Here is a 52,132-nt window from a genome sequence, read left to right as displayed (position 1 = left end):
AGTAACAGCAATCACAAACCCAGTGCCAGCCTTCTCGGCTGTCAGGCCCTTTCCCCTCGGGTGCAGTTCCGCTCGCAGCCGGCAGGGGCGCTGGCGGCTCCCGGTGAGCAGGGCAGGTGCGATGGTTCCCCCGCGGCTGCAGGGGGCGCTCCGGAGCGAGCTCGGGAAACACGCGGCACTGGTGCCCTGGGATCCCGGGAAGGGATGGAACAAAGGCTTCACAAACCCCTGGGCAGCTGATCCCGGACTCTCAGGAACAGCAGGCTGAAACGGCAGGGACGGACGCAAATCCCGGGTGGCAGACGAGATGTATCCAGATGGGAAAACCCCACGGAGGCCCAGGCAGGCAGGGCGAGCAGGGCTACAGCGTAGCGGAAGCTCAAAGCAGCAGCGGGGCAGGGCAGCCACAGCCCGGCCTCCAGCAGGGCAGGGAAAGCGGCTTTTGGGATCCCGGCGTTGTTTCCAGCAGGAAGAAAGAACGGCCAAAAAGAAAGAAGCAGCAGCTTCTTTCTCTGCAGCTTCTCTCTCCGGACGCTCAGAGCGAACTGACTCCACACCCAGGTGTAGACAAAGGAGTAGCCAGGCCCGCCCCACTCCCCTTTTTGTCTTTCTTAAGTACAGCTATTTGTCCCCTAGCAACATGCATATGGGAGAAAATTCCTTTAACAGGAAAAAAACTAAGACTAAACTAAAACCCCAACAGACTGGTAGCCCAGTTCAATCAGCCACAGGCAAACCATGCCTCGGGAAGCAAGCCATAGCAATGAACAGAAAACATCTTTAAGAGAAAACTAACTCAATTTAAAACTTATAATGGAGGGCTATGTATGTGTCAACCAGGCTCACTCAGCACAGGGAAGGCATAACAAATATCCCTAGCTGAGGTGCCATGAGATCTCCTGGAAGCCCAAAGCTCATTTCATTCCTTCCTCTGCGCGCAGCAGCAAAGCCATATGCCAAGTGCTAGCTGCAAATTGAAGCATCTAAGCTCCCTGCTGGGCAAGGGAAATGTCCTAGCTTTGAGAACAAAGGCATTGTTTAAGACTGGAAGCAGGGTGGAACATTTGAAATAAGGAACAACTCCAAAAATATGTCTTTTTCCTTCAAATTTTTTCTTTCCCCTCACAGTCAGTGCAGGCTGTTGAAACAAAAGAAGTTCTTCTGCCATACTGAGGAGCACCACTCTTCTGAGGGAGGTGAAGAGCTGCCCACGCAGAGCCATAGGAGAGGTGGACCTTTTGCAGACTCCTTCACCAACCTCTGCTGATTTCATCCCACAGCTCTGCTAAGCCCACTCCTCCAATACAGAGCCAGATGCAAGGTGGGAGCACACTGGTCTTGCTGAGACTCACACCAGTGAAGCAGTTACATCTTTTCTCTTTTCTCCAGCCAAGCAGTCTGGGAGATGGAGGCACTTCCAGGTGGGGCCCTCTAGGCACTGCACACCTCTCCTCACCATCCCAGGGTTACATTACAGAATAGAGTCCTTGAAGAAGAGCTACTTCACCCTAAGCATTACGGTATCATGGAATGTTTAAGGTTGGAAGGGACCTTAAAGACCATCCAATTCCAATCCCTCTGCTATGGGAGGGGCACTTTCCACTAGACCAGGGTTCCTAAATCCAACATGGCCTCGAACACTTCCAGGGATGGGGCATCCACAACTTCTCTGGGCAACCTGTTCCAGTGCCTCACCACCCTCATAGTAAAGAATTTCTTCCTAATATATAATGTAAACCTACCATCACTCAGTTTAAAGCCATTAGACACAAGTCTGCCTGCTTGCATGGACATGACAGTCAAGCCAAATGGCTGCCAGCTCCCCTGAAGCCCCTGTGCCAGAGCCAGCACAAGGAGGAGAAGGGAAATATTCCGGATGCAAGTGCCAGAGGAACCGAGACACTTCACCTCCCTGGTGTGCGTGCATGTAATAATAAACTCATGTTCAAGCCTGGTGGGGAATTTATTCTGCAAGACCCTTTGCAGAAGCCTGGGGGTATCCCCAGTGCAGCATGGGTTGCATTGAGAATCAACACCTGGGTGTGTAGGGTGGCCTGACTTTGCTTTTAAAAATAAACCTTCTTTAGCACGTTTCTTTTTTACCTTTGTCTCCTCTGACCTCCTTCAGTTGTTCCTCTTTTTAGCTTTTTGCTAAAAACCTACAGACCAAAGTAATTCCCCACCATAACCTCTCCCCTGTCCCATCCTGCTCTGCATGTACGAGGCAGCCAGAGCTTGTCCGGACCCTGGCTACATTGTCCCCCATCCAGGACATGATGTGCTTCAAGTGCAGCTGGCTGCAGTGCACACACACCTGCCAGGAAAGCGGAGTGAGATGAGGCCAGGGGAGATGTGAAAGTCTGCAGCAGAGGCTCTGCAGGGCTTTACAGACCACCAAGGACTGCTCTGGATGTCTAGCACTGTGCCCATGAAAATATGCACCCAAATTTCAGACCTCATTGCTATAATAAGTGAGCCACGTAGTTTTGCTCCCAACACACCAGGAGATTGGTTAGTAATGTGCTGTACTGCAGATCAGCAACCAGGTCACAGCAAGAGCAAACAATTTCCCAAGGACCATGAAGGGAATTTACAGCAGTGCAAAGGACTGAAGCTGATGTTTCCAGTGTAATCTTTGCCTTTTTGCAGCTAAAGCGGGTGAAAATGGCTAGACTGTTGTGTGAAGTTTCTTTCATAAGTTGAGGGTGTTTTTTGAGAATGAGAACATGACATAACATTGCAACATTCACTAAATAACATGGATTTAAAGCTGCTTGAGATGAGCAGTTTTGCATTTTGTTCTTGTCTAATGAGGACATAATATACTATAGGAGTTCATAGGACCCTGTGAGTCTATCAGACACTATAGGAAATAAAGGAATCGTTCCTGAAGTGTGGATATTGTTTACTAAGCCACTTCCGATATACAACAGACTGCCCATGAGTGACTAGTCTGGCACCGAAAGGGGAGTTTTAGTGTGGCTGAAGTGGATGCTACTGATGCCATGAAGATTTTTGCCTTTTCTTTTTTACCCCTGTTATACCCGTTATACCTTTTTACAACTTCTGTATTCCTAGTGCTTTTTGCCTACATTCTTGGACTTGTTTGTTAAGCTAAGAGACTAAACATTTTAGAAGCTTCGTAGCCAGGGATCAGTGTGCCCCAGACCCCAAGGTCCTCTCCAGAACACATTCTGTAAACTAAGATTGAGCCATCCAGGGGAAGGCCCCTTGGGGAGGGGGGCTCACTTGAACCTCTCATTGGGGAATCTTTGATAGATATGCTAATTAGTAAAGCCTATAATGTTATACCCAATGTTGGGGGGGACACACACGAGAAGAAAGACAGAGACACAGGGAAAGACTCGGTGGGGTACATCTTGACGCATATGACCTGGACGTGTACACCTAAGGATCCTTAAAAATAAATACCAAGGTAAAATCCCTTTTCCCCTTCTAACCGTGTATGCCTCTTGATTTTAAGACCAGGAAAAGGCATCACTACAAGGAAATGAATTATAAGATATTAAAATCCTCAGCCATGTCACCTCTCAGACAGAAAAACCTCCCAGCATCAGGCTGCTGCTTGTGGTCCTCCACTGCATAGAAAAGAAGCATCTTCTACAGTATCATGTTTGCCCATCAGCTCCAGGGAGACACAGACTTTCCGTATCTTTTGCTACTGCATTGTTGCTATGATCATACAGGGACCAATGAACTGAGACAGTATTTTAATATGTAGTTATAAAAAATCCCTTTGCAAGTTGAATTTGCATAGGCCAGATGTGTTTTTGGGTGGAAAAGGCTGGCTTTAAATATATTATGAAATAGATAAATAATTGAAGGGATTAACATATGGAGTGCATGTCACAAAAGTACAGTCTCCAAACAAGAAACATCTATGCAAAACTGAAGGATAGACTAGAAACTGAGAGTACTCTTTCCTAGTAATTCAGAAACCCCAAAAATTGCTTCCAAATGGCAGGAATATCTTTTGCTTCTTGTGCAAAAAGAAAAGCTGAAAGTACTCCTCCAAACAGCATTTTTTTGTCCTGCTAATGCTTACATGGTTCTGAATTTCCTAGTTTTTGATTTCTTGAAATTTCTGTGACCAACAGAAAAATTAGCAGTATTATCATAAAGGTAATATACCAGTGAGCACAAATTTCAATTGCAAAGTAATTTCTGTTGCTATCAATTTGTTTAAATTATTTTTGTTTATTTTCTGTTTAAAAAGTTCTGTTTAAATGGCAAACAAACAATTAGGAGAATATAAGTTTTCTAGTCTTTCAGTTTGGATCTGATGACATTCCCATTTCACTGCTGGAACTTGGGCAAATCCTTTACAAAGCTGATGAAACTTCAGGCTTTGCATTCCCACTTGAAAGAAAAAATAAAGCAGAAAGAACCCTATTAAGACAACAAGCCAACAGTTTGAGGCTCTTAACATATTTGTGAAGAAATAAAATGCCCATGATTGTGCACTCTGCTACTATTTCTGGCACACCTATAAAATAAATCTCAATCTATTCTTTTATCATTTGAAATCAATATTCCCAGGTCCACTGGGTTTAGTGAACTGAGCATCCTGCTCTGCACAGAGCTAAAGAAATTATTTCTTAGCCAACAGACTGTTGCACCAGCCTTCCCTGGTAATTCATTTTAGGTGTGACTAACCATAGCGTCTCCTCACACAAGATGTTTTAATTGTTTCAAAGATTGCTATACACATATCAAAGCTCTCCTGAGCTCTTCACAACACAAAATCCTAATTAGAACCTATATATAATATCTAAACACAGACAGGTCCATTTGGTGAGATACCTTTGCAACCACAGTCACATGAAAGCTTTTTCAGCTATCTATGGACATGTTCCATGTTCCTCCAGCATCAGTAACAAGAGTTATGCCAAGTATTGAGCTCTGGGCTTGCTTTGGTAGAAAATGGAAGCCAAGGCAGAGAGATTCCTTGTGATGAAAGCATTCTGGCTCTAATGCTCCATTCTGCTGAAAGGCTAAAGGTGAGGCAGAAAGGGGGAGACTGTGTGAAGTTTTTACTTGGAAAGTCCTTTTAAAGTTGGCAGGTCTAAGGTATTGAGCTACAGCTCATGGTAACTTGCCACTGTACTGATAAGGAAACAGGTCTGGGGACCTGATGCTCAGGAATGACTTTCCTCTCTCTATCTCTTCCTAACTCCACACACTGATTCCTGGCATGATCCTGTGTGGCCGGCACCCAACCGCGTGCACATAAAGATGGAGGGCAGAGTTCAGCAGCAGAGGTTTTGCATCAGAAAGAGTGTTGCTGACCTCCTCTAGTGGCAAAGTTCATTAGGAATGAGAAGTTAGCAGGATTTTTGTGGAGGCTGTGTGTGCCTAGGAGCAGCAACATAATTTTATTTGGGATTGAAGAAGTCTGCAAACTAAGGATCCCCTAACTTTGGTTGCAAGATCACTTCAGCGGGTGTGGATGCCCCTGGGCTGTGCTGCATCTGTAGCATGATGGAAAGGGATGGTCAGTTGCTCAAGCATTGTACAGGTGCTGTGCTGAGGTAGCTCATATAAAGTGCTTTTGCCACACTCCTCTAGGTTAAAAGCAACTGTAAGAAACTCATTCTTCAAGGACAAAAGCTTCACAGTTTGACAAACAGCCCACTCACGCTAATCACAGGTGTTTTTGCCAAAATGTATTTGGACTGTGCTCTCCCTGTAAGCAGGAAGACTCTTCTGCTTGCTTTTCTTCCACATTTGAATCTGAATCAACCTAATCTTTCATCATGAACTATTAGAAGGTTCCTAACTCTGCCATATGATAGACTCGTTATAAAGCTCTGAGAGACAGAGCGGGTATTGAAGCACTCAAGTACTGGCAGTCCTGGCTGCATAGTTGGAGCTGCAATAACTGTGCTGGGGAGGGAACATACTTGCATTGAGTAGCTGGAGGACTCCTCCAAAATCTGCCATCCCACCTGGACAATGGCATTCCCAGCGCAGGCGAGCCTCTGACTGCAGCATGGAAATCCTGACTGCAGCGAGGGACCCCACCTCAAACGGGAGCTGCTTGAACTTCAAGGGCAGTACAACCCTAATCAGAGGTCAAATATTTTGGCAGGAGTCAGAGTGCACAGACTCTGCTTCGGCGTCCTTCGACTGGATATTTGGAAAGGTTTTAAACTTCTTCCTCCCCTGTTCTGCCACCAGAGGGCACGGCTCCCCGCTCTGCCAGGAGACGCATCAGCCTGCAAGGACGAGGGGATTGCCTGCTGGAGAAGTTTGATGTTCTTTTTTCCCCACCTTCCCTATACCTGCATTTCAGACTCTTGGCTGGACCTCAAGCCCCGTCTAAGAAGAAAATACCCAGAGAACTTTAGCCGAGGCGCAAGGGAAGGCACCCGGCTGTCACTTTGCATGGCTTGAGTAAGCATCTGACATGTCTCGATCCTACGTTAAGCTCATTTAGAAGCAGCTCTGCCAACACGCCCTGTTTCCTATTTCAGCTCTGTCTCGTTTGCACTGTGCTACAGGTTTGTGCAGCAGCCACAGCCCGGCCCCAGAGCCGCTGAGGCATCAGGCAGAGCCTGAGCACAGGAGGGTGAGGCTTCCTGCAGCTCTTGACTTCTGGGAAGCAAGCTGGGTACCGAACCAGATGCTCACTCCTCCTTCACAGCCATTTCAGAACTACAAGATGCAGGGCAGAGAGTAATAGGACAGTGACCTTTTCTGCAATGACCATCCAGTAAACAGCACATTCTGTTTTATTTCTTCTGCAATAGTCACTGCCAGCACGGTGTGATAGCCAGCATATCCTCTCCTTTGATGTGACAATAGAAATCTAACCAGAGCAGGCACAGATCTGAACCCTTTTTGTCTTACTCATTTTTTTTACCATAAATAAAATATGGCTAAAATACAGAATGTTAGTAATGCCTTTGAGAAGTGAGACTAAGGCAAGTTCAGGAACACTGACAGTAAAAAAAAGAAGAAACAATGAATGCAAGGTAATATGCACTAGGCTGGGGTAAACTGAGTACTACTCAGTTCACAGTGAGGCTTTCCAACAGCCATTGGGAAGCAAAAAATGTTAGCTTGCAGCAAAGCTGTTAACCTTTTCTGTAAGAAAAGCACTTCCAAACCAGCACGGCCTTTTTGATGCCGTATGAGGACTCAGGACTAATTTCACAGAGGTATTTCTCACTGATGAGTGTTCATTCAGGAATTTATGCAAATGTATTTTAGGTTGTGAGGTGCTGGCAAATTGCTTGCGCTTCCTCATAAGACACATATGCCTGGTCTCCAACAGTGGTATCTTAAGTTTTCTGGCTTGGTGATTAGAAAAACCAAATTTTTGTTTTAGACATTAAAAGTCAGAAGAAACAAAAAATGAACCAGTGAAACTTTTTGGTTTAGTTTAATGAACTAAGATTTTATTTCTCCTCAGTTAATACTAGAACAAGATGCATACAGTTGTTCAGATGCAAATATGTACGGAGTTATAAATAACTGTAATTTTCCATCCATATGAACCAAAGCCCATGCAAAATAGGCAAACCTGCTTACCAAAGCAGCCACATATTATTAAGGAAGAAATGTAGTAAAGATTATTTTTATTTTTTGAAGATACAATGGATATGAATTGGAGCTTAGCAATTCAGTGGTAAAAGCAAAAACAAAAGGCAGCCTAAGATATTGCTGTGTCTAAATGTCAGGTATCAGAGCCTGTTGTGCTGGAAAAGGTTAGGAGTTTGAAAGCCGTGATATAGGACATACAATTTTCCCAAGCAACCAAGATTGTATTCTTATGCAAATGATTAGGCTACTAAAAATACCAGGCAACTGAAAGGACCAGCTTTATATAAGCAGAAATACATACAAATCAGCATTCCATCAGGCTCACCAGCAGGCACCAGCAGGTCTTTTATGGGTGTTTCAAACATCTGCTTTCACCCTCTCTCCCTGACAAGTTGTCTCTCTACATGCACCAGATGCCTCCAAGGCTGTGGAGCTGCCAGGGAGTCAGCCCAGGAGATTCAGAAAGGGAAAGTCAGTTATCATCAGTGAAGCAGAACACAATATGGATGAGGTGTGCCTTCCCAGGAGACTGGTGGAGTTCCTCCCAAAGGACACACAAAATTTGGGCACTAAAACTGTGGCCTGCAAAAGCCCAGTGCAAGGTCTCCAAGGAAATGGTGGGCAGCTGCCCATGGTGCAGTACAGCCACTACTCCTCCTCCCAGCTTGATCTCCAGCCAGGCAGCAGCAGTCCCACCACAAGAAGCAGGAGCAATGAGAACACATCATCATCGTGGTAAAACCCCTGTGATGTGATCTATGATTTCTTTTGATATCTCCTGCTCAGCATAAAGCAACTAAAAAAGTTTGCTCTGTCCCCTCTTAAACCTATGTCCTTCAGTTGTCAAATGGCTCTTAGTCTTCTCTGCCAGTGGCACAATATTGTGGTACTGAGGAACTCTGATCTGGCAGCACTGCGGCACCACTGCATTGATCTTGGGTGAAAATGTGCTATAAATAGTTCAATATGTATTTCCAAATAACAGGTAACGTGAGCAATCTGTAGCATCCCTAGGCAAAACTTCTGAATTAGGTACTCAGAAAAAGCTGGACTGACTCCTGGCCTTGTGCACTAAGGACCTAGATAAGTCAGATGTCAAATTATCTTTTTACCCACAATTTTAGCCTGTGAGAATCTACTCTAGCAGCCCTTTTGGAGTGACCAGAGGGGAAACTTAACTGAGCTTCCCATGATAAATTTTTGCTTCAGCCCAGAGCTCTTCCTCACCCTTTTGTAGCATGACATGTTGTGCATGAACTTCTTGAAGCAACCAAAAGAATGAGTTTTGATCCCGTCATCAGATGGCAAAGTGTTTTGACTTTTAATAATCCCCCAGGACTTGGGCCTGGCAGTGTATTTTCTTCTCTTTCCCTCCCACACATTGTATCTTTTTAACAGGTGTTGGCTACCAGACCAAGCAGGGGAAGATTGCTTTTGTCCTTCCTTTGTGCCTTTGTGCAGGGCCAACACACCAGCTTGTCCTTTCTGGGGAAGAGTCCTTCATTTCACTCCCAATGAGACATCTGACAGCCCTCTGACAGGGATCCCTCTGGACAGATCCTTGAAGCTCTCTCTCATCTGTGCTTGAGATCCTAGGTATTCAGTGTTGCTACACTGGGCTCCGTGTAAATAAGGCTCGTGTGTTTTCAGTTTCCCCCTATGTTGTTTTCTCTGCAAAAGTTCACAGCATCTGGAAGGGTTCTACTGCAACCCCAGTATTATTTTCTGAACCAAATTCTTATTTTAACACTGTACACAGAAACAATAGGAAGTTCCTCTAGAAGTAATGGCACTGCAGGTTCCTTAAAGTAATTAGTAATTTTTGGCAGCAGCTATTTTTACCCACAGAATGCAGCTCAGGGTTAAGAATGAAGGTGTAGAAGAAGCATTACTGATCACAGCTCCAGTTTGGTCAGTGTTTCTGTTCTTTCATAAACTTAATTTTTCCCTTTAGAAATTTTTCTTTGGGCTGAACCCCACATAATGGTCAGAACTACTTCTGATCCTTACTACTTTACTGCTGCAGCCAAGATATATCTTGAAAACATATATCAAGTTTTGCATTAGATTAGAGATCCTTTTCTTTTTGAACCCTTCATTATTTTACTAGTTTGGAAACTGCATTGCTCAAACCTCCTTCCCCATTCTGCTGTGCATAATTGTTGGCTACCTAGTAGAAAAATATTCTAGAACTCAATAAAGAGCATCAGTTTTGCCAAAATATGTTTGATACTGCCTAAAAGTGTACAGAGCTTGTTTTGACTCTTGGTCTCTGCAGAGCAGTGTGAGCCCTTGTAGAAAAGATTTTTTTAGGAAAAAAAAAACCAAACTAGGAAACAGTTTTGCTGCATCACTGCTATTCACCTCCTGCTTTCTGCAGAGCTTCACTGATTTCAGCTCAAGAACGGCAGCTGAAGTTTCTCATCAATAATAATAATAATAATAATAATAATAATTATAATCCTCTCTGAACAGGACTCCAGCACACCTGCAGCACACCTCCCATACCAGCATGTGCAGAGTCTCAGGAGGCTTTGATCACTGGTGCAGAAAGGAGCAACCTAAAGTTACTTTCTAAAGTGAAGCAGCAGATATAGATAATTATTAAGAAAACACGTCAGATTTGCTGTTTACCATTGCATTTCTGCAGTTCTAAAACCAAACCAGCCATGTTGTCAGGAGTAAACATTTTCTGGATACCTCATGCTAGCCTTTGCTACACTCAGGGGGACACAGTGCAGCAGGAATTCATTTGAGAAAGCACAGAGAACCGGCAGCTTTTGCTGAAAGGAGTTTTCTTGTATTTTTTCATGATGACATATCTGGGTTTGGTTGAAAAAATTTATTCAAAATACCAAAATCTGAATTGTTTTCTTTTCCTTTATCCCTCTCACTTTTCTCCTCTTGTTTACTCCTTTGTTTCTCTTAGCAACTGGTATAAAGGGAGAAAAGGAGGTGAAAAATAAACAAACAAAAATGGTTTTTTAATGGAAGGATGAGAAAATGCTTCTGCTTCTGTCAAAAAAACCCAAAATGTTGCATCAAAACAGAAAATATGTGAAAATGGTTGTTGAGGGAAATCTTGTCAGACTATTTTTACTGGTATTTTTATCACCATCATCATTAACCCACTATGCTTTCAGCACTACCTCTTACTGCTAGGAAAGACTGATGACTTCTCCAGAAATCCTGAGACAGGGTCAAGCCCAAAGAACAGGACGGTGCCAAGCAATGTCACAAATGCAGTTCCAGCTGTGGGGTTGTTGATTTACTTTGCTAAACTAAAGACCACCTTTTTCCTCATCACATACTGGCCTTTCACTGCCACAGAGCACAAACAACAAGCGACTCTTAAGCAAGAAAGTAATCCTTTACCAGAAGAAATCACCTCAAAATATCTATGCTCTGATCAACTAATGTTCTGTCCAAGGGACACCCAATCCTGACTTTTCCTTTCTTCCAAGAATAAGGTATTAGGCAAGGACAAGCCAATGCTAACATCATCACCAGCGCTAAACTGCTAGGGGCATCCCTCTGCATGCTGTGCTCCAAGGTCTCCCTAGGGCCATGAGCAGGGCAGTACACCCCATGTAGGAAACTGTTTAAACTCAGTCCTGATCAAACCTGTGACTGTCTAGACTCTGGCACCAAGAAATACTTTTTCACCTTTGCTTCTGAACAAGGTCCAGATAATGCAGTGAGTGTCAGCTTCTCCCTCCAAGATGTCCCAGGGAAGAGACCTCTCACCACGGTGTCACGTCTTGCGGTTGTGTTCCTGTGCACCATGCACAGCACATCTAAAAAGTCTGCATGAGCAGTATGCTACATGATAGGCAAGTCAGAAGAATTTGTCCCAAATAGAGTCAAAAATCAAGATAAATCTGGTGCCAGATGCAATATAGGTCCAGTCAGACAAGAAAGAGGTGCTGGTATTTGGGAGAGGTTGTGCTGCAGGAAAATAGAATAAAAGTCCATAAGCTGTCAACTGAAGTTGTCAACTGCCTGACAACTGTCAGAGGTGGGAGGGTACAGCTAGAGGTGACTCTGCTCTGAGATTGCTCTGCAGGTCAGAAGGACCTTTTCTATCACTGCCTGAAAAAAAGGCAGCATTGCTGTCAGGAGCAGATCTCTCCCCTGTGATCCCTCTGCAAAAACTATGTTAAGAACCAGGAAAACGAAGCTTCATAATTTCACCGATCTTAAAAAATATGCAGGAGATTTTTAAGATTAGGGGCTCAGTTTTCCTGCTTTGTTCAAACTCTTTCTACAGTGAAGTAAAACACGAAAGGGTCAAGGAAAAAAGGATCAAGGAAAGCCCCACAAGGCAAAGCAAAGGGATGGGAAATGGGGTCTTACTCTGTGCTAGGGGGAAATTATATAACTGTAAAGAAAAAGCACTTTAACATTGGTGACTGCTGTGCAGCGAGTGTTTTACCATATTTCAAATTTTCATTTGGATTTGAGTCAGATTTTAGCATATTAGCTTCTCCCATGAGTATATCCCAGACATTCTCAATTCTTCATGAGAAGGACTATCCTGGAAAGAATTAAACAGGTCAAGGGGTGGGTCACCACCCTTTTTCTTTCAGTTGATGAGATGTGTTCAGTCCTTGGGGAAATTATGGAGAAATGCAACCTCCCTATATTGGGTCCAGCAGAAGAGGCATCTCAGCCAGCTGCAAAAGACTGATACAGACATAACAGCACCAGGCTTTGCAGTTCTGCTTGGAGTCATTCCCTTTGTGACTGTGTGCTGTGGGCAGCTCTGGTCACTGCAGGGGCTGGTGGACTATGTCATGAACAACAGAGAGCTGCCTCCCTGGAGCTTGCAGCAAGACCAACACAGCAGCAGAAGGTGGGGATACCATGCCTGTGCCTGAGTCACGACAAACTCTCTCCTGACACTATGTTGCACACAAAGAAAGGAAGGATTCACCATGAAAAGCATTAGGACAGAGATGGATGGGCCCTTCTCCAAAGCCTTCACCATGACACTGGTCTGTAAAACTAAAAGGCTGGTTGTAGAAACTAAGTTTGATCAGCTCCCATGTGCCGAGGAGAATGGCAAGCAATATGATGGCTTTGCACTTCCCTTAGATTCAGGCCACAGGAAGATTCTGAAATAATTCAAAGAAAAGGAGGAAGAACTTTGAATGCTCCTGCTCCCAATGTTCTGTGTACACATTATTTGAATCAAAGAAGATAAGAAGAATCAGGGAGCAGAGTACCACAAAGTTGTCAGTTGCCATCTATTAAGCATTTTGCAAGTGGCTGCCACCACAACTGGATCTACTTTTAAAGATGTTTGGATGAAATTGAGTGAGATATATCCAATAGAGAGCAGGAAGAAGACTGAGCAGCAAGTGAAGGAGGCAGAGGAAGTTGAAGGAGGTTGAGGGAATAAAAAAACCCTCAGCAGGGCTGAGACTGTGGGAGAAGAGGATTGGGTTGGGTTAAAACACTTGTGTGTGAGTAGGAAGGAAGCAGATGCATGTAAGGGGATGGAGTGGGGGGCAGTAGGTGAGCAGGAAAAGCACTGTGTCTAAAGAGTCCTGCAAGGATCACACCACAGGTAGAAATCTTCCCTTTAAGGATTGAAATCACAATTACACCAGTTGAATTAGGGGGATATGGCACTGTAAATAGAAGTGGTTTACACAAGGAGCCAGCCCCTCTGATAAGAGGTTATCTAGAGAAGTATGGAAACATTAATTTAGGAGGCAATTTTTAACCTTGGCAGCTGCCTTACCCAGTCTCCCCAAAAAGGCAGATAAAACCTGATATATGCAGGGTTCTGCAATGCTAAGGTGTATTTCCTGTTTAGTGAATGTTCCTAATTTATACAATAACAAGAGTCCAGGGACACCACTGCTCTGCCTTTCTATCTCTATGGGTCAGAAGTTTAAAGTTTTAGTATTTAGTATTATATCCATAATTTTTTTTTAAACACTGAAATACCCAGTCTGGACATGGTGTATCTTTCCCACTAGCTGGCATTCTGCAGCAACAACCTCATTTGTATTCTGTCTTTCACTTGAGCAAAGAAAAAAAGCCACTCTGCATTGCCACAACTAAGTCCTTCCTCACTGCAATACAGAGATTGCCAAACAGTCACACTAAATTCAACATGCTCCTACTAACATATTTTATTCATACTGATGGTCTGCTTCACAGTGTGCTCCCAAAGACTTGATTTAAAATTTAAGCTCCAGACTTCTAACAAAATACATAAAGCAAAACAAAGTGAGTATCTTTTTCTATGTAGCAGTACAACAGAGCTGCTTCTCCTTCAAGGCTCATCTATCACAGATTTCAGGCTGAAAGGTTTTTTTCCCCATACAAAGTGGGAGAATCTTCCTGTACAAAGGAAAAATTTGTGACTTCTAAGAATCATTGTCTATAAAGTCCTACTTCTTTTTCAAGTTAAAAATTAATGTCAGGCTGTGGATGAGTTTTGGACTTGATGATCCCACTTCCTCCAAGTCCTTCTTAAGTGGACTCTACCTTGACAGGCAAAGTTCCTAACACCAAACCAACTGTTGGGGCACTGTATTTCTGTCTTGATAAGCAGGAGTGGCCATGTCTGTTGGGGATTAAAGTTTCCCTGGCCCCTCCTGGTTGGATCTTCACACAGCAGGCTTCCCCCCCATCCTCTGATTCTGTTTGTGAAAGAAAATCCACCTAAACCCATCAGGTAACTTCAAGTAAGACATTGCAGGGAAAGCTTTGTGGGCCAGAGCCATTTTTCATAGGGCTCTACTTTGCTGTCAGCAAGTCCAGCATTTCACCCATGGGTCTGGGAAGAACTTAGAAGAGCATCCTCCAGGGGCCATAAAGGCTGTGTAACATTTTGCTCCAAGCTGCACAAGCCATGGCACTCTGTCACACAGTGGATACTCAGGGAGCTAGAAAGTATCTGGGCTACACTAAACTCTTTCCACAACCCATGGAGAAAAAATGAATCTCCAAGATATGGTTCACAGTCTCTCAGACATGTTTTGGGATAGGAGGACTCACCATCTGAAACTCCCCCCATCATGTCAGAGAGAAGCAGGCAGAGTTCACAGCAGGCACTGCTACTTTTCTGATACCCAAACTGAATGAGGCAGACCTATTCCTTTCTTTTGTGGGCAGAGCAAAACACCTGCAGAGAAATGGGGAAAAAAGAAACATCTGCTGCTGGTTATGATCTGCGTCAGGAGCAGCAGGCCAGAAAAGATGCCTCCCCTTATGCTGTGTGAGCCATTTCCAGCAACACTTGAGTTTCTTCTCACTGACTCCTGTTAGCAACTGCTTTGAGAATTTTTACTGGCAGCAGTGTGAGTTCACCCTTGGCACCACATACAATCCCCACAGCCATGAGGTTGAGCACCTCCATGAGTGACAGTGCAGTCCAGGAACAGCAAGACTGGGCTGAGCTGGGAGCCAGACAAGGTGATGAGGGCAGGTCCAGTGGCAATAACCATAACCAGCTGCAGTCCAGTGTTGTCCAGGCAAGGCCAAAGTAATAAGGAAGGCCTGAGGTCAAGCTAGGAATTCGAGCCAAGCCTAAATACAACACACATTCCACACAGTTCAGGCCAGCTCTAAGGCAAGGATCTCAGCTTCAATGCTGCACCTGGGCCAGATGGAGGGTGGCTGGAGCAATGACAGCTTGCTGGAGCTACTCCAGCTCCTGACAGCCATTGTGAGGGAAAGTCTAGGAACAGTGTTAGCCCTTGACTGGCTGAGCACTTCTAACACTTAACAGGACTTACCCTCAGACATGCAGGGTATGTTTCAAATTCCCACCCTACTCTAAGACCTCTTTGTCTCCCACTCTTCCTTGTTATGTAACTATTAATAGTTTCCCCTCCGAGGAGTTGGAAGCAGAGGGAGAGCTAAGAATATAACACTACAAAATGCTACAATCGATGACCTGCAAAGGAGTGGAGGAGAGATGCTGGCTGCCAGCTTATCCTTCTCCCACCAGGGCAGCCAAGGCGGCACCAGCTCCCTGGCTGAGGCAGCTCAGCCACAACCATAATTCAGTGTGAGTCAAAAGTTTTATTTTGACAGGAAAAGCTGAAACAGCAGAGGGCTTCTTGCCATCATCTCTGGACAAGCCAAGGAGAGGCAGAAATGGTTTGTTTAATGCCATGTCTCATTATTCCTGGCTCTTCATGACTCATTAAGTGTCCTAGTTTTGTAACTAACTCCTGCTGAGCTCAACATTTGATACACATTTATGGGTGGCCTATTGGCTGTACTAACAATTCATAATCCCCTAACCATCTTAACTCCTTCCTTTGCATGCCAGACTTCCTTTAAACAACTATAAGATAAAGATACTGTGGACTTCAGGTCTTAACACAGAATGAATTACATGTATCTGTACAATTTATTAATATAGCTATATGCTGCAGTTAGATACACTCATTCTGAGCTCAAATAAACTATGCCAGATCCTACTGCTTCTTACACTGCTCCCTTCTGTATCCATTTGGCTTTTACCATGGATATATCCATGCAGATGGATGCTTGATATTGATGCCCCTTCAGAAGAAGGCCAGCAGCACACTCAGCAGTATTTATTCACTTGTATAGAATGGGAGCAGGAGCCTTCTTGGCCATTACATGTGGGAATTAAAAGTAAGAGGCCTCTGTTCAGGAACCTTCTTGTGATATGAGTGATTTTGTCAGCGTCCCCCCCTGTTTTCCAGCTTGCTTTCTTTGCAAAAGGTCAGTGAGAATTCACAACAGAGCCCAGCAATGTGTTGACCCAGCCTGACAACAACCCAGCCTGATTCAAACAGGGCAACTGCAAGCATTCAGCACAAGTTTGACAGGCACCAGTATTTTTCAAGTTGACAGCATATTTAACATGTCTCTTCTGAAAACATCAGGCATGGTCACCTTGGAGGTAGGTAGACAGGTCTGTGATTTAGGTTAATTTTTCTCTCATTCACTTGAAGCACAGAGTCACTCAGTCTGGTCACACTGAAAAGATGTGATTTTGTGTATACAGTCAAAAAAATCCAGTCTGTGTATTTCAGGGCATGACTGAAAAGCCATCAGCAAAATCACACAGTTCTAAACCGAACGTATCTTGGGTTACTTTAAACTCCAGGTGGAAGTTATTTGCAGCTTCAATCAAAGAGTTCATAGAAGTGTGTCTGATTTCAGGCTAACTTGTATGAGAATGTTCTCTGAAATTCAGTGGTTTGTCAGACAGCATTCAAACTGGCTTTGTACTGGGTTTGGTTGGGGTGGACTTAATTTCCTTCACAGCAACCTATAGGGTCTGTGCCTTTCATCTGTGGTTAAAATAGCACTGGTAGCACACGGGTTTGGGTACTGCTGAGCAGTGCTAGCACAGTGTCAGGGCTTTCTCTCCAACAACCCACCAACAACTTTGAAGGTCTGTAGGCTGGAGATGGGCAAGAGATTGAGAGGGAATAACTGGACCAGCTGACCCAAATAACCAAAGGGATAACCCATGCCATATGATGTCTGCCTTAGAAATAAAAGATGAAGGAAAGGAGGATGCAGGGAGAATATTTGTGGGGATGCCATCTGTCTTTCCAAGCAACTGCTGTGCCTATTCAGGCCTTGCTTCCCAAAAACTAGCTGGACATCTGCCTGCTGATGAGTTGTAGTGAATGAATTCCTCTTTTTACTTTGTTTCCATGTGCAGCTTTTGCTTTTCTTAACAACTGGACTTTTATCAAACCATGAGATTTTCTATGTCATTTTCTCCCCCAGCCCTTTCAAGGAGAGGAGTGAGAAAGCAGCTAGGTGGATGTCTGGTAGTCAGTCAAGGTCAACCCTCCACAGGGTTCTGGACAAAAATTAGTTTTCTTGACTGTCCTTCCCATTTTGGTTACTGCTGATGGCAAAGAAAACAGATGATGTAAACTTCAAAGGCATTTTCATAGGAGAATTGTCCATTTCATTTAATATTGCCAACCTTGAACATTCAATAAACATCAGTCCTGATTAAAAATAAGAAAAAACCACTTGGGGTCTTACCTGTTAAGCCTTGGTGGGTGAGCCCACATGGATGTGGTTTTATGGCCAGCATGTTCTAGTTCAAGCCTGTGCTGCCCTACTGAGACTGGCTCCACCTTCACTAGAGCCTGCTTTATATTCCTGCTGCTTGCCTTAGGTCAACACTAGCAGTCAGGAGGAGAGGCAAACGAGCTTCAAGATCTGGCTGACAAAAACAGGGGCAAGAAGGGTCTTGCTCATTCTTGCAAAATCTTCTGTTTCAAAGGTGGTTTGCGGTAGCAGCAAGACTGTTCGGTCTGCCATAGGATGGTCCAGGAGGAGCACAGGAGTACAGTTTGTCACCGCAGCATTTCTCACTGTGTGCAGCAGCTCCTGTCAGCAGGAGAAAAAACAACGACTGGTTTCAGTCAAGTGCTTTGACTGCAGCGTTTCTGTCTTTATCCTGCATTGCTTTATGCAAGGTTTAGACTCTTACTATTGGTCACCTGGGCTTTTGCTGAAGGATATGTTTTAAAGTTAGAGACATGGCTGTTACAAAACAAAGAAAGTGCACAATTTCACCCCTGGAGGAGTGAAAACAACAGGCTTCAGTGTCAGAGAGTATGTTTATCTGTAAGGGATTTAGTTATTTTCTTACCCCATGAAACAAGTGCCATCTCTTAGAAAAGACTCCCTGTGAGGATTTTGATCCTTTGGGAAGGAGGATGAGTTAGCAATTAGAGAGGGAATGCAAAGGTGTGCATAGCATAGCAGCTGGCTGCTCAGTTTTCTAATACAGTACATTACATTGTTAATGGAAATGTTACTTTGTACCTTCTGTTGTTCTCCCAGTAGAATTAATTTCAGCACTGTTTGCATGCCAAGCATGCACACTCACAGCTATGAGCTCTGGGGAGAGGGAGAAGGCACAGCTTGGACCTGCACTGATAAGATCACGAAGATTCTGCATCAGGGCTGGGAGCTGAACCTGCTGCCTTTGCCAAGCGACTTCACCACAAGACCATCTTTGCTCCTGCCCACAGGAACTGTCGCACAACACTACAGACAGACCTTGGGAGTCAGCAGATTGGGGGAAAGGCATCTGGCAGCTTTAAAGTCCTGTGGGAGGTCTGCAGGAACAGGAGTCTTCTGTTCCACTCTGTGATGCAGCAAAGAGGGAAAAAACCCCCACCATTTCCCACAGAGCAGCTAACCCTTCCCAGTTTGCTAATCCAATCTGCACTCCTGCTCCTGCCAGGAATCAATCTGTTTCAAGGCTGCACGTGTCATTTATTAAGAAATAAGAGAGAGCAGGGAGGAGCAGTTCTTAAGGCAGCAAGTCATGCAGGGGCTGGGAAACACAGGCTGCCAAGTCTTTGGGAATACTCAGAGATGAAAGTACCACAGGAGTGCCACATGGCTGGTGTAGGTACTGTGCTGCTAAAGTAGCTCTCTACATGGTGGTTATGAAGAGACACAGATTGTGGAGCTTGAGACACAGAGCTCACTAAATCCAATGGTCACAATATGGGACATAAAGGGAGTATATTTTTCCATGCAATGGGAGCCACTGACCCAAGCTAAAGGCCCTGGAAGAAAAAGCGACAGGGCATATAAGTACTTCTCTGGGAGCTGACTGTGAATGAAGCAGCTTGGTTTTCACTTGGATTTGCAGACACATGTTTGTGAAGAAAATGAGGGTGGAGAAGCTGGACAGATTTCTGAGAGGACTATAGGCTTATTAAGAGAGGGAAAAGTACCTAATGCTATGTGTTGTGGTGGGGCTGCTCAAGGTACACAAACTCAGATCCAACTTGTATTTCATCCTGCTGAAAGCAAGTCACAACTCCTAATTAGCTGTTCAGACTAAAAGGAGGTCATTTATTTTCCAAGTGCTTAGGGAAAAGAGTGAAATTGTAGGATGTAAGGAAGAGCTTTTGCTCTATTATTGCAGAGCCAAAGCACAGCATCTTAAATAAAGCCAGCAATATTATTTTGTGTATGCTTAGGAGGAAACTGTAATCCCTCATCCAACATTACCTGAGTCTGCAGTTACCACAGTGTAAATCAGTGTATATATGCACAGCCATTAACCTATCGGGTCCCAATCAGCATAACTACTATAACTGTTTTGTATATTGGAAGAAGAAAACACAACAGTAAACTTGTTTACTGGCTACTTTGTTTCCAGAAAGACAGCTTGCATATATTTCTTTACATCACTGGAGAACAAAGTTCTTAATACTGACAAGATAAAAACTTCCTAAAGCCAAAGTCTTAGAATCATTAAGGTTGCAAAATAACTCTAAGATCATCAGGTCCAATAATTAACCCAGCACTGCCAAGTCCATCACTAAAAAGTGTCCCTATATGCCATGTCTTTTGAGTATCTCCAGAGAAAGTGACTGCACCACTTCCTCAAGCAGCCTGTTCCAGTGCTGGACAATCCTTTCGGTGAAAAAAATGTTCTTAATACCTAATCTAAATGTCCCCTGGCACAACCTGAGGCCATTTTCTCTTGTCCAACCACTTGTTATACAGGAGCAGAGACCAACTCCACATCTTCACATAGCTGTTGAGAGCGATAAGGTCTGCCCTGAGTGTCCTTTTCTCCAGGCTAAACAATCCCAGCTGCTCCTCATAGGACCTGTGCTGCAGACCCTTCACCAGCCCCATTGCCCTTCTCTGGACTCACTTCAGCACCTCAGTGTCTTTGTTGTAGAGAGGGGTGCAGGACTGTTCACAGTTACCAAGGTGTGGCCTCACCAGTGCCGAGTACATGGGGGCAATCCCTGCCCTGGTCCTGCTGGCCACATTATTGCTGATCCAGGCCAGGATGCCATCGGCCTTCTTGGCCACCTGGGCACACGCTGGCCAAAAGCAGTGCAAGGTCAAACCCCTGCTTTTTCTGCCCAGTGTTCACCAAGCAGAGGGTGATTCCTGAACCTGTCAATAATGTCAGGGTGAGTCACCTCATGAGAATCCTGGAGGTTACCTGGCAGCTTGTGCAGTCAGCTCAGCCTTGGTTAAAGAATCAAATTTGAAGCTGAAAGTCAATAACTGTGGGATTTTGCAAATACCAGTCTGCCTGCAACATATCTCTTGTGTAACATGGAATACTGTACAGACTTAGGGATTTTTTATTCAGTTCAAAAAGGAATTAATGCTCAAGCATAGCTATAATAAAGCTCTCTGTAGCACTGACAGTGTAAATTAATTGCAGTCTAAAACTTCCTTGTGAGGGGACGTGGAGGGACAGGTACTTATCTCTTCTCTCTGGTGAACAGTGACAGGACCCGAGGGAATGGCCTAAAGTTGAGTCAGGGGAGGTTTAGGTTGGATGTTAGGAAAAGGTTCTTCATCCAGAGGGTGGTTGGGCACTGGAACAGGCTCCCCAGGGGAGTGGTCACAGCACCAAGCCTGACAGAGTTCAAAAAGCATTTGGACAATGCTCTCAGGCACAGGGTGTGACTCTTGGGGATGCTCCTGTGCACAGCTAAGTTGGACTTGATCCTTGTGGGTCACTTCCAACACAGAATATTCTGTGATTCCATGATCCTGTAATTGTAAGAGACTTTTATTTTCAGCAATTTGACATACATTTAGTACACTTTCTAAAACACAGAAATACTATTCAAAAGGCCAGTAAACACCCCCACAGCAATGGCACCCCCTTGTCCAGCAGACTCAAACAGGTCAATAGTCCTGACCTGTGGCTCATCCTGAAGGCCATTTTAATTGCAGGGGACAGGAAAAATTCACTGGCTGGGACTGTTGATATTGTGACACCAAAACCTTCCCCTGACATGCCCTGAGCCAGCCTAAGCCACAGCAGGTGAGGCCGGGCAAGGCCAAAACAGACTGGAAAAGTGGGCACATGGGAATCTCATGAGGTTTAACAAGACCAAGTGCAAGGTGCTGCACCTGGGTCGGGGCAGCTGTGGTGCCAACACAGACGGGGCATGAACAGGTCAAGAGCAGCTCTGATGAGAAGGACTTGGGGATGCTGGTGGCTGAGAGGCTGGACATGATGTGGCCACGTGCACTCACAGCCCAGAAAGTCAAAGGTGTCCTGAGCTGCATCCAAAGCAGGTCAAGGGAGGAGATTCTGTCCCTCTGCTCTGTGAGACCCCACGTGCGGTGCTGCCTCCAGCTCTGAGGTCTCCAGCACAGGAAGGACATCGATCTGTTGGAGCGAGTCCAGAGGAGGCCAACAACATGATCAGACGGATGGAGCACCTCTCCTACGAGGAAAGGCTGATTGTTCAGCCTGGGAAAGAGAAGGCTTTGAGGCAACTTTAATTGTGGTCTTCCAGTACCTGAAGGGAACTCACAGGAAAGATGGGGAAAAGTTATTTACAAGAGCATCTAGTGACAGGAGGAGGGGGAATGGGTTCAAATCGAACGAGTATCTTTAGGTTAGGTATTAGGAAAAAAATCCTTTACTCTAAGAATGGTGAGGCACCGGCACATGTTGCCCAGAGAAGTTGTGGATGCCCCATCCCTCGGAGATATTCAAGGCCAGGCTGGATGGGGCTCTAATAAACCTGGTCTAGTGGAAGGTGTCCCTGTCCCTGCCCCTGCCAGCGGGGTTGGAACAGGATGAACTTAAACACCCTCCAATATCCCTTCAGCCCAAACCACGCCGTGGCTCCGGCTCTGTGAGGGGAGGTCGCTGCTCCCGCAGAGGGCGCGGGGGGGGCGGGGCCGGCACCGCCTCCCGCCGGCGGCAGGGCCGGCTCTCCAAAATGGCGTCGGCGCCGCCTCCGTCGGCGGCCAAGCTGTACTCGGCGAACAGCTTCGTCTCGCTGCCCGCCGAGCTCAAGTCCGACACCTACGACACATCGCGGGAGAAGCGCCGCGCCGAGGCCGAGCGCCTGGCGATCCGCTGCCAGCTCAAGCGGCAGTACCAGCTGCAGCTTAACGACCCCAGCCCGCCCGCCATCATCGTGAGTGGGGAGGGAGGGGGCTGAGGGGGCGGCGGGGGAAGCGCGGGGCTTGCCCGCCTCACCCGGCGGCGTCCCGGAGCGGGGCCCGCGCCTGCGGCCGGGGCCGTGCTTGGGCCAGGGCCGTGCCGGCGGGACGCTGCCCGCCCTCCCCGTGACCTTGGTGCCCTTCCCGATGTGCCCCGGCCTCAGTCCCCGGGTGGAGGGGCCAGTGCAGAGCCCCGCGGGCCTCACCACCGTTCTCTTTGCACCCCAGGACAATCCCGCTTTGGTCCGCTGGGCCTATGCGAAGTCGCAGAACGTCTACCCTACTTTCCGCGCGACACCCAGGACGTCCTTTCTAGGAGCTGCTTATGGGTTAGGTCCCCTCCTCTTCTGGATTTTTGTCTTAAAAGCTGACAGGGTAAGTCGGCCGACAACGCTGAGCATCAGCGAACACCAAAAACATCAGCTTGTGAAATGTAGATCTGCTTGGAGTCTCAATTTGTGGGATCCTCATGCGCCCAAGAATGATTAATACCATTAAAGGAATGAGGGAAGGAAGGCTGATAGCGAGCCTGCTGTTTCAAAGCCTGTTCCTGGTTGCAGAGTCCTGTTTTCCTGAGAGCCCTTTATTGTACCCTTGGTATGGCCAGTCACAGTTTGCCTGATCAGGCTGGTTTGCAATCACGAAGCTCTTTATAGCACTGACAGTGAAAATTAATCATAAGTTACTCTTATTTTCAGCAATTGACATGCATTAACTATGCTTTTTGAACTTAAAATACACAGGAAGCTTATGGATGACAGACCTAGCAATGTTTCTGTGCAATTGCTTGACCATTTCTCTCATTTCGTGAAGCAGATGGGGAGGAGCAGTTATGCTAATTGCAGTGTCTGATCTCAGCTGGATGTTTTAATATTTTGGAAGGTTTCTCTTGTTTCTGTTCTAACTCCTAAACTATGAATCTGAGCAATGGTAGATCATTATGAAAAACTCAACTTTATACATAGATAAAAAATGCTAACAGGCAGACAGTGGCTGGTTTTAGTAGAGAATTTGTGGCTGTTGTAAAACACTTTTATTTCCCTCTTTTGCACAGAAGTAGCATTTTAGATCAAGTCGTAGACCACAAAGCACTAACATAAATTAATAGAATATCTGTAGGGAATGTTGTTTGCTAGGGTGAATCAAAAATTCAGGTTTTAGGAAACATGCTGAGCATGTTGATATAAATGCTCTTGAGACTTCAGTACCTCTGCAGTATTTTGTCATGCTGAAGTCTTTAATTAGTGTCCAGGGTAATTTGCTTTCCTTTATTCCAGTTCCTTTCGTGATGTTTGGGGATTTTTCTTGTTTTCCTGGTAGTACATAAAGCACAATAGTCATAGCCTTTTCTCTGAGGAGTGTTTGCTGTGTGTCTGGGAGAGCAAGAGATAAGTTGCCAGGTCTTAAGCAAATCTTCTGGTTTTATCCAGCAGAAGGAATCTGGGCATTATCCACAGTGCCTGTGTACTGTAATGGTACCTGTCAGAAAGGTACATGACTGCAGAGTGAGGTACAAGTGGGTAGAAAGTGAGCACAGGCACTTTTAGGCAAATTATTAAGAAGTTTCTCCATAATTAGATGTCTAAGCTGGATTATTCAGCCAGAAGGAGGTGGTAGAAACTAAGGTATAAATTATCTGAGACACAACTAGTTTGGTGAAAAATGCCTGACAGGAATTGGTCTCTGCTGGCCTGTGAGAGTACCTAGATGTGAGGTCAAACTGAGCAGGTTTTTAGAAGCTGAAGCTAAGTGCCTTGTTATCTTTTACTTTTAAACAGTCGGTGCTCATGGACTCATTTAGGGTGGAAAAGACCCTTAAAAGAAGCACCTATATGGTGCTATCTTCATGTAGTCCATGCTGAAATACTAGAAGTGCTGTTCTCTTACCCCAGGCTGATTGAAAGTCCTTCTCTAGTAGGATAATGATAAATGTTCTCTTTCTTCCACAGGATCGTAAAGAGAAGCATATCCAGGAAGGTAAATACAAGCGACCATTCAGTGTATTCTTCTAAGGTCCTGGAATTGCAGTGATGTTCATGGGATATAAATAAAATAAGATGTATTATGTGATGACATTTCTCTGTCATAAGAATAAATCTTAATTGCTTGTTGGTTGTCTTGCATCTTTAAAAATCCTGGAAAGTGCAAAAATGTAGAATCTTTGTATCTAAACCAGATGGATACAGAAAGGGTGTCTGGAACTCAGCCATTGTACTGTTTTGGTGTACATACAGAGGATGTTTTTAAACCATGGAAGTTGCTGCTGTCCAAGAAGGCTGAAGTTTAAAATTACTAGCAGGCTAAAATGCTAAGCAAGACCAGTTTCCTAAAGGAAGCTGCAAAAACAGTTTCCTAAAGGAACTACTGCTTGCCTTCTAGACATTTCTTCTTGATGTCTCTTTGGCTGTGGGTGTCAGTTTGGCTGTGTGGTTTGCCCTAACAGGATAATAGGCAAGGTCTATGATTTTTAAGAACTTAGGAGTCTGCCTGACTGCTCTCAATAAGTTGAGTAATTTTTCTTTTCCCTAATGAACTACAAGCCTAAACTATGTGTTTGTTTATTGCAGTAACCTTCTGGATAAAATTAGCAGATTTGGAAATAGTGAGCTGAATGTTGTCATGCTATATGTAACTAGAATTTCCACTTACTCTGTGGTTCCTGTGAGTGAGAGACAAGAAGTGTAAGATAAGGATTTTTACTTTGACACTGATTCTCTTGTAATATAGGAGAATTCCACTTCATCCCTGTAAGGGGGCTGTGTTCCAAAGAAAAAAAATCCACCACAAAGCATAACTGAATCTTATGCCTGCAAATACACCTTTTCTGTTTATTCTTATAAGAACACAAGCCTTTTCTGCCCAGGTCAGCTGGTATAGGGGACTCTGGAATTGTTACTGCCAGTATACTGAGATGTGAGTGCAAGGAAAAGATTTTTTGATGCATACCTGAATTTTTACTGGCCTGTAGGTGCCCTCATTCTTCAGAGACTATGGGGGCAGTTTCTTCCCAAGCTTTGAGGTTCATACCAGAAGCTCAGTCTGATACAAAAGTAGAAAACTTCCCTCTGCCTGCTGGGAAGGCAGCCAATGTGAAGTCAGCAAAAGCAGCTATACTGCGTCCTTTTCCTGCATGATGAAGATGTAAATATGGGCCATTTGCAGTCCCTCTCCAGCAGAGTTGATGAGCTTTTCCACATAATCACAAAATGGCTGAGGTTGGAAGGGACCTCTATAGGTCATCTGGGTCCAACCCTCTGCTCAAGTAGGGCCATCTAAAGAGGACCGTGTATGTACAGGTGGCTTTTGAGTATCTCAGGAGGTGAAGACTCCACAACCTCCCTGGGCAACCTGTGCATGTGCTCAGTCACCCTCACAATAAAATCACCCTCACTGATTTTTTTTTTTTTTTAATTTTTTTTAAGTGTTTCCTATTGTAGCTCTTTCCTGTGTGGGCCATGAAACATTCAGGTTGTATGGAGTTTGGCAATAATGCTGTGTACAGAAGCTGGGCTAGTCAGTGCCCTGATTTTGCAATCCCATATGTGCTCCCAGCAACCCTTTTGCACCACTTTCTGCATCTTGTTCTGCTAGTTTAACTAAAGCAAACCTGGATTATTCTCTGCAGAATAGCTCCTAAAAGACTGTCACAAATGATATTACAAGATAGGGCTGTGGATCAGTGCAGAGAGGCATCAATGCATGGAGAGAGTGGTATATAGGGAAAGAAATAATTGCTTGTCAGAGCATGCTAAATTAACTATTCTTGCTGCCACAAACTAATTTGATCTCCCAGGACCCATTTCCTCAGCTAATTGGAACTTGAGTTGCCACACATGTAAATTCTCCCTTGCAGCTGTATTTGTTTCAGGCCAGCTGAGCAAATGCTTCGGGATGGGTTGTGGATGAGCACAGCGCCTCTGGTCTTTTAGGCCAACCTTGGATTGATGCTTGCGGCGCCTGCCACAGCCCTTTCTTTTCCAGCCCAGAGTCTGATGCTACATCCCTGCAGGTTTGAGCATGGTGCTTGGGGAAAAGGCTGCCCTACTTTTCTCTCTTGTTATTTCCAGAACTCTCCAAGCTGTTTTCTTGTTAGGAATGAGCGTGCCATGCTGCTGGAGGTGGGGTTGGTGTTTGAGGCAGTGGTTCTGGGTGCAGTGAGGAAGGAAAGAGAAGTTTCCAATCAGGTACTTAGAGTGAAGGTTGGAGGGTGAATGTGCCTTATGGAATTTTACCCTTGACTAATAATGTGTTACCACACATATATGCTTTGGTGATGTGTCTGTACAAGAGAAATTCAAGCCTTCAGGTCACTGGATGATAATTTAGGTCCCAAACAGAAAACAAGCTTTTCTCCTCTGCCTGTGAAACATTTAGACCTCATTTATCCCTGGATCACTGATTAAATCAGCTTCTCTGGCAAATTGATTCTCCCAAACGTCCTTCTCTGAATTGGCTGTTTTAGAGTAAACATCTCCGTGTAGATTTTATAATACTTTGCTCAAAGCTGATGTTTTTTTTTCCCCCAAGGACCTGGTGCAATCAAAACTGATGATGGATGTAACTGACTGATACTGTGTCTGGTGGCACTGAGTTTAGAAACTTCCACGTGGGTATGTGCTAAAGTCTGTACTTGAGTGCTTTAGCCTGAAGTGTGGGGTGCCTGGCTGTGCTCCTGGTTCCCACTATACTTGGGGCTTTGTTTGCTGCCTCTACCCTGTGGAATTCACCAGCTGGGGGTGAGGTTTGCATACTCCAATCAATGTTGAGGTCCTCCATGTTGTCTGCAGCTGAGCTTTTTTCCAGGTACCTTCCCAGGAACAAATGCTTGGACTGGCTATAGAAGCCCTCCACATTTGCTATGCTGCAGATTAGCACAGAGCTAAGGAGAGAATTTGTCAAGTGCTGACAAACAAGTCAGTATTGCAGGATGGCCATAGCATGGAAGAGAAACTTTCTCTTACTTAGCAGTGAAGTGCTTTGGATTCTCCAACCTTTTTTCATTTGTGGTCTACTTTTCTGACAACCAGGTCTTTCTTTGGCAACCCTCCATGGATGAGCAGGTTGAAGTGGCTTGCTCTGATAGTGAGCTTAGGCCTGGTAGAGCCTTCAGCTCTGTTTATAAAGCTCTTCCCATACAGACAGCATACAGTGCTTTGTCAATCCTTTGCTTCTCCCTTCGAAATACACATTAGGTTGTATTTTCAGGAGGCCCTGTGAACGGGAGCTGGCTGTCACCTCGTGCCCACACAAGGTGCAGCTTTCACACCAGGCTACATGTGAGAGCCACACAAGTACTTCAGCTTCAACATGTCACCAGGAAAGCTTTAATTGGATACTTGAAAGTTAAGAATAATGATGGGTTTTGTTGCGTTCCCATGTTCCTTAGGGATGATCATTTTTGTGGCTCAGTGGCTGGTGGAAGTGCCGTTCTGTGCTGGAGCATTCTGCACTGCTCGAGTCAACTGCCATCACACATAGGTATGCTGGACTTCCCTGCCTTCTCTCACGTGTTACAAGCAGCAAGCACTTCTCTTTACTTGCATCTAGGGTTAAAGTGGCTTTTCAGAGGTTCCCAGCACTTGTAGTAGTTTTTATCTAGGCGATTGGAGGTCTGGAGGCCCCATTTGGTGACGGCAAGGCTGAGGGATGATTCAAACATGAAGGCCTGTTGGGAAGAGAAAAGGTAGGTTAGGGTAAAAGAGGGGAAAATTTAAATCCAGGCAAGGTGTCTGCTCTACCACAAACAGCATTTGTATACATAGTCCAGTACTTCCAGGTTCTGTCTTCAGCCTGACCAACTCAGGGAGAATGCTATTCAGATCTGGCAGTGCAATGCTGGTATTAGTCCAGTCTCAGGACTGGACTCCCTGCATGCCCAGGACAGCCAGGTTGTTCCAAAAGCTCTAGTTAAAGGTCTGTTGATGATCGTCATTAGATTTTAGGGGGTAGAGACAGGAGGACAGTCAAGGCATTTGCTTCTTTGCCCACAGGCTAAGACAAAATGAAATTCTCAGCTTCCTGAGAGGCAGCAGTTTGTGATGGGAGATGATCAAAGCTGCCTGGTATCAAATGTCTCCAGGGGAGTTCCTGGGAGCTGAACAGTGCTCATTGGTGAGGGAGGTGGATGCTGCAGCCAGTGGGTCCAAGTACTTTTCCAACTTGCCAGCAAGAAGCTACAGTACTAGGCTGTAGTTTAAAAGTGGGCACTACGCCATGCTGTACTCCAGCCTCCCTTGGCTCCTTACCATGGTCCCGTCTGCAACCCGCTCCGGCTCCAGCTTGGCTTTGCTCGCCTTCTCAAAGCAGTCAGCATCCGGCCCATGAGGGGTCATCATGCTGTGCAAGCTGCCGCCTCCTGGCTGGAAACCTTCCTCCTTTGCTTCATAGTGGCCTTTGATGAGCCCCATGAACTCGCTCATGCAGTTCCCTGCAGGAGGCAAAGAGAAGGTGATTGGGAGGGATCACAGACAGGCTGTGAGCTCCTTGAAACCCATGTGCTAAGCCGGGCCAAGAGGGTGGAGTGGAAGTTTCTGAACAGGGTGTCATGCAAGGAGACATCAGGGATCCTACAGGCAATGCTTGTAAAGTTGTACAGGATTTTATTATCTGGATTCAGAAACAGAGCTTCCTAATGAAGGACATTCATTAGAAATCACCTTAATGAAGGTGGTTCCATCAATCCCTAAATGACCTGTGCTTTTCCTACCATCTCAAGCTGTGTAAGTAATACACCTAAATATGGACTGCATGGTGTAACCTGATTTTACAGACTTGGATTAGGGATTGTGAAGTGCTAGAAAGGAAGTTCTGTATAATCATCCCTGTGTTACAGACACAAAATGCCTGATCAACAGCCTTATGAGAGAGCTTGCTCTGCTGTCTCAGGTTATAAGCATGAAATTATTTTGATACCACCACCAGTGTAGTTAGGCACTTCATTACCTTATGCTTTTAATTCATGCATTATCTGCCTATATCTCTACAGCCACTGTATGCCCAAAGACAAGGAGCCAAATTCTGTCCTTCCCTGAGAAAGAATACTTTCCGTAGACCCTCTGAAACCACTAGAGCAGTATGCCACTAACTTAGACAAGGATGGTTATATCTAATCATTCAGTACTTACTCAGTTATGCTCCCTGTAAGGAAGGTATTTTAACAGCTGCCATCCAAGCTTTCAGCTTTACTACTCCTGATGTGACTAAACAATATGGCAACTTTCTGTCAGCAGTTAGTTTTTGCAAAACTGGGACATGCTTCCGTAGCTATTTTATATATAGCCCTTTTTAACCACTAGTTCAGCCTTTGTTTAGTACAATCCAGAGTCTGAAATGTTTAGCAACAAAACTAATTTAGGTCAAAGCAGGGTTGGCCTATATATGTATGCAAACATTCATTAATTTTCATCCCAAGTTGTCAGAGTCTCATGTAAAACCGGATTGTTACAAGCTTTTCATTGAACCTGCTCATGTACTGCACTTGGCGCATTTAAACTGCAGTACAGGCCCTGAGAGCTGGACAGCCAGTTTGTCTGCAACAGGAATTTTAATATCTCTTAGGAAGACTGGGCAGGAAAGTAGGAAACCAGCTTGAAATTTAAGAGATGAGCAGAGTCCAGTTTCTTTTTGCTTGCAAATTTCATATGTGAACCCAAACAATTTAGGTGTGCCTCCCTTCCCTGTTAGTTAAATAGTGTTGTCTCTACAAACAGGATGTTGTGAAGTTAAAATTTCTTAGTGGCCAGTAGAGAATCACATAAGCACCATCATGAGAATCACATAAGCGTTCTTTCAGACGGAATAAATATATGCCCATGGTATAAAAACTGCATTAGACATTTTCAGTCTGAGTTCAGAAGTACTTAGGAGTAATTCACAACCTCTGAGGATGTAAATGTGGCCAGGAGAAGTCATTATTTACAAGCTGCACAGCCCCCTTTGAATGTGAAATTTTTATGGTGTCTAAGAGGAATATATTTGAAACACCCTTGCTATACTTGGGTCAAAGTTTACACAATATGAAAACCGTAACTCTTGAGTGCATCAAAATTCTCTGAACACAGGCTTTCCACAGCACCTGAGAAGAGGAGGCAACTAAGGATTCTGGCAAGCAAAATAGGCCTCTTGTGAAATACTTGGAGAGAAGGGAGTTCAGCAGAACTGAACTTGTTGAAATCAATATGGTACTTCTACCCCAGAGTTTCTCAGTCGTGCTATACCTCTCTTAATGCAACAAGATTCTCATCACAGCACTCATTTCAGAGGGAACTAACATGTGCAGTGTCCTAGTAGTTGACTACCACAATATCTGCCTTACCCACTCAAGCTCTTCCCCTCCATGGCTGGGGTAGAGCAGACAACCAAACTGCTTATCATGAATTTAGTGCTCAAGCTTATGGCTGAGGTGCTGTGGTCAAGTGAGTAGCTGTGGCAGCCACAGCCATCTTCATGGGTACTTAGATCATCGCAACACGGATAAGAGAAGGACAGTCCTTTCTGTCTTTTAGTGCACACGAAGCAAGATTGAACAACTTCGTATTTGCTATGGCTCACAATGCATTGATGTAAAATTAGCACAGCTCTACTGATGAGCAACAATTTCATTGTGGTTAAGCAGGAGTGTGTCTCACCTCTTATGGTCTAGAAAAAGTCTTGGCACTATTCCAGGCAGTCAGGAGATGTGTTTTCATGTCACCCTCATTATTGCAAATGAAAGCTGAATGACAGGGCAGAACTTTGCCTGTGGGATTTACTCAGATGGCTGCACAGCTGTCTACTATGCTTGCAAGTGCCACTGATTCTGCTGGCCTCCAAGATGCTTGGAAATAATCTGAGTAGCAGAAGGAACTGGCTGTTAAATTGTGGTTAGTAAGTGTGCAGAAAGCCTCTGAGCACTTCAAAGTGACCACAACATTGTCACTTGGTAGCTTCTGAGATGAGGCCTCTTAGCTGTTGACATAAGGGGTGCAGGATGGCCAAGCTTTCCCCCTCAGTCTCATGGAGCAGGGGGTCTCATCGTCTCCCTGAAAGGGCAGTCCCACGTGGGGAACTGGATTTCTAGCATCCATTCAATGCAACACAATGCTATGCTCTGCTAAGATGAAGCCAAAAAACTGCCAAAAAGAAACCAGCTCTGGGGATGGCAACCAAATCCAAAACACATTAATCAACTCCCTGCCTGAGAAGGAGCCCAGTTCCTCATGACTGGCTTCTTAAATGCCAGCAGTACCTCCATCACTGTGCAGGTGGTGAAGAAGGGCTCAGGAAAGCCAATTTCCTCCTTTGCTGTAACTCTGATCTCACCATACAAGTGCCAGCTCTACACCCCCTTGTGCTTCTCACTACTTGTAATATGATATTTCTTTTTCTCCTTTATCTATGTACTCTAATGAGATATTAAGTGATTCATGGCTGGACAGGACAGTATCTGACTCATTTGTACAGTGCCAGGTTCAATATGCACCCAGTCTCTGTGGGAGGCCTTTGAGTACAGACACATCCATCTATGAGGACTCAATGAGCCCCATAACCTCCGAGTTTTCATGAGATGCTTTAAATAGGAACATCTTTGGATTTGTTCATTTTCCAGGGAGGACTGACTGACTCCAAGAAGCTGACTAACTGAGCCAAGGACAATGAACCAGACTGCTGCTTCCCTGCACACGCTCTCAAATAAACGGAGACTTGTTTCTTTTCTGCAGTCCTGGGCTCAAGCACAACCAAGAAAGACCAGACGTACGGTGGTAGTAAGGTGGACGGAAGGTGTTGTTGGCTACCCCCCATCGCGGGGGGAATATGACAAAGTCAGCAAGTGCCACTCCAGCACGGGTTGTCTTGGCTGTCAGGACAGTGAAGATGGAAGGATCCTGGAAAAAAGCAAAGCGAAAAAAGCATGAAACAGAGCAGGGCTTAGAGCTGTCTGCTCAGGTCACGCAGCTGGTAAACCTGACTGATACAGCCTCTCCCTTGCCTAAACACTTTTGTCACCTGCATCTGATAGCGTGGATGAGATTTGGGACCCTGTGGGACAGCACTCAGCATCACAATTCCATGCTGTACATGGGGGGACAAGAAACAGGACTGGATGGTTCTTCCTTTGAGCAGCTTTGATGATCCTTCCCCATCCTGGCCTTATAGCTGGCAGCACAGATGCAGAGGGTGGACAGCACTGCAAGATGAGGTACTGCAATTCCAGGAGCAGTCTCCAACACTCCTGCCACAAAACCACACCTTTTCCTTAGCCAGTTACAGAGGACAGGAACATCCTGCTAGAGGCATTTAGCCTCATGGCCCTGTTAGTTTACAAACGGAGAAGAAATTGCAGAGAAATTGTGACTTATTGAAGTCTTAAGTCCAGTAAAGTGATTTTCTGGGCTTTGATCCCAAACCCATCCTTCTCCTGGCAGATTTGTCTGGAGTTTTAAACAAAACTTTCTGTTGGTTTTCTCACTAGAAATGCTCCAGTCTCCTTGCACACTCACTTGCATTGCTGTGGGCACCTCTCCCACTGGACTGGTTTCCTTTATAGATGAGCTGCTCACATTAGTTTTGGCTTTAGTTATTTTCCATAAGATTAGAAATTATTACAATGAAAGCTGCCAGCTCTTCGAAATTAATTTCAGTGCTGGACTCAGAGGAACCAGACACATCCACAACTTAGAGAAAGGAATCTGTCCAATAGCAAGAAATAAATCAAGGCAAGAATTTGAAGCAACAGTCTTTTTGCTGAGTTGCAGAGTGTATGTTGGCATCAGTATTCATCCCTCCTCCAAGGTACAGAAGTTCTATGCGAAGCTGCACAGAGCTGTTTAAGAAGCTGATCAACCTCCAGTTATGTCTTTGTACCACAAAGAAGGATGTCTTCCTCTATGAAATCTTGGTTTGGGCCCAGGGAAAGAAGCACAAGAGATTTCACACTGTTTCTTAGAGCATAACATATTTTTTAAGAGGCGCAAAGCCCCTGGAGCTCAGGGTGGGTTTGGATGGTATGGTAGCCACAAAGCTCTGCCTTGCCCAGTTCCAGAACTTACCGCATGGTCAAAAGCAACAGCATTAATGACCATGAATTTTTCCAGATGGTATTTGTATGGTGTGTAGTTCCCATGCCAAGCTACAACATTGAAGGGGGAGTAATCCTAGCAAAGCAAAGAGACAGAGGATTACCACATACAGCCTTCCAACATGCTGCACATGTGCAGGATGCTGCTCTTTCCCAAATGAAAAGTGGGTTAAGTACTGGTTAGAGGTACACTGGCAGCCCTTTAAGCACAGCCCAACGTTGTGAGGATGAGGTTTTCCTCAGTGTTTCTGCTTGGTGAGCCTCAGCCTTCCCTCTGGGGTTTGGTCTCTAAGAGCTTTTAAATGCTCAGGCAGTTCTTGCCCAAGACCAGCTGTAACACGAGCTCTCTGGTAAGGAAACTCTGGATTTTCAGAGTAGCCCCAGCTCCTATTTCTACTTTGTTGCTATAAACATATGGAGGCAAAGACCACTGTTGAGTTTTTGGACAACCAAGTTTTCACAAACACTTTTTTCCCAGACTGAGGATCCTCAGCTGGGAAAATGAATGACCCAAGAAGACAAGGGCTCAGTTCTGCTCCACCTAACTCAGCAGGACTTCCTAAGACTACATCCACGCTACTGAGCTGCATATCCCAGGCCATGCACTGGCAGTCACTGCACTTCAGTGTTACCTGTTCTCCCAGGGCATCCTCACCTGCTGGGCTGCAAACAGCTTGCCCTGGTACTTGCTGATCACTGTGTAGCCCCCTGGCACTTGGCGGTCCTCGTACCATGCCACAGGCACCAAGAAGTCACGTGGGTTGGCCAGGCCATTGGCTCCTGGGAAAGAAGGAGAGGTGACAAAGCTCTTTGGGCAATCTGCTAGTGAAGTGAGAGGCTGGTGCAATTTCTTGGCTTTGTGGGTGTCCTTCTGTGTTGTGAATGACCCAACTCTTCTTGGCCCAACAGGAAACCTGAAATAGTCATGTACTTCTCATGCTCCTGTGAGTAGGTAATTGTAACTCATCCTAGTGTTCAAGTCCATGCTCCCTTTGTGACTAAGACAGGTCTCCACTAGGTGCCTTCTGAATGAGATTAGTAGGTCATCCTCAATTAAAGGTATGTAACAACCAGGAATTAAGTGAAAAATGAAGGATGAATTGCTCTCTGTTCCTGGACATCCTGCTGATTGGATGCTTGGCCATGCAGAAGTTATGAGGCATGTCATGAGGGGCCAAATACATTCCTGAATGCTAACAAAGAGAGTAATAAAATAGTGATACCTACAGACTCTGGGCATACTGAGGGGTTGCTTAATGTGAGGAGTGAATTTTCAAAGTGCAAAGCACCATATGGGTGCTAGAGCATTCTTCTCCTCATTAGTAGTACTGTTACAAAGTGGTTTTGAATTTCTTGGATAAAAATGCAGACATTACTACCTGCTGCTAAGGTTTAACAGTCACTGCTTTTCTCCAGCTGTCACTTTTTCTCCAAGTGAAAAGTGAAGTTAAAATAAAGTAAGACTGAAATACAAAGGATCTTGGTCTCTGAGGGGAATGCAGGTAGGTGGTAAGAAGAGGAGCTCTTATAATTACCATCTCCTGAAAAGGTTTACAGGCAAGTGCACTCTTTTTCTTTTCTCCAGAAAGTAAGCCTTAGAATAGATTCCTACCTTCTGGAGACAAAAAAACCCCAAACCAAAATCCCAAAGAAAGTCTAACTGTTTCTGAAAAACTAGCTAATGGGAAAACCTATTGCAAACAGGCTGGGCAACCATATCAATAATGAAGTGGAGCAGGCACAGGGTATGGTGGATGAAGGCAGAAAGCTGCAGCTGGCTAAAAGGCAAGCTGCTGAAAAATCACTGTAGGCTCCTTGTGGGAAAAGATGTACCCAGCGTGTCATACAGGAGAGATGTTCAAGTGGGGTCCCACATACAGCTGCAAATTGGGTTGGTTCTCCACTTGGAAGAATGACCAGCTTCAGTTTCACCACAGCTATGAGATGCAAATGCCCCTGAATGCAGATTAGCCAAGCCAAGCTTGTTATTGATTGATAATACCAGTTAATTTACTTGAAGCATGGCCAGTCTTTTAGATCATGCTGAGAGCTAAAAATATCTAGTGGGGGAAAAAGTCCCAATCCAACCTGAAACAAAAAACAACCAACCTCAAAGCACCAGTCTCAATGTGGAGAACTATTGGCACTGGTTTTGTATTTATTTTAGCTGTTGTAAGAGGAGTTTCACTTCCCTTCCCTGACACAATCTTAGTAGCAGTAACCAGGAGGTGTTTTTCTCAGCAAGATAAATTTGGAGGCAAGTACTGAAGGGATAAGGAAGGTGACATAACCTGAGCTGAGCACTGCCAGAAAGCTGACTGGGAAATCACAATGTGGGCAGCAGGCCTTCAGATGCTGTGTCCCCTCACAATATCTTTGTCGTGGCAGCAAGAGGCTGTGCCTCCACGATCTGTGACTCTGCACAGAGCAGGAGGCATCCCACACAGAGGATCTGTGATTTATGAGAGCTAGACCTGCACTCAGTGAAAGCAGATCTGCCCTGGCAGCAGCACATAGAGATGTGAATGTGTTGCTGATCCAAGTCCTGTGCTGCTCATTTTATTGGTTTCTAATTTTCCACAGGAAGCAGTTTCTGACAGTAAAGCACTCTAGAGCTCCGAGGTGTCTCTGTTAACAGAGGTGGGGGGGGAAAAACCGACTTGATTAAATCTAAAGTGAGCCTTCAGGAATATGTGTTGCCTCTGAAATCTGCCCTTTTACCAGGAAAATTCTCTCCTATCACTCCAGTTTATGCCGTATCTGTAAGTATGAGGCATCAGTGGTGATGGCCTTTTGGGTTTCTTTTGGTAAGAACAGGTTCAGAGCCAGCAGATAGGGACTCCAAGACCAGAACAGAAAAGAACATAGTAGAAAAGAGGGTGGGAGATAAATGGTCCCTTCAGTGCCAGGGGAATCTCTGGACAACTGGTCTGTCACATTTTTTTTGGACAAATGCTTGCCCTTCTGGGGAATAACAGTGCTGGAATGGAAGGTGTCTTTGTGAAAGAGCACATGCATGGGAGGATGTGATGGATTTGGGCTTGCAATTCATGCCTGTCCCTGTGAAATTCACTGCAGATCTAACAGGAGATCATTACCAATGGGTCCCAGGTCAGGCAGCTCGAAGTGTGCCCCATACACCTCCAGGATGTAGCCTCTGGTCTCTCCGAACACCTCCACGCTGAAACGCATTCCTTGCTGGAAAATAAAGAAAGATACTAGGATCCTCCCAGGACTTTGCTGACAAACCATGAGCAGCTGAGTGCAGGAGTAGGCCTGCTCCAACATCTGGCTCTGAGCCACGGGGAAGGTGCATTCAGTCCTTACCTGGATGACACAGATTTCATTGGGCTCCACTAGCATCTTCCCAAACTCAGTTGTGATGAGCAGTTTTCCTTGCTGGGGCACTGTGGAAACAAAATGGAGGCAGAAGAGCTGAAGTAATGTGATGATTGCCACCCTCTCTGTCCTTGTCAGAGCACCCAGGCTCCAAGGAAGAGCAGTAGGCCCGTTCTGATATAGCTACACAGGGAGTCTGGGCTCCCATGCAGAGTCTTGAAGCAGAGACACCTGCATTGGAGTGAAGCTTCCTGATCAGCCCCATCATCCCCACGTCACAGAAGGTACTTGTATGAGCCAAAACTTCATGGCCCCTTGAGGTAAGATTTGCACCACAGTCCAAATAAATGGGATTTGATGTATTTGGGTCCATATCTGTCTGTCTCACAACCTTCACATGAAATAGAGCATGTACCCATCTTTGTCATGACCATGGCAGTGTGAGATGTCTGGGAATAACTGCTTCCTGAGGGTAGAAGCAATACTCTGCTAACATCTGCATTGTTTTCCATGATTGTGCTGGCACAGGAGAGCTCACATTTTGACTTGAAAAACTAGCAGATTTACAAAACCTGCCCTGGCACTTTTACTTCACAGTAGTGAGGGAGGTGAGTGAGAACAATTTAATAGCTATTTGATGGGACAAATGTTCCTGTTGGTGTCCCGAAGGCATTGCTGTTCTTTACTCAAGAAAGATACAAGAAAATATCTGACTTCTGATACCACTCAGAATATTTTTCAGCATGGGTGGACTTTATCTGTCAACCTCCACTCTCACTGTGGCAGTCTGGTTGCCTGAGGGTGGCACAGCAGGGAAGCTAAGCTGCCGTGCCAAATAATCTTGGGCTAAAGCAACAAAGGCAGCTAACTGTAAGTTGTTCAGAAATCCTGAGGTTTATGATTTCCAGAAAACCTCTGCCTGTGGCATGTCTAATACCAGTCTGGGGAGCATTGGGAAATGATCCCTGAGCACCATGTCCAGGAACCTGGGTCACTGCTCAAAGAGTTGAGGTCTGGCACAAGAGCAGTGCAACTTGCCCAACAGCCCAGCTGGTGCCAGACCACCATATCTGCATGGCATGGGGGTGAAGCCAACCCTTTCCTCCAAATCTTGGCTGTAGGGCCCAAGGCTCTGGAAGAACAAAGAGGCAGGCAGGTGGTACCCCAGGCAGAACCACCTGGAGGAAAAAAGAAGCCAAAGCATCAACTCACCAATCAGGAAGTCACCATCCGAATTATAAAGGCATCTAAAGAAAAAGGGAAACAATAACGTTAAGGTGCTACAAGCCCCGTGCATTTTGTACACCACAGCCACAGCTGGGAGTTTTGAGCTGGGAGACTGACATGGCAGAGTTTTACAGAATATTCTGAGTTGGAAGGGACCTACAAGGATCATCAAGTCCAACTCTTAAGTAAATGGCTCAGCCTGGAAGCAGGATGTTCTCTGACCTCTGCCAGGTCCCTGCCTTTGTATTCTCACGCACATCAGTTGTTGTAAACTGGGGAGTGGGGCTGATTTCCCCCCGAGGCACTGCAGGGAGCAGCAATGGCTGCTGCATGTGTGTTGAATTCTGAGGAGCAGCTCCAGTCCCTAAGACAAGAGCACCTAAATCCAACACATCTCCTCTTGGTGCACCCCCATGTCCAGCTCCCTACTTCTCTTGGTGGTTCCCCACCCACTCCTCCGGTGTTTGACCACAGAGTACAACCTGCTGCACAAACACCTGCTGTGGACACGGGGAACACGTTTGCCTGTGCATACAGGAACACAGCACGCACAGTGATGCTGGGAGCTGGACTCAAGCTGGTGGCACCAGACAGGAACATACAGCCAGCCAGCCTGGAGCAGCCTGAGCCACCAGCACAACAGACACTGACCTGTCGACCATGGAGGTGTTGCAGACAAAAATATGGACTGCGATGCCATTGCGTCCTCTGGGCTCACCAGCGCCACACAAGGTGTGCAGTCCCTGCAGGCAAACCGAAAGCACCAGGAGTGAGCGGCAGGCAGGGGAGCAGGGGCGGCCCTGTTTCTCCCCCTCACCTCACCGCCTTGCTGGGACTCACTCCCTCTCCCACTTTCCACACTGCTACCAGTCTTTCTCTGTGTGGCCTTTTGTCAAATGTGTTGGTTTCTCTTTAACATACTTGGGGTTTCTTAAAATCCATGTAAGCTGGTGTTTTCCAGCCAAGGCTCTAGGGAAAACTGAGGGCTGGGGCTTTTTTTTTTTTTTCCTTTAAGAGTTCCTGAAAAGTCAATGAAGAAAATCAAGCCCACTGTCAGTTGCTTGAAATCTGCAATCCTCTCCCCTCCCACAGATGCTCTGCAAGCCCAGTGGTTTCAAAAACTGCCAATATTAGCCCAATTCTGAGCATCTTGTGTGCCCTGCCTCCCTGAGGGGGAACAGAGATGGAGGATGCCCAGATGCCCTGGTTCCCCAACTTACGCTCACAAAGTCCATCTTATTCTGAGGGGCTTTTGGAATCTCAAAAGGTTTCCATCGCAGCTAGATTGCAGCAAACAAAAAACATGAAAGAGATGCCAGTGGTCAGAACACAAATGGTGGTAATTCAAAAGAAAGTAAACTCCTGTCCTCCCCCTGCTTCCCTGCCCTCTGCTAGCTGAGGTAGCTCTCTCTTTCCTTGTTCTCTTGATAATCTGGTTAGGGTTTGTGTTTTCCTTTTTGGGTTTTTTTTTTATTTGGGGGGCTTTTAAAATTTTTAATCATAGTTTTGTAAAGTAATTGGCAAGCCTTTGCAGTGCCAAGGTTAAAAAAAATCCTATTTAAAATGTGTCTCTATTACTAACAACACTTTTGAGAGCAAAGAAATTCAGATGAGCCAGCTTTCCACAGTCAAATTGTCATGGTCCTGTGCTCCACTCCATGCTGAATGATTCAGTCCCTCTGTGACCCAAACAGGACACTCCTGTTTGCTCCACTTGAATTTCCCCACATCCAACGCTGAAATAGCTCTGCCTGCATGAGTAGGAGCCATGACCGGCACTAATTACTTCTTGCAAAATCTATCAAGGTCCTCAGGCAGAAGGTGCCAGAGGAGTCCAATGTATTGGATTTGAATCCACCTGCATCCTCTGACAAGAAGTTCCAGAGTTTATGTTTGTCTGGGGATTTTTTGATCGGTTCTTTTTGGGTTGGTTGTTTTTTTTTTTTTACTGTGACATTTGTTATTGGTATTTATTTTCTCCCTGCCTCTCAATCATAGCTTCCCATGGTCATCTCTGTTCCAGTCTGGAGAGCTTTCTTCTGTTTCAGCATTTCTTGCTCAAATGCCACTCCATATTTTTTCATCACATTTGACTCCTTTTCAGTTTTGTCATCTGTGTCTTTTATAATTCTGCCAGTGTCCTTGGGTAATTTTAAAGTGTAATTTTTCCCTTTGACTTCAATGGGCTTTGCATAAGGTGCCTCCATATGGCCATCTTTTTAGATGAATGAGGATTGGGGAAGCTCCTTTAAGTACCTAGGTGAAACGTAAAGCATCACAAGGAAGAGTAGGTCTTGTCCAACAAACTGAACCTTGTCTATGGCTCTACTTCAGAGAGGATAAGAAGGAAAGCAGGAAGGTGGCTCCCACTTACTGCAGGAAATAATGTCTCTGGGTTTGGTGGTTGCCATTGAAAGTGGAAAGAGAGGGACTGGGCAAGAGCTTTCCTGCTGTTTCCTTAGGCAAAAAAGCTACTACACATAAATGGCTTCAGATGCTTGAGAGCTGGGCATCTTGGAATTACCGTAATCATAAATAATCATAAAGGCAGGTGTGGGGTGCAAAAGGGCATCCAGGATGGATGAGGTGATAACAGAAGTCATTGGAGCTTCATCTGGGAAGGAGCACCAAAGGCATGTAAATATGAGCCTGTCACTTCTCCTTGGTTAATGGCTGGAAAACATATTCCAGCAGAACTGGGGGATTATTTAGACAAATGGTGAGGCTGCTGGAAGGCTGGAAATTAGCTAATCATGATGCATCAAAGGGCAAAACCTGAGAGAAGTGAAAACCAATGACCATGAGATGATGTTGAAAGGAGAACGGCAGCAGATTAGCAAAACCAAATGTTCTGGGGCTGGCAGGGAAGAAATCATGATTAAAGACAACAGCAAGACTGTAACAGAGGAAGACAAATGCCATCTCTCTGTGTGACTCTCCAGAATGAAGTGAGATTTCCCATGAGGGCTGCAGAGAAATGGGCTGGCAGGCAGTAACCTCTCCGAAAGTGCAGGGAAGGAGAGGATGGATGGCAGAGACATACTTCTGCTCTGCCTGCTGGGCTGGGGCATGATGAGATTTTGATGGGGGACACGGAAGGAGAAGAGAAAGCAGATTAAAAGGTGACCAACAGGAGCCCCCAGGGGAGATGCCTGGTAGCACAGGTCTAACCCTGTGGCACTGTAGCTGTGCTGGGAAGCAGCACAAGGATCTGACAAGATGGGAAGCAACAAGCATCAAAGGCTGTCCTTCCCTGGGTAACCATGGTGAGGAACAATGAGCAGGTGGCAGACAAGAGCCTGCTCCTGACTTGGCCAGACCCCCAGGAACTCATGACTCCCATCAGACCTCTTGCAACTCAGTGCCTTTGCACTTCTGACTACTTTGATATTTGACTGTCCTCTTGGCAGGACTAGGGCTCCTTCCAGCATGGTTACCTGATTGGGATCAGGCTCAATTTCATCCCAGTCGTGTGTCAAGTGGCCTTCCTTGAGAGGCTTGAAGGGTTTGTGGCAAACTGAAGGTAGGATTCGATACAGCCAGCTACAAAGAAGGAAAACACCTGGATTAGGCTGGGGAAAAGGTTAAACCCTCTGGGTAGCTGCTGGCTGATTGAGCTCCTAGAATAACATTTACACGGGTGGCAACTGGAAAAAAAGGTTTATTAAATATCAAATTAATAATATTAATATTAAAATGAAATATCAAACAACAGCTCACAGCCAGAGGTTTCCAGAGACATGGCTTTTATTATAGGCTCTAAATACAAACATGTTGTGCTTTGTGTAGGTAAATGTCTGTATGTGTATTTATGTATAATTACATATGTCTACATTCACACATATATGCATATAAAATGTAAAGGCACAGCTTTTTCTGTGGCTGAAATACAGCAACCTTGAAGTTGGAAAAAGAAGCTTGTTTAAACACAGTTGTAAAGCAGCTCAGACACGACAGGGACGAGCAGTGTCCAACAGAAAGAACAGAGAAGCTCTCTGGAGACAGAAGGTCACAGCCTGTATCTGAATTTGGATGGATTACAAAAAGTAGCATCCTATGCCTGGCTGGCCATGCCCATGCAGCAAAGCCCAGAGTTTTATGTGATGCTTCCCACTGCTGTAGGAGGTCCCCTGTGCCTCCGTCAGTGCCTGGGACCGTCGCTCTCCTCCCTTGCTGCCTGCTGTGGCTGTGTACCTTGCCACCGCTGCCATTCCAGCATCCACACTCCCTGCATGGTGCAGCCAAGCCTGAAGCTGGGCTTTCAATCAGGTGAGAGAGCAGAGGTGATCAGGGCTGCCAATGCCTTTGATGTGTTAACTGTGGTGGATGCAGTTTGGGCAAATGGGAGAGGGGAGGAGGGAGCTCTCCCTTGAGAGCTGGAAAAATTCCATCAAGGACAACTGCGTGCAGCAAACAATGATTCATCCCTTTCCCACGCACACTGAGAGCTGGGAGCAGCCTGGAGAGCAGAGGCATCTCAGATGATGCATTTGCCTTTTATTTGAATAAGCAGCAAAAGGGACAGAAGAGCCACAGTGGGAGAAGCAAAAAGAGAAACCCATCTTCTGCAATCTGGTTGTGGCTGGAGCATGACAATCAGGACAGAGCTCTGGGAAGTTTGTTGCTGGCTGGAACAAGCTGTTCCCAGCACTGCTGAGGTGTTAAAGAGCATGCTGGGTGCCTGGCACTTTTCTGAGGCCCCGGGCAGCCCCAAAACGGGAACAGACTGAGCTAGCAGCACTCTGGACCCAAACAGTGTGCAGGAACATCCATTAGGAGGAAAGAGTCTTTCTCAGAGGCTTCATTTTGACCCTATTCATCAGGTGCTTACCAGTGCCAGTGGCAGGGGTGATGTTTCCATAGAAGCATCATGGCTGAAACCCCAGGGTTGTTTCACACAGCACACACAACCCGCTTGGGACCATGTGGTCCCTGTGAACATCCCCCCCTTCCACGCCTTGCTCAGAAAACCACTTTCTTTCCCATCCCAATCACTCCTTTCTCAGCATTTTTGTAACCCACTTGCCCCACTAAACCCTTTTCTCTCCCTCTCCCATGGTCTTCTGTCCCTTTCCCTCTCGTAGTGCACAGTAGAGGTTTTTTACCCTTCTAGGCTTGCAGAAAACACAGGTGGCACCGAGGCAGCCTCTCCACCACTCCCCAATGCTCACCCCAAGTGCCACATCCCCCAGCCAGTGCCAGGGGCCACGGTACCTTCGCTTGTTGGTGGGCCGGGGACAGGTGAAGGCAGAGCCCGAGAGCTGTTCCGCGTACAGGCCGTACGGGCAGACTTGAGGGTTATTCTGGATGGAGGAGAAGGAAAAACAAGGAGTGAGAGGCAGTGGCATGGAACTTGGCTCTGAAGCCTCCAGCAGAGCACTGACCTGGGCACCTGACACCCCGATGCCATGGGGTGCTGTGCTGTCCTGAGGCTGTGCTTCAGCTCCAGTACTTGCATGTTCTTGCTCCTCTGAGGCACCAGCCAGACCCCAGACCCCATTCCCACATGCCACAAGAGTGCCCCAAGGAGTCAGCACAGCCCACTGGGGCAGCAATAGAGTAAGCTGCAAGGGGCAGTGCTCCACAGGGTCAGGAGCAGGAGTATCAGGGAAAAGGAAATAATTCCCGGCGAACACAGACTGTGAAGCAGACTGCTATTGAGCACAAACTTTTCTCAGACCAAGTGTTCAGAGGGGTTACCCCAGAGCATCATGTCTGGCTGGCTTTTCAGAAGGCTGATAAAGACTTACAGCAGCTGAACGCACTGAATCCCCCCTTCTCCCCCTGCCCTCTGCCTATGGAACCGCTGCCCAGAGCAGGCGTTGTGGTGTTGTGCTGCTTCCTCCTGACAGTGCTGCTTGCTGCCCAAAAGCATGAGTGACCTGTGTAGGTGCCTCTGCTTTCCTGCAGGGCTTCTGCACAGTGAGAATCCTCCTTTGGAGTACAAAGGGGGCACTTTCCCCTTTGCAGAGCCATGGGTACAACTAGCACAGGTTTTAGCAACCCTTGTGAGTTCATAACTGGAGGACAGACTCCTCCTTTTTAGAGAACAGAAACGAAGCATTTTGATCTAAGTAGGCCACCATCTATTTGTCTGAGATCAGCAAGAAGCAAAGGCACCCAAGAACTGCAGGAAACACCCCTGTGGGACAGTCATACACCATTTGCTATCCTATCTCCCTCCTGCAAGGTCTACTATAACATCCTGTCATCCTGCTGCTGAGCAGACCAGCCATCCATAAGGTATCAAACCCTGCCCTGAGAGGTGGGCAGAGGGGAGAGCTGAAGCTCTCTGAGTGTGTGTAGCTTCCAGCCCTCAAGCTCCATCTTTTCAGTGTGGGTATGCAGTGAAGCAGGGGGATCAATAACCCTTGGAATTTTTATCTTAGCCAGCACTACTGCAGATGCCAGTCTTATAAATACTGCATCGGAGAAAGGATCCACTCCCGGGACTGAAGATTTTTTTGTCTAACTTGTTTTCAGATTTTTCTGTTAACTCTTTTGATACAGAGCCCACACTCTGTCCAGATGAGAGCACCTCAGCCAGGAGCTGGAGGAGTCTGCTCTGGAACGCAGTGTGCTGTGGAAATCCTCAAAGAGCGCATCCACTGCAGCCCAGTGCCTTTTTAGACCAGCAGCCACCACTATTGTTCTTCCAGTTTTAAGGTGCCTCTATCTTACATTTTTTCTAGCCAGCCTCAGAAACAAGAAACTGCACCAGCCAAGCTACCAGCCTGAATCAGCACAGCAGTTTGTCTTTCTTGTGAGCACACTGTGGGCTGCCATGCAGACCTAGGGGACATAGATATGCATTTAACATGTCCCTGTGTTGTGTGTCCTCACTGGCACACGACATGTAAAACATCAGAACTGGGGAAATCCAGAAAACTCAGGAAAAGCAAAAGTTGAGAAGGTCTCCATTTGACCGTAATTCTTTGCACAGAAGGTGAAGAGGAGCACCAAGGGATGTAATTGGCTAAGCACCAAGTCATAGAGTCCTAGAATGGTTTGGAGTGGAAGGACCCTAAAGATCATCTTGTTCCAACCCCCCTGCCATGGACAGGGACACTTCCCACTAGACCAGGTTTCTCAAAGCCCCGTCCAACCCGACCTAGAACACTTCCAGGGATGGGGTATCCACAGCTTCTCTGGGCAATCTGTGCCAGTGTTGCACCACTCTCATGGTAAAGAATTTCTTCTTAATATCTAATCTAAACCTGCCTTCTTTTGGTTTAAACCCATTCTCCCTTGTCCTGTCCACTACATGTCCTTGTGAAAATTCCCCCTCCAACTCCCTTGTAGCCCCTTTTGGGTACTGGAAGGTGCTATAAATTCTTCCAGGAGCCTTCTCTTCTCCAGGCTGAAGAGCCCCAACTCTCTAAGCCTGTCTTCATAGGAGAGGTGCTGCCATCCAAGTCCAAATGGTTACAGGAGATCCAAGGGAAGCCACAGGCAGCCTCAGAATGTGTGCTGGTGTAAAGGAGACCAGCACAAAGGAGGTGAGAGCACTTTAATTCTTCAGGGTTTCATTTTCGCCTCTGGACACCAAGAGGGTAGCACTACGTGGGTTGCGATTCTTTTCCTTAAAACAGAACGACCCCACATAATTTATTTTCATCAAACATGTTCAGAAGTTACTTTTAAGAATTAATCTCTCAGCTTATTACTACAGGCATTCATGTCCCCTCCCTGCTCCCTGCCAAAGACTCATATGGCAGCTTCATTGAACCCCAGTCCTACAGAAGTTGTGAAAGCTGCCTCTCCTGCCACAAGCATGTCTCTGCTGATCTTCAAACTTCTGCTCTGGTTTAATCCAGAGCTGGTGGTTTCCTTCTCTGTGGCTGAGCCACTTGCGTTTCAGACTCTGGAAAAAAACCTCTGTTGCTGAGCAGAGGTAATTTAGGCAAGTATTAATCCCCAGGGTGAAACTTGGAAGCTCACAAATAACTTAAAAATAGAAAGTGTGAATGGAAATCTTTAGTTCTGACTTCCACCAGCATCTTCTTACACCAGTCTTGCATAAAGAAGGTTCCTGGAGATTTTCATAGTGGCAGAGAGAAAGGAAACACGTTAAGATGAAAAGAAGAGATTAGATATTCACTCAAGAGTGCATTTTGATAAAACACTTAAAAAAACCTCAGTACCTGTCCCTCCGGTAAAGCTCCTGGACAGCGTGGATCCTCAGAAACATGTTCATTTCCAAATCCCGACATGTACTGTAAAATAAACCACACACCTCATCACTGTTTTGAAAACACAATCAAAACCTCTCCACACAACCCACCCATTGCATTCCCATGCATTTTCCCAGGCTCTTTGTATGCATTAAGACTTTCTCAAGTGATCTATTTGCATGTTGCCATAGACCATTTTCACAGCTCCTGGATTTGCTTCATTAGCTAACCATGTGGTGGGCTGGGAAGCACAGACAGGAATTGCTCTCCTAAGTCCACATGTCTATTTTGACTACATTCTGCTCCATCAAGGCATTTGAGAAATAACCCAAATATCACATAGACTGTCAGACTCAAGAACAACACGGTGATGGATAGGAAGAACTGTGCACCAACATTATGGATGTATGCTAGCACCATTCACATTCAATCTGACTTTGCTTCAATCATGGATGTTCCAAAATCTGCAGACTGCCTTGCAAATTTGTTCACTTGGTCCTCAGATTCTTAGGGAATGGAACTGGGAGTCATTTGGTTGACATGTCTTGTGATAAATCCCCATGCTCAAAGAAAAGGTCAGGATGTAGATGGGATGAGGGAGGAAGGGAAACACAGCCAAGTTAAACTGTGTCACTGATTTGCCCTAAATAAGCACTGTCTAGTTGGGCATGAACTGTCCACCATGGCAGTAAGCGAGAATTAATCCATTACTGGGTGATTGTCTGGCTCTCTAGGGCAGTGAATTCCCAAGAGACCCATGGATGGAACAGACCTACATGTCCTCCCACACCTGCCCCGCCTACAGCTGCCGTGCTCTGAGCATGGCTAAAAGCCACAGGATACAGTGGATGCAGATCCCATCTTTGCAGCACTGGGAAAAGCCCTGCAGCAAGCCTGAGACACATAAGGGAAGCAGGAATAACAGAGACCTTAGCTTTGCACTGTCAGAAATGTAAATACAGTCCTTTCTGATGCCACAGGAAGGCACGAAGCAGCTCTGTTGAACTCTGAGTGAACACAGAGGTGTTTTTTGGCAGTGACCAGTGGTTCAGCCCCGTGGCCTGGGGAGGGAGTTAAATATTAATGCTCCCCTCTAACAACTGCAAGGGTAGCAGGGCTGCTCATCAGCCTTCACACAGCAGTGCCAGGATGGCAAAGCCCAGGAGCCCTAAGGCTTGGCTGTCACACACCCTGGCTATGGCCAGCCATGAGCAGCTCTGGCAGGGGCAGGCACCTTCAGAGAGGCACAGGTCTGAGATAAAAGTGAACTGACAAAGCCCCTCTACCTGGTTTATTTTATATATAGTATTACAGTGCCTGGGTCATTCCCCCCAGGGGTGCTCAACCTTGGGCAATTTGCAGCCCCCTTATAATTTTCCCAGTGTAGCAGACACTCAGAGAGCAAGCCTGAAACCTCCTGAGAAATCATGTGTTTTCCTCAGGCTCCTTTCAGCGACGTGTAAGAGAAGACTATTCCCAGGGGGCCCCGGCTGGCTGGAAGCCCTGCTCAGCCTGAACCTGAAAACATCCTGGTTTCCATCGGTTCAGGGAGGATATTTCTCTCGTCTTGCAAATGAATATACATCGCTAGGAGCTGCTCTCCGCTGGGTTCTGCAAGAAGCATATTGATATGCAAAGCAGTAGGTCACCTAAGCAGCCCTGGCAAATGTATTGTACTGGAGCATTTTTCCCCCCCTCTTTTTTCCCCCTCCCTTCTTTTAAACGGAAATGCAGCAATATCTGATGGGACTGCAGCAGTTCCAGAATTAACTGAGGCTTCCATACTGCATCCCCCTTTACCAGTAACATAAAGGTGGTCCGAGCATTTGCCTTCGGGGCAGCCCTGGTGAAAAGGGGAGGACAGGGGGAAGAGGAGGAAGAGGGAACAAGCTGATTTTCTGGAGGCATAGCCAGCAAGATTCGACAGGCTCTGCTGAATGCTGATGGAGAGCTGGGAGGGGACAGTCAGTGGTTCTTTGGAGGGTTTGTGTACCTGGCAAGCATTGCGTGCTCCCCGGCAGCCCCGTGCCACACTGCTGGGGTGAGAGGGAAAGAAGGCACAGAGACTTTTCTGTGACAAATCCATCCCCTGTCCTTCAGGCTAAAAAGCTGCACATCTGGCCTGCCCATCCACACCCCCAGAAGTCCCTTTGTCTCTGCTTGCTGGGACAGAGGAAAGAAAGAAAACCAACCCAGCAGCAAGCATCTGGTGGCAGCAGCTGCCGTGTGGCCACGCTGGTGCTGCACCGCACCTTGCCCGAGCGCAGCAATGCAGGGGGCAGTTTCCCACTGGGCTGGATGCAGAGCTGCTGCCTTCCTCAGCTGCACCGGGGGCTGCAGAGGGTGGCACTGCCCGCTGCCTCCAGAGTGGCGGCAGAAGCTGCTGCATCATTGTTTGGTCAAATAAATTCTTTCTTGCCAAGAAAAAAAAAATAGAATGCTCGGATAACTGCATCGAGTGCTGAAAAAAAGACATTGGCAGGACTGCAGCCGCTGGAGGGGAGATGTCTTCTTGGTGATTTATCACCCTGAGTGTGACTCCAAGACTTCTGCCTAGATGTTGGATGTGGTTTTTCTTATTCACTGTTTGTTTCTTTTTGTCTTTCTCTGTGGTAGACCTCAGAGAGGTTCTCTCCTCTACACACCCATAGGGGTTGGTGTCAAACATTATTTGGGCTCCCAAAACGCTGTGCCATATCAGCTCCCTGCATGCCTCGGAATTGTCATGCTCCAGGGCTCTGGGGCAGCATGCAGGGACCCTGCTGATACAGGTTGGTTGGGGGCAGTGGTGGAAGGGCCAGGCACATCACGGCCTTTCTCCCTTCCAACTCTCTCAGCCCACCTCCCACTTCTCAGTCTGTGTTGCACAAGGTGCCCCCAAGCCAAGGGAAATGACCCCTTTCTGCTTGCCCAGCACCAGAGCATCCTTCCTGGGCCGAAAAATCTGCAAAAATGGAACACAGCCCATCTCCAGGAAGTGGCACCATGATCTGACCAAAGGCATCTCCCCCTAGGTCTCTGCCTGGCCTCTACAGTTCCTAGATAAGTTATAGATATCTCCAGGTTGGGCAGGTTGATGGGCACTATCATAATTGGGCAGGTGGTTTCTGTTACACAAAATATTCTCTGTGGCTCTTTGTTTTCAGTTCTGCTTTTAACTACTGTTGTTATTTTGTTCAAGATCCTGTAGATTTTTCTGCCAACAGGACCTTAGGAATTCATCTGACTCTGCTTTGGTTTTTATTTTGTAGTTTTTCGATGAAATGAGAGAGATAAAAGCCCAGCACAGCATAAAAAATTCAGCAAATCTCATTGATTGGAATAACTGGGATGTAAAGCAGAGTGCTCACAATGGGTGTCATACTCTGACCTATAAACCATAACCTTTTGTTCTCCAAATTAGACGGCAGGCATGGGAAAAATGTGTTTGAAGTCTGAACACATAGGCTGCAAAATAATTAAGACCCTTCTTCAAACACTGCATAATATATTTCTCTATCAGCTCCTGCTGCAGGACACAGGAAAGCAACATTCCTCTCTCGGCAAGAAGCATGGCACTTTTTATCAGCTCAGTCCAGTCAGCACTGGAGTGTTTAACAAAAATGCAGAAACATTGACATGAGCATTTGGGGCAACGAGCAGAGCAGGTCTCTCACCCTCTGTGTGGGGCTCCACAGCCTCCTTGCAGGCTGTAGCCAAAGCACACAAACCAGAGCTCTGCCCTGGTGCTGCAGGGCCAATATCCCCAGCAGAAGCTGCCACCTCCCCGGACATTTCCACATCCCTCTGCTCCAAAAGGGCTGGAGATGGTCCAAGGCCAGACCTTTCCTGAAAGGACCTGCTCAGCTTTAGGGTGGGACATGGCACTCTGTGGGCAATAGAAGAGAGGGATGGATGCCAGGGGAATGGAGAGCAAGGGTAAAGCAACAGTTTTGGAGGAGAGATGCCAAGAGAAGGTGGAGCAGGTGAGGTGATGACGGGATAGGGACACATGTGACGTCTCAGAGAGGAGCTGCTGGCAGAGCAGCCTGTTCCCATGAGCAGAGCCACGCCCAGCCTGCAGCCACAGTCCAGCCACCAAGGTGTATGGGGCTGCTAGGAGTGAGTCAAAGCCAGACATGGAAGATGCAGTCACAGCCATGACACGAACCAGTCAGACCCTCATCTGGAATGGTACAGGGACAAGGCTGTCCTGCTGCTGAAAGAGGGCAGTGAGAGCTGGCAAGTGTCATGGACAGGCAAGGAAGAGGCGCAGTGAAATCTGACTGTGTGAGGAGACAGGACTCCTCAGAGGTGAATAAGAAGACCTGTAAAAGCGCTGTGTAAAATAATGAGCATTGCAGAAGGTGGTCAAGGAGCACACACATGCATCTCCAGGGCTAGGAAAAGGGTTGGGAACAATGACATCCCAAAAGTCTGGGGAGAAATGTGGTGATCCTGCACAAGCTCTTGAGACCCACCATGTCCTGGGGTGAGGCTGTGCTGCCTGCTGCAGCAGCTCATGCACCCCAATGACCCTGGGGCAGCTGGCCCCCCACAACAGCAGTGAGGTGCTGATGAGGTTCAGGGTTGCAAGTCTCATGTTCCTATGCTTGAGCCACAAGCCCACCCTATCACACCCTTCTCCCAAAGCTCCCCCATGCTCTGCCAAATGGAGCCTTGCTGGGGCTTGGAGAGGAGGGCATGGCCACAACCTTGCCGTTCCAGGGTGTCCTGCAAGGGGCACTGAGAAACAGCCCTCAATGGAGCATCTCCCCAGGGCTGTCAGGGAAGATGGCAGCCAGGGTTGCAACATCTGGGCAGATGTTGCCATCCAGATTTCATAGGCTGAGAGGGAAACACCCCCTGGCAGCCAGGGTGGGAGGAGGGGTGTGTGCCAAGGGTGCGGAAAGGATAACTCCCACCATGACGAGGTGCTGACCAAGAATGATGACCTCCAAAGGAGGTGAAGGGGCAGAGAAATGCCTATTTATCGATGAAACACAGCAAAATACTTCATCTCAAGAAAGCTTTAGAAACACACCTTGACACTCAAAAGAGGGGCACAATAAAAGGAAACAGAGCCCAAAAAATGAGTGTGAGCAGAGAAGCTCTGGTGGGTTACAGGCACCCGACCTCTTACCTGCAGGCCCGTCATCCTCCTCCTGGTTATCCTCCTCTTGGAGCAGACACAAACCTCAAGCAGATATCTGGCCAAAGAAGCCTGCCAAACAAAGCCTGCTCACTGATCAACTGAGCTGGGCTGGAGGCAGGCTGACAGTGCTGGGAGTGAGAAAGTCCAAGGAAATTTTCAACCTGTTTGCTCAGCCCAGTCTGTGTTTAACCAAATGCCAGCCCTTCTCTGCAGAACCAACCCAAGAATCGATCTGAATAAACAGTGGGTGAGAGGGACTGGGTTTCCTCATCGCCCCTCTTTCCCTTTAGATGTTAAAAAAGGGGTCCCCCACACGTGGGGAAGAGCAAACAACAAGGTGTTTAGAACCAAGAAAAGCCATTTTGCAGCTGTTTTATAAGCTTCTTTCATAAATGATACCTCTAGCAATTTTTATACACAGTCCTCTAAATGTGTAACAAATATTTGTCCACTAATTCTTCTGAGCTGTGTTATACTGGGGATAGAAGAGATCTCGTCCCCATCGTGGTGAAGGTAGTGATATTTGTGAAACACTGTGCGCCAACATTACACAGCATTTTGGGGCCAAAAGCAGGGGAGGATTTTGTATTCCTGTGATTAGAGCTAGTAGGGGGAACTTACAAATTCTGAAGTATTAATATTTTTCAAGAAAGCTGTTGCTGGGGAAGAAGTGACAGCAAGCATTTAGCT

General features: G+C 46.2%; 2 protein-coding genes across 2 annotated transcripts; one reads left to right on the top strand and one right to left on the bottom strand.

Moving 5' to 3' along the window:
- Window positions 1-22,244: 22,244 nt before the first annotated feature.
- Window positions 22,245-24,624, top strand: NDUFB4 (NADH:ubiquinone oxidoreductase subunit B4). Its single transcript, XM_042031720.1, has 3 exons — window positions 22,245-22,487; window positions 22,741-22,887; window positions 24,462-24,624. Exons 1-3 carry the CDS (start codon window positions 22,287-22,289, stop codon window positions 24,522-24,524), a joined length of 411 nt encoding a protein of 136 aa, XP_041887654.1. The 5' UTR covers window positions 22,245-22,286; the 3' UTR covers window positions 24,525-24,624.
- Window positions 24,625-27,813: 3,189 nt separating this feature from the next.
- HGD (homogentisate 1,2-dioxygenase) lies at window positions 27,814-51,593 on the bottom strand. Its single transcript, XM_042031718.1, has 14 exons — window positions 51,431-51,593; window positions 46,279-46,350; window positions 43,349-43,437; window positions 41,572-41,677; window positions 39,355-39,414; window positions 38,786-38,877; window positions 38,120-38,154; window positions 36,896-36,975; window positions 36,667-36,766; window positions 34,224-34,348; window positions 33,540-33,644; window positions 32,249-32,375; window positions 28,758-28,939; window positions 27,814-28,177 (listed from the first exon to the last, which is right to left on the bottom strand). Exons 1-14 carry the CDS (start codon window positions 51,443-51,445, stop codon window positions 28,046-28,048), a joined length of 1,320 nt encoding a protein of 439 aa, XP_041887652.1. The 5' UTR covers window positions 51,446-51,593; the 3' UTR covers window positions 27,814-28,045.
- Window positions 51,594-52,132: the final 539 nt, after the last annotated feature.

This window comes from Corvus kubaryi, unplaced genomic scaffold, assembly GCF_017639235.1.
Source record: "Corvus kubaryi isolate FWS band 111438036 unplaced genomic scaffold, C.kubaryi_AGA036_p1.0 37341, whole genome shotgun sequence".
Taxonomy (NCBI): Eukaryota; Metazoa; Chordata; class Aves; order Passeriformes; family Corvidae; genus Corvus; species Corvus kubaryi.
Note: the sequence above shows the minus strand (reverse complement) of the source record. Positions and strands in the feature narration are given on the sequence as shown.

Excerpts from the sequence above, each read along its gene's own strand:
- HGD (XM_042031718.1), bottom strand. Across the intron at positions 43,438-46,278 it reads GAGCTTTACCGGAGGGACAG|AATAACCCTCAAGTCTGCCC; the intron begins GTACTGAGGTTT and ends TCCTCCATCCAG. Across the intron at positions 39,415-41,571 it reads TTGAGCCTGATCCCAATCAG|CTGCGATGGAAACCTTTTGA; the intron begins GTAACCATGCTG and ends GCTGCAATCTAG.
- NDUFB4 (XM_042031720.1), top strand. The coding sequence starts at position 22,287 with ATGGCGTCGGCGCCGCCTCCGTCGGCGGCCAAGCTGTACTCGGCGAAC. Across the intron at positions 22,488-22,740 it reads CCAGCCCGCCCGCCATCATC|GACAATCCCGCTTTGGTCCG; the intron begins GTGAGTGGGGAG and ends TTTGCACCCCAG. Across the intron at positions 22,888-24,461 it reads TTGTCTTAAAAGCTGACAGG|GATCGTAAAGAGAAGCATAT; the intron begins GTAAGTCGGCCG and ends TTTCTTCCACAG.